The 69,991-nt window shown below is 52.6% G+C and overlaps 1 protein-coding gene across 1 annotated transcript; it reads right to left on the minus strand.

The window, feature by feature from the left end:
• Nucleotides 1–16,210: 16,210 nt before the first annotated feature.
• Nucleotides 16,211–50,983, minus strand: Muc2 (mucin 2, oligomeric mucus/gel-forming). Its single transcript, XM_074051362.1, has 51 exons — nt 50,849–50,983; nt 49,700–49,970; nt 48,510–48,624; nt 48,049–48,139; nt 47,820–47,929; nt 47,466–47,676; nt 47,118–47,243; nt 46,760–46,877; nt 46,540–46,678; nt 46,244–46,354; nt 46,088–46,157; nt 45,701–45,838; nt 45,440–45,604; nt 44,801–44,895; nt 44,444–44,570; nt 43,823–44,078; nt 43,531–43,583; nt 43,312–43,412; nt 42,795–42,949; nt 42,338–42,476; nt 41,716–41,826; nt 41,452–41,631; nt 41,056–41,295; nt 40,275–40,431; nt 39,866–39,997; nt 39,353–39,500; nt 38,751–38,794; nt 38,070–38,285; nt 37,720–37,737; nt 31,010–37,123; nt 29,360–30,466; nt 26,540–29,230; nt 25,562–25,846; nt 24,633–24,901; nt 24,124–24,298; nt 23,271–23,518; nt 22,520–22,703; nt 22,047–22,275; nt 21,095–21,273; nt 20,648–20,717; nt 20,445–20,545; nt 20,286–20,317; nt 19,395–19,572; nt 19,043–19,147; nt 18,817–18,857; nt 18,542–18,664; nt 18,186–18,284; nt 17,380–17,508; nt 17,142–17,181; nt 16,720–16,846; nt 16,211–16,582 (listed from the first exon to the last, which is right to left on the minus strand). Exons 1-51 carry the CDS (start codon nt 50,922–50,924, stop codon nt 16,360–16,362), a joined length of 16,662 nt encoding a protein of 5,553 aa, XP_073907463.1. The 5' UTR covers nt 50,925–50,983; the 3' UTR covers nt 16,211–16,359.
• Nucleotides 50,984–69,991: the final 19,008 nt, after the last annotated feature.

The following is a 69,991-nucleotide window of genomic DNA, read 5'->3' on the forward strand; positions in this document are numbered from 1 at the left end:
GCAGTACCCCAGGTCTGGGCCCCACCCTAGAGCCCTCAGCCCTTAACAGGTGCAGGCAGGCCAGGGGCACCCTGTTAGAAAGCTCCCTAACAGGGAAGTAGGCAGGTCAATGGTGGGCCCTGGCTGAGGAGGGTGGACACAGGGCAGAATGCAAGGGCTCGCTCCTCTGTGGCCTGTGGGGGGAAGCTGGGGAGAAGGGGCAGCCAGGTCAAGGACTGTCCTGACCTGTCACCTTCCTCACCCACATTCTGGCCCTGTCCCACCTCTCCGCTCCTCCCCTTCCTGGCCTCCCATGGGCTAATGGACTTGGGGCACGGCCTTCGCTGACTCCAGGACTCACAGGTGAACATCTGGAAACATGGTGTGGCCTGGGATCAAGGTCAAGAGTATGTAGACCATCACGCAGTTGGCAGTGTGCTTTCTGTATTCATGACTTATGGGAGCGTCTCTCACGTTATAACCAAAGGTGCATCGGGGTCATTCCGTTCTGAACAGAGAGATCACCCACCCTGCTTCCCACAGGAGTGGGCCTGGCTGGCCTCTGGTTATCAAGATCCAGGGCACCTCTGGGGTTCCCAGGATGGAAGAACGCAAGGCTGAAGGAGTCCATGGATCCCACTGACCCCTCAAGTCCCAGGTGGGGGCAGAGCAACAGAGCCAGGACCCCACAAAGGTCCCCTATTTCTCCATCTGTCTCCACCAAGCTCTTTAGGCCAGGATTGTGCCCTAACCAAACTGGTCACTTGTTCAGGATAGAGTGGGAAGTGTCCTTTGGGGACAACAAGCAGGGATCCAGCCCTGTCATACTCAGCCATGTGGGGCCAGCTCTTCTGCTCCACTGCTTCCCACCTTGGTCCAGGTGGCCAGGATACTTAGGATGGCCTGTGACTGGGCAGCTCAGTTGGACAAACCAATCATGCTATAGGGATGACTGTCCCCAGTGCTCACCAGCCCCTGGGGACTCTGTCCTTCATCATGGGACACCTAGGCTTAGGCAGAGGTGCATGTGAGACAAACCTCCACCCCTTCACTCACTCTTCTCTTCTCTCTGCCGTTGTCTCAGCCAGGGCCCCTCTCTGGGGTCAGCCATGGAGAGAACATCACCTCATGGCACTGACAGCCCTGGAACAGATGGCAAACAAAGAGTGTACAGGACAGACAGCTGACAAGTCTTTACAGCATGAACCAAGGGAGGCGGGGGCAGAGCCACTGATGGTCACGGGAGCCTCTGTTCACCAGGGTTCTGGGTGAGGGTGTGGAACACAGAAGATGGGCTCCTATGGCTGGACACACTGCTCTCACCAGAGGGCAGGGAGCTCAGGATGTGCAGAGACAGCTCAGATGACCCTGTTTTCATGAACTTGTGAAGTCTGAAATGTCCAGCTTGGTACATGGTGGGCAGCCATGGACAGTGTCCTGTCTGGATCGCGGGCAAGGTTGGCCTAGGAGACAGAACACGAGGCTAGAGAATGGGTCTAGGGAGGTCTCTAGCTGGCAGCCCCTGCCCAGTGGGTGGAAGCTAAGGAAGTGCCCATGCCATATGGGCCAAGGCGCAGGCCTGTGCTTCTGAGCAGCTCTGGGGGCTGACCAGCCGTCAGTCCTTCCCTCTCCAGAGGAAGGCCTGCTGGTGCCCAGCAGCAGTGAACACTACCTGTCAGGGAGTTTTCCCATGGACGGGGTAGCTCTCACATATTCTCCATTTACCAAACTAGGTGCAGTTTGTCAGACAGCAAACACTCCACAGAGGAGCCCAAGTCCCCTCGTGGTACCCATGGTGTCAGCCCAAACAGGGCAGGAGAAAGGCCAGACACACTCATCCCATGGAAGATGTGACAGTGACCTGATGTCATAGGCTTTTTGTTGCATCTCTGTGATAAATGCCTGAGGGAAACACTTAAGGAGGAAAGGTTCATTTTGGCTCACAGTCATTGTTATGTGGTTCTGCTGCTTCTGGGCCTGTGTGTGGTAAGGCAAAGCACGACGGCAGGGAGCCTGTGGGAGAGCAATAGCTAGGCTCATGGTGGACAAGAGGCAGAGAGGGATAGGAAGGGCCCCCACTGACCCTCCTTCTCCATCAAGGCCCCATCCTTCAGCCTCTACCACCTCCCAACAATGCCTTATTACAGATCCAATGAGAGATTGACCCATCCCTCAGGTCAGAGACCTCATGATCCAGTCGCCTCTGGTGATTGAAAGCTGGGGACCAAGCATTCAGCACATGAGCCTTTTGGGGGACATTACAAATCAAACCACAACACCCAGGCTGGGGCAGGTTGTTGGTAGAACATTGTCCACAGCAAACCATGCCCACCTGTTGCTCGCACATTCCTACAACCAGGTGAGAGTGAGTCCAAGCTTGGCCTGGTGTCTATCTTGGGAGTCCCTGGGATGCCTCAGCACAGAAATGTCTGAAGCAGTCACCTAACACAGGCTCAAGGCCACTGCATGGTGCCATCAAACAATGTGCTGAGCCCTCTGGAAGCAGGGTTTGCCAGTTCATCAAGTTCAGAAACAGGACTTTCCTGGTGACTACCATCCATGTATGGCCATCACAAAGCCTCAGCTGGCCCAATCAGTGCCAACCTCCTGGCCCAAGGTGGATTCCTACCCATCCTGCCTCGATTTGGGTGAACTATCTGCCCTATCTGCCCCAAGGGACAGTTCTGTCAGCTGAGTCCCATTGGATACGACAAGGTATCTTAGATGAATAGTGATCCCCAAAAGGTAAGCCCACATCCTAATCCCTGGAACCCATGAGTGTCGACTTACTGGGAAAAGGGTCTTTGCAGGCCTAGGTAAGCCATCTTGGATTATACAGGTGGGTCAGTGTCGTTTTAAGACAGAGAGATGGAGTTGGGGAGGAAGACAGACTGAGCCCCCAGAGGCTATGGAAGTGAGAAAGGATCCTATTCTCTAGCAGCCCCAAAAGGAACCAACGCACAAACCCTGATTTCAGGCTATCAGCCTCCCGGATTATAAGAGGGCAAATTTCTGCTGATTTCAAGCCACTTCTTTGTGGTCATCTGTCACAGTAGTCCTAGAAGGACAAACACAGAAGCCAAGGAGAGGCTGAGGGTCCTCTAGAACTGACACCATGTCACCCCAGCCCTGGGCACCCTCATCCCAACAGGGTACACAAACACCCTTCGTGGAAACCACATGGCCACCACATCAGGTGACAGCCTGGACTTGGTCCACTATGGCCAATCTGTGTCCACTGTGGCAGCACAGGGAGGGCCAGACACTGACCAGGATGGGCAGACCTGGCCAGGCAGAGCCAGAAGACACTTTTTTTGGTTTTGTTTGTTTGTTTATGTTTGTTTGTTTTTTGTTCAAACTAGAGTTTGAACTCTGCCACTTGAGGTATACCTCCAGCCCTCTTTGCTCTGGTTATTGGGTCTTGCTTTTTGGCCAGGCCATGGACTGCAAATCTATTTTATGCTTCCTGCTGTTGCTAGGATGACAGGCCCATGACACCACACCCAGCTTTTATCTGTTGAGATGGACACTTGAAGTGTTTTTTGCCTGGGCTGTCTCAACCCACAGTCCTCCCCATCTCAGCCTCCTGTGTATCTAGGATAACAACCATGAGCCACCGTGCCCTGTTCAGGAGACACTTCTGCCTCAGCTTCTCTGGCCAATGTTACAGCTGCATGCCTGGCCTTCCTTTCTTCCTTCACATTCATCCCCATTCCCTTGTCATTCACATATATTCATTATTTTTTCATTCCACAATTCATGGGGCCCCTTCTGGGGCTAGAACAGGCCCTTGACCTTAGACAGCTCACCAAGACTTGGGGGGAAGTCATTCACAGTCAACCCCACAGCACTGGGGCAGTAGGAGGCCCTGGTGAAGGTGGGTCCCCAGGCCCAACCCAGTCCTGCTCAGAAGAAAATCCGCCCCGACACACACACACACACACACACATTCCATGCTAAACTTTAGAGGATTAAGTTCAAATTCCAATTCACCTCTGGACAAGATTAGAGACTCAATCTTCTGTCCTCAACCACGTTTGTCTTCTGTCCCTGGGACAGGTGTAGGGAAGCCAGGTAAGAAGCCAGTGTAGTATTTGACCACACTGCTCTGGGCCATCCCCTGAGATGCCCCTGCGCCTCTTTCCATGTGGAGGGGTGGGTGAGATCCCAGGGCTCAGAATTTATAGGACCTGTGTCCCCATCTTGACTGTTATCCTGGTGTCTAGATTAGGGACCCGGGTTGTAAGTCATGGACAGGCTGCAAGGAGGAGGCACCATGTGGACAGGACAGGGTGGCAAGGTCTAATGGGCTGGAGACATCTGGGCAGCTCTTTGTTCACAGACAAGGCTGCATGAGCTGCTCTGCTAGGTCAGGTGTGGGGGCCCAGCTGGCCAGGGGCCTCCCCGCCGCACCAGATCCTATGAAGAGCACGAAAGGAGAGATAGCCCATCAGCATATCCAGACCCAGTGGATACGGCTGGACAACTAGTCCCTGGGGATACTTTGTATCAAACTTAGGCAGACCCTCTGATGCTGAGGGCCCCAGTCACAGTCTGTCCCAGTGCAGCTCTGCTCTGGGGGGTCTGAAGTGAACTGGTCACTTATAACAGTGGCCACTGGTTCTGATGGTGAGCACCTGGTGTGTGGCGGGGGGAGGGTCTGACTTCATGGGGCAAAGGAGTTGCTTCTGTGAGAGGCAGGGGCAACCTCACATAGGAGGCAGGGGCAAGCTTCAGTTCCTTCATGCAGAGTGGTCACCTCCAGCCCAACCCCATGCAGCAGTAGACATAGATGTCTGGAAGACACTGCAGTGGACACAGCCATCCAGACAAAGCCCCATCCTGTGGGGCAGCCCACTTGCCTACATAGGAAATTTCTAGTATGAGCTCACAGCCAGCTCTTTGCACATCCAGGGTCACAGCAGATTTATTCCCAAGAGCCAAGAGGTAGACAACCCAAGCGTCTACCAGTAGATGAACTGGATGTGACCCATCCATATAGTGGAGCATGGCTGATCCTTACATAGAAGGACATTCTGACAGGCTATAACATGGGTGGACCTTGAAGACTCCATGCTCAATGAAATTTGCCAGTCACAAAAGGACAAATGCTGGGCAATGCCACTCATAGGATGCCCCTAGGGCAATCGGATCCAAGACAGAAAGTAGCATGGGGGAGCCAGGGGGGTGGCAGCGGGTTGAGGAGTGAGTGTTCAATGGGACAGAACTTCAATGTGGGATGATGAGAAAGTCCTGGAGGTGGTGATGGCTACGCAGCATTGTGAATGTGCTCTATACCCCTGAGCTGGGCCCTTAGAAATGGTTAAGGTGGGGAATGGTCTCACGTCTCAGTCTTTTTTTTCACACCATATTTTGTAACAGGTAAAATATACATAATATGAAATTTGCCATGGGGGAGGAAGGGAGGGAGGGAGAGAGGACAGGAGAGCCAAGAGGAATGAGGAAGGGTCTCTGGATCTGCTGTCCATACAGAACTCTTCTAGGACACTGTCCATCACAGAACGACTTGACTTCAAGCCACCAGAGCTAGAGGACTGGGACTTTCTGTTAGGCTATGATGAACACACATCCAGTTGACTGTGGGTTGGGACCATTCATTCCTTCTTTTATTCAGCAAATATTTAATGAGCCTTGAAACACATGCCATGGACCATCATGCCCTCCTGGCATGATGAGCACCCTCCTGGGTGTGTGGGCAGAGCCTGCTGACCAACTTATGGGCTGTCCAGAGCTATCCTGGTAGCTTGACCAGGGGGATGTTGAGACACCCCAGCGCAAGCTGCTGAGCTACTATAGGTGAATTGCTGCTGGTAGGCTAACAGGTGGCTGCTTCCCCAGACGGGCACTTGGAAACGGACATGACTTGGGCAGCCCCCATGCCCTCAGGACTAATCGGGATCCGTTCCAGCTGAGATCGGGTGGTTCCAGGTTCCCTGAGGAGTCTGAGTCACAGGCAAGGCTCATGGGCCTATGAGCCAACAAAAACACATTTATTCACAGAAAAGGAAAATATCTGGTCACCCTCCTCCCTGGGAAAACAAACATCCGGTTTATCTCTTCTTGGGGTGCAGGAAGGAGCCCTGGGTGGGGCGGTTGGGCCCTTGTTGAAACATAGAAATGGCTTAGAACAAGGGCGAGCACCTTGCCATCTGAGGATGACCAGATGTCTCTTCAACCTCACTCAATCACCCTCTCCCCCACTCAAGCCAAGAAAGAAAGCTGGTGGAAGGCCAGAGGGCAGCAGAAGGCCCATCATGAAGGACACTCTCAAGGTCAACACCCAAGGATGGCTCTCCACTTCCCTCTGGACAGCAATCTCCAGCCTGGGGCATAGGAAGAATTCCAGAATGGCAGGGGTGTACCTTACACTCCAGCCCAGCTGCCCAGCTGCCCTCAGGATCATGTGGAATGGAGTTCTTAGGCCACTACTGAGCCCATTAAGGGGGAAGGCAGGCCTTGGTCACTTAGCAATGCTAGCCAAGGTCCAGGAGGACAGCGACCACTGCTTACAGTCTGGAGAGAGGCCTTCCTCAGTCATCTCTGAGGCCCTCCTGGCCACCCTTACGGAGAAATTCTGGTGCCTTTTCCTTTGTCGCACACACACAGTGCAGTCCCTGGTCCTGCCTGGGGTGGGGGTGGGGAGAAGCAGGGGTGAGAGATGGACCAGCTCTCAGCTTGTGTGAGACCACACGAGCAGTCAGTGACAATGCAGGACAAGGAGTGTGCAAGTGAGAAGGGAGGAGCAGGAGCAGTGGGGGTCTAACTGGTCCTGAGAGTGGGAAGGACAAGTTCAGATGCCATCAATCAACTGGCACTGGAAGGTAGAGGGAAAAACAGGGCCCTCCAGCAGGTGAGGGTGGGAAGCCAAGTCTGGCAGCAGGAAGTTGTGGCTGACCTCTAGGGACAGCTGGGATAGCCAGAACAGTGGGCAGCTCTACTACTGAGGGTCCTATGCCAACACCATGAGTGCCAGCTTCAGAGGCAGGAGCCTCCCTCAGAGGCAGAGTCACCAACTCACCTGGAAAGGTGAGGGTCCTGGGGAGATAGACGGCTCGTCGAGGGCTCACTGAGCTGGGTGGTGGTGGCTGGCCCACGGCACCCCTACAGGGCCCCCACGACCTCTCTGCACACAGACAGGGACCCTGGCGACACTCTCCATGGGCAGGATCCTGCCTTGCTGCCCACATGGTGCTATGTAGCTGCCACACAATGAATTCAGCTGAGATGGCTGAGCCCAGGCCCAGAGCACACTTTGCACTCACAGCTTGGGCAGGAGCAGAGCCACAGCTCCACTGGCACTAAACAGAAGACCCATCCAACAGTGAAGACAAGCCACAGAAAGGCCATGGCCATGCTGCACCCCAGGGTCCCGAGCAGCTGTTCAGGTCTGGAGCAGGTAGCCCTAGGAGGCCCCCAGACTCACTTCCTCTTCTTGGCATTCTTTAGCACCAAGCCTGGTCCCCTCCCATGGCCACCCTTCTTCACCCCTGTGAGTCACCACATAGGGTGACCCCTTCTGCTCCAAAAGGTCTCTCAGCGCCCACCCATGTGAGCATGTGGTTTGCAACAAAAGTATCAGAAAGCTGAGAGAGGAAGAGAGAGGGCAGGGGACAGGATTGGGGGTTCCCCATGTGCCCCTAAACAATGGGGCGAAACCACGCGGATGCACCGTGTTTGCACACAGGGCTGGCCCAACTGCCTTATTTAGCTGTAAGATTTATGGGGTTTTTATTAAGCCCTATCTAGTGACGAAGTTGATGGCCAGCCTCCAACATGGTGGGGAGAAAGGGGAGTGGTACCACCTTCACTGGAAATTCAGTGTGGTATCTCCCTGAGTGCCTGGTGAGCCTCCCCACCCCAAATCCCAGACCTCCAGAGTCAACATGAGGGTCAACTATGTCCTCCTCCTGCTGGGTGGTCCCTTTCATTCTGAGTTCATTGGCAAGGGCCTTTTGAAAGTTCCTTGTACCCAGCCTCACCTCCTCCTCACTTTCATAGCTCCCATAAGCCCCCTGTCTCTCCTCCTGTCAGCCTCTGGGACATTCTTCACTCCCCTGATTGGCCCCTTCCCTGGCCCTGCTCAGCTGGACAGAGAGGAATTACACCAGGCGAGATGGACTCTAGGAATGAGAGAGACATAGAGACAGACAGAGAGAGTGGGTCACATAGACAGGGAAACAGACACAGAAACAGAGACATTGGCTGAGATGAGGCTCAGTGGTAGGGTGCTTGCCTAGCATGTGTGAGGACCTGGGTTCAATCCCAGACCAAAAAAGAAAAGCCAGAGAGAGAAGAGAGGGAAGGGGAGGAGAGGAGAGGGGAGGGGAGGGGAGGGGAGGGGAAATAAAAGAAACATAGGCAGAGATAAAAAAAATTGGGGACACAGAGACAGAAAGATACAGAGACACAAACACAGAGACAGAAATAGAGAAAGTGGGGGACACAGAGAAAGTGGGGGATACAGAAAGAGACAGAGAGATACAGAGACAGAGAAAGTGGGAGAGACAGAGAGAGACTCAAGGTCAGAGGGAGAGACAGAGAGGAGAGACACAGAGAGACTAAGGCAGAGTAATAAAGACGGAGACAGAAGAACATGGTGACAGAGAAAGGATTGCTGCGGACGAGAGCTCCCTTATTCACAGGAGCGTCCTTTGCAGTGCACAGGAGGCAGCAGTGAGGCCAGTGTGAGGGAGGGAGGGCCCTGCACACCCTGGAGTTTTCTGCAAGGTGAGGAGGTCTTGGAAATGGATGTGACAATGGCTGCCCAGCAACATGAATGTGCTGAACACCACAAAACTGTGCTGGAGATGATTGAGATTTTTACCACCATTTAAATTTGTTTAAATTTAAAGGACTAAACAAATGTTAAAGTAATAATGGGGTAATTTTCCCACAACTAAGGACTGAGGGCTCAGAAGGAGGGACTCAGAGAACTGAGCAAGAGAGACATAAATCTATGCCTGACACAATACAGAGGATCCCAGGATGAGGCTGAGCTCTGGCCGGAACCAAAGGCTGACGGTTCCATGTGCTGTGGGGTGAGGAGCTAGTGTTGTCCCCATGCAGGGTGGCGAAGCCTGGGCACGGCCACTTGGAAAGCTATTTGGCCTATGTGAGACCTAGAAAGCCACTCCAACTCCCCAAGAAGGTGGTTATGTCCACCAAAGTCACGTGCATGGGTGTGTACAAGACAAGGGGTGATATTTTCAAAGTGCTGAAAGAAAAGAACTCTGAACCTAGGATTTTATTCTCAGCCCCTCTCAAAGACACAAAGCTGACCTCTGGTTTCTGAGGCCTGAAGGGTTGGGGAGATGAAAAGCCGTCCAGGGAAGGACCAGACAGGAACGTATCCTCACATGCTACAAATATGCGGCAGGAAGGCAGACATGGTGAGAAGACACAGGGGTGGAAGAGGCTGTGATGCCCTCAGAGAAGACACCCATGAGAAAGCCGGGCCATGGGGAACCAGACCAGGACTCCCGACACCGAAGCTTCACTGAGGCAGCAGAGCAGATCAGGGATCTAGGATGCACGCACCATGCACCACCTTCAGCCATCCTAGGCCACCGCTCCTGGTGCCAGAATCCAGCACTGAGGCCCCTGTCCCTCCATGTCTGGGTGCAGGGACAAGGACTTCCATGTTCCGAAGGCCCGATGGGGTCCCAGGCAGAACCTGGGACTGGGTTGAATGGCCACATGGTCCATTATGGAGTATCGCTTCCCCTGTTGGGAGAAATGGCGAGAGAGAGGGTAGTTAGCAGGTCAGAGGTATGTGAACATGCCAGGTCCAGGGGAAGGCCTCACAGGCTTCACAGGTGAGCCCAGCACCCTCTGTCCTCCAGGTGAGCTCTAATCAGCATATCAGTAAACTCTACAAAGGCTTAGCCGCAGGAAGGGGACCGGAAACCCTCTCTGTCTTTGAGTAAACTCTGTGGCCTGGAGGTTAGCCGTCCCCCGCCACCTGATTAAAGGACTCTTTAGATCTCACAGTTTGACAGAGTCTGGCTGTTCTAGGTCTGGCTTTTGGTTGGGCCCCAATTTCTGTGGGAACGTTGGTGTCTGGTACAGCAGGTCCCTTTGCTCACCACCAGGGACCCCTAGCCTGGGCTTCTTCTCAGGTGGGATCCCACGTGGACTCACACCACAGAACAACCCTGAAAGTCCTCAGTCTTGAGTCAAGGTTGCATGGGGTCCTTGGTCATCACGTGGATAGGAGAAAGGCAGCTTGGGCAGCATGAGGGACAGGTGCCCCAGGTCAGGACTGCTGACAGGCATGGTGCTCAATCCCCTAGCGCTCTTATAAAAAAGGAAGCCCTTCTGTGGCTCAGGGGCCACAGAAATCACTGCAGGTGGACAGAGTGGTAGCGGGCCAGTGTGGGAGTAGTGTGGCCAGCAGTGCCTGCTGTTGGGCAGGCAGGTCAGCACAGCCAACCAGATGGGCCAGATGAAACGCTCTATCTCTCTGCAGTCAGCCTTGCCTAAACTGGCCTCACTATCACCTCCCTCTACATAGACCACCATCCCCAACATGGACTGAACCACAGAACTCTCAGTCAAGCAGTCAGACAGCTTTGGGTCCCTGTCGCTCCATGCAGACCCCTGAAGCTGGAGGACAAGGAACAGGTAAAGAGCTCTGGGGAGACATAGCAGTCTCTTGGCCCACTGCCCACCCTGCAGAGCACAGCCAAGCCACTATCTGTGATCTGGGGCCAGAAGGGGCCACCGCACCTGCACAGGAAATGTAAAAATGATTGGGTGATTCACTGGTCCTGGAGACTGCCAAGTCATAAGCAGTATCTTGTGGCACAGTAATAGCCCCAAGATGAGAGGATGGCCACCCCAGCCACCAGGAGGAGCCTCTCCAATACAGGAGTGATGGGTGCCATCTTGTTAGGGCCCCCATTACATAAGTCTGCTGATTTGGAGGAGGCTGAGCAGGCAATGTGGGAGGGTGGCAGATTTGGCTTTGGGTTTAAAACAGCCAAGTGCCCTCAGCCACATGGCAGAAAGAGAAGACAGTGTATGGAGGGAGTGGCTCAGACCACAGCCTTGGCTGTGCAGTAGGAGGTCAGCCACCTGAGCTGGCAGCCCCAAAGACTGGGGACTCTCACAGACAATTTGAATAAACTGAACAGTTCTGACAGTGTGTCCAGGAAAGTCAGGTCTCTGAGGTCAAGGGGAAGCCCCTGAGCTAGAGTGGTCTCCCAGTGCAGGGCCAAGGTCTCAGGGGCTGCTGACCTGTTCATCCAGTCTTACTATCTGTTAAATGGTAGTCATGGTCAGCTCCTTTGAGACTGCCACTTGGACATCAGTGACAGACATGAAACCAGCACACACTCTCCAAGGCTGATGACAGCTCCCAGACCTTCAAGGGCATGGGTTGTGGCAGGAGCAATGACAGACAGTGGCTGGAAAACCTAATGGCTTCTCTGACCCCCACATTCTGTCCACCTGGGGCCTCCTTCCCCCATTCTCCTTCCCTAAGCAGTGGCAGAGCTGACCAGCATGGAAGCTGGACCAGTCAGCATGACTGGTTAGCAGCAGTCATGAACATCTGCTGTTATGAGCCACCAGAACCTGGCACTTTTTGTCAGCACAGCATAGCAGAGCCCATCCTGATCAATGCATATGTTAGTAGGTTTTCTGTTGCAAATTCATTCTCGAATCCCAAGATAAGCCCTATTTGATTACTAGGAGCCCAGGTGGGAGAGGGTTTCAAACACAGCACCCTCTCCCCGCCTGAGTGATTGAACCAGGTGAAATGTAAGCTAAGAGTTGGCATCTTTGACCAGGCAAGCATAATTTTAATCTGAGCAGTTCTAGGTTGGCCCCCATGGATTCTGCTTGTGGGTCCATATGCTTCGTATGCTAACCCCAGAACTAGCCATTTTACCTCCAGCCACAGCAGCCCTAGACCTGGAGAAGCTCCCCCCAAGGTAGATGTGGGGGACAGACATGCTGCAACATCTGCACAGCCCCAGAGACAGCAGGAAAGAAGACTAGGATTGCTCGAGTTTGGCCAGTCCTGAAAGTCACTCCACAACCCTGAGCTGGAGTAAGTGAGGGGGTTCTGAGCCCATTCTCTTGGGGCAGAAAAAAGCACACACCCAGCAACACTCCTTCCTGCTCTGCACTTGATGTGCCTGCTGCTGGGTGGGAAAGTGGGATGTCTACAGTGTTCTTTCCTTGTGCTGCTCTTACATGACTGGTTTCCAAATGGGAAAGCTCAGAGGGCTGAGCTGTCTCACATTTTCTGTCATCTGGAAGAGTCTTCGTAACATAAGAGGCTCAGTAAAGGCCCCAAATGCTTGCATGCACTCCATTCTGCACTTGGCTGTGGTAATGGGCTGAACAGTGGTCCTAAAAAAGACCGCTGTCCTAAAAATGATACGGCCATGCCCTATTCTCTGGAACCTGTAAATGTGACCCTATCTGGAACAAGGGTCTTTGCAGATGTAATGAAGTGAAGGACCTCAGAATAATTTTCTTCTTTTCTTCCTGGATTATTGGGGGCCTCCAGCTCACAGCCATTCCAGCCAGGCAGCACCACAGACCCACAGCCAGCTGTGCACCCAGGCACAAGCCTAGACTAGGACAGCCACCCAGCCAGTCCAGAGGCAAAGCACAGCATCATGAGTCAGGCGAGCACGGCTGTTTTAAGCATGTGGCTTGTTTCTACTTTTTATTTCTATTGAATTATTAGTACACCCAATAAAATGCATCATTTTTATGTACAGTCTTAAAAGTATGTAAATTGTGTGCAAGCATATGTAACCTCCTCCACAATCAAGATGAGGAAAGTAAAAGCTTATTCATGTCACTTTGCAGTTGGTTCCTTGGTCCCAGGGAACCGCTTATCTCCCTTCTGTTCCCTGAGTTTTGTCACTTCTATAATCTCTTAAATATGGAATCAGGCAGTCTTGTATGTTTGGCTATTTTTCAATAGACACGGTGCTTTTGTTTCATCCATGATATACATATCAATATTTTCTCATAGAACACTATCTCATTGTAAGGATAGATTTGAATCTGTCTATCCATTCCCCCACCCATGGACATTTAGTTGTCCAAATGAATAATGATTTTGGGGGGAGATGGCAGTACTGGGATTTGAACTTGACCTCATGCTTGCTAGGCAGGCACTCTACCACTTGAGCCATGCCACCAGCCCTTCATATAAATTTAAAGCCAGCTTGTTAATTGTTTGAAGAAGGACTATTAGGGACTGTATCAACATTAAATATTCTAAGCAGTGAACATGGTCTATGCTCAATTTGTCATTTTTAATTTTTGCTTTGTAATGAGTTATTTTCAATATACACACCTTGCACAATTGTTAAATTTATTCCAGAGCATTTCATTTTTTATACTATTGCCAGTGAAGTTGATCTCCTTAAGCTAATTTCTAATATACAGAAATGCAAATGGTTTTTGTGTATTGAACTCAGGTCCGGCAAAGTTGGTAAATTCACTTATTCTTTCTAGTAGATATTTTGTGGGGCTTATAGTGTTATCTACCTACATAATTTTGTCACCTGCAAATCTAGACCACTTTCCACCTTGCTGATTGTTATGTCTTCCATTCTCTTTGTCCTGCTGTGTGGTCTTGGGGTCATTTAACCACATGAGGTTAAATGACAGTGGTAAGGGCAGAAGTCTTGCCTTGCTTCTGACCTCATGGCAGTCCCCCACCCTCCCAAATGTGCTGTGCACTCCAGGGTTTCTGAACCATCCGCGTACACGCTGAGGGAGGCCTCTTTCATTCCTAGCCTCCAGGCAATTTAAAATCACTAAAGAGTGGTGGTTTTAGCTGGCTATGGTGGCATGCACCTAGAATCCCAGCTAAGCAGGAGGCTGAGGCAGTATTAGTGCTTGAACCAGGGCTTTGAGAGAAGCCTGGGCGACACAGCGAGACCCCATCTCAAGAGGAAAAATGAAAGAACAGTGATGGGTTTTTGCAAATGCTCTTTCTGCATATGATAAGATGGTCATCTTTCTCCTTTATTTTATTAACATGGTGATTATGCTGATTGACTCTCTTATATTTATCAATCTTGCATTCCTGGTCATGATGCAGCTATTGTATGTATTGTTGGAATCAGCTTGCTAATACCTCTTGCAGATTTTTGCATCTCTATCCATGAGAAGCACTGAGCTGAGGCTTGCTTTTCCTGTGATGTCATTGGTTTGGGAATCAGAACAGATCTGAACCCTTAAAATGGGCTACATGTTCCCTCCTCAGTTTCCTTTTCTTTCTTCTTTCTTTCTTTCTTTCTTCTTTCTTTCTTTCTTTCTTCTTTCTTTTCTTTCTGTGGAAATAGAGATTGAACCCAGGGCCTCATGCCTGCGAAGTAAGCAATCTACCACTGAGCTATACCTCAGACTTTTTAAAATTTTTATTTGGGAGCAGGGTCTAGCTAAGTTGCCCAGCCTGGCCTCTAATTTGCAATTGTAGAGAGGGATGAGGGAGCTAATCCATCTTCCTGGCCAGGGCTCTAACCACAACACCCCCACCACCCCCACCACCATGCCCTGCCCTGTAGGTCACTGTTCTGTGCTGAGGCTGCTGGACCTAGAAGGGCACAGCCTAGTGGAGAAGTGACACACTAATGAATTATGCCCAGCACCCCATGGCACTGGAGGTGACACAATAACAGCTTTGAGATGCAGGGACTGACCACTTCATGGAAGGGCTGGCCCTGAAGCTCTCAGCACTCCACATGACTATACCAGAGGTGAACAGTCCCCATGTCCCCTTCAGCAAACCTGCTCTAGAAGGACTCTTGTGGCTCCAGAGCAAGCCCAGGCCACCTGGAAACCCAGGAAATCCACAGACCTAGAGGGTAAGCTCCCGGAGTCCCCGAAGAGGGGTGGTGAGGGCATCTGGGGGGGGCAGTGGAAAGACCCCCGGGCCTGAGCAATCTCCAGGACACAAGTAGGGGACATACTAACAGGCCCTCAGCCTGCTTGCTGCCCATGTCATCCCCTGTCCCTGCCATACAGCTGCTGTCCTACCTAGTGTCGGGGTGGGGGGGGTCAAGTTAGGGAAGAGCCAAGCAGAAGAAAAGCAGCTGAAGGAATGCAGCAGCCTCTGCTCAGCCTAAGGAAGCAGTGAGTGGGGAGCAGAAAGCAGGGACCTGTCCTCTGTCTGACCCCTCAGTGATCTCGAGCCCAGCACACAGTCTCACTCTCCCTGAGGTGTGAGTGCACCAGAGTGCAATGATAAGACAGTGGGTCACCAGACCACAGTGATGAGCCAGTGGATGCTGGAGACAAATGCCAGGGCCTCCTCAATGGCCTCAGAAGATGCTTACATGTTGGGTCACTCTACTCAGGGGTCCTTAGCCCAGGGTCTGAGACCCTACACACTCCTGCTGCCTTCAGAGAGGAGACACCTGCTGCAATCTGAACCACAGGAGCACCTGCTCTGGGCCAGAAGTCTCCATAAGCAGAGGCCAGGGGCTCAGCTCCTAAACACACATGGGCACTTGCACCCAGGGCGTCTCTCTCTCTCTCTCTCTCTCTCTCTCTCTCTCTCTCTCTCTCTCTTTCTCATACACACAAATGCACTCACACATGCGTACACATGACCAACTGCCCCACCGTGTCCACAGAGCCAAGCAGGACTTCTGCAAGTCATTTGAAGGTTTGACAGCTCTGCCCAGCAGCTTCCTGGCAGCTTCCCACAAGGTCATGGTTGCTTTTTATCAGTTTGCCCCAAATCCATGGACTGGGACCATCTCCATTTTTCCCAGCATAGAGACCCAGGGTGAGACCACACACACTTACACACATGCACTCACACACACATGCACATGCATGCACTCCTACATGGCATGAGCACACATGCACACCCACACATGCACACGCTGCTCCCCCAGCACGAGGTCCCCACCAGCAGAAGAAGCCCTGGAAATGGCTTGAAGGAACTTGGGGATTTTATCAGATTCTGGATCGGAGGGCCTCGCCCAGCCAGGCTTTGCCCAAGCATAGAGCCAGGACCCCAAGGAAGGCACTGCTGAGGGGTGGGGGGGGGTCACATGTTATATACAGTACTTGCCAAGGCCAGTTCCCCTGTGTCCTGTGCATAGAGCCAGTGACTGGACCCCAGAGTAGGGAGGAGCCCTCTCAGAACCATCCCACCCCACTCACTTCCTGACGTACAGGAGCCAGCTCAGACCCCTGCAGCACCACTCAAACCACACCAACACAGTGTCTGCTTGAGTTTATTATCAGAAAGCAAAAGACAGAACAAAGATTCAGGAAATAAATATCTGCAGAGAGGAAGCCAAGCTTAGGAGGCTCAGAGGCTCAGTGGGACAACGCAGGGCGATGCCTTCACAGCAGAACCAGCCCTGCTCACTTCCTTCCCAGAAGCCGGAGGCTGGAGCGCCGGACTCGGCTTTGCTGAGCCTGTGGGAGCACGCAGGCGGTGTCCTGGCACAGGCAGCTCTCAATGTGCGTGTAGGTGTGGGTTAGTGAGCTGCCGTCGGGGCAATCCAGGACCACCTCACGCTCGCTGGTCCTCTCCTCTTTGCAGCAAGAGCATCTGTGGTCCAGTGACTTCTCCAGGGTAGAGTACCTGAGGCAAGGAAGGGCAGGGTGAGGGACCACCTCCTGTGGTGGGGGGGGGCAGTGCCAGCCTTGGCCCTCCTTGGGTCCTCTCTTCAGGCTCCTCTACCACCCCCAACAAGGGCACACTGGCAGCCAGAAACTCACATGGCAAAAGTCCCACAGGAACCGGAGCAATAGTTCATGCTGACATTCTTGGTGCAGCCATCCAGTGAAATTTCCTTCGTGACTGGGATGATGGAGCAGGGGGTCCTGGTCTCATTGTAAGGGATGCCTGGGGAACAAGGCACAGGGGAGGGGTCTCATACCGCCCTCCCTCAATGCTCCCTCTCCCCACCTCAAGCGTGGCCAGCCCTCAACCCTCAGTCCTACTGCCCTGTAATGAGATGAGCTCCCAGCATCCAGCTGGGCTCCATCCTGCCTCCTCCTGGGAAGCGACTGGGTTCCCAGGCATCCAAATAAGCATGGGAGGCACAAGAGGCATGAGGCTCCTGGGGCACCCTCCCCTTGTGCCTTCCTGCCCTAGAGGGACCCAGGTGGAGCCCACCCTTCTGTCAGACTGTACTCACATGTCTTACAGCATCCATTGGGCATGAATGTGATGGACTCCTGGAGGGAAAAGAGAGTGAGCCTGGACCACCAGGGCACCTCAATGGGTACAGGAAGGCCCTGGGACCAAAACTCCTGGGGGCAGCTACAAATAAGCCAGAGGCCACTGTGCCAGACTGGGGACCAGCCCTTGGAGTGTCAGCATCCCCTCACTGCTGGCACAGCACACACAACCAGCAACCCAGATGGCCCACTCACCTTGATGCACCTACTGGGGTCAAAGTCAGGGCACATGATTTTGGAGACGAAGGAGGTAAGCTGGTTGTTGATTTTCGTACAGGTGAAGAAGGTACACTTGTCATCGACGTTTTTCTCTGTTTCCCCGGGCTGTGGGCAGAGGAGAGTCAGGGTGAAGGCAAACAGGCATGCCCACATCAGAGGCCAGCCCAGAAAGACAGGCCAGGTGTGGCTTTTTAAACAGGAGGCTGACCTGTGGGTCCCCCCAACACCAGGGCAGTGGGGGGAAGGTCCTCAGGGAAAAGAACCTACCTGTGGTCACATAATCCAAAAGGTAGACCCACTTTCCAACCCCCCCCTACATATGAAGTGACCTTATTTGGGGGGAAAAAAGGCCTTTGAAGAAGTAACTAAGTGAAGGCTCTTGAGATGAGAACACCCTGAATTAGAATGGGCCTAACCCAGGTGACACGAGTCTCTTTAGAAGAGACACAGACGAGAAGCCACATGAAGGCAGAGACAGGAGTGGTTTGGATACAAGCCAATGATACCAGGAGCCCCCAGGAGCTGGAAGAGGCAGAAAGGACCCTCCCCAGACCTCCATCTTAAACTTGGGGTTCCAGGATGGAAGAATCACTTCCTGTTGTTTTAAGTCACTCAGTTGTGGTCGTTTGCCTGGGCAACTTCAGGACGCTCATACCCAACTGCACCCAGGACTCAGCCAGGGAATGGAGAGTCCTCCCAGTCTTGCCCTCGGAAGCCAGCAGGCCCTGTGAAGTCTGCACCCCGGGGCCCTGGGCACTGCCCTGGGTGCTACCAGTGCACACCTTCAAGATGATAAGCTGGTTGTTGGGCCTCTCGATGACGCACTGGGTCTGCTGGCACTTCTTGCAGCACTCCCCTGGGGCCTCCATGAGTTCATAGCCCTGAGGGCACAGATACAGACAAGGCTGAGCTTGGGGGCCTAGTCTCCACATCCCACAGGCCCCTGCGGCTACTGAAATCCCTCCCCACACTTGGGGGAGGCCGCAGATGGGCAGGTGCCAAGGTGGAGACAGGCACAGGTTGGCAAGGAAAAGAGGAAAGAAGCTGTGAGAACAAAGTTCCATGGAAGCAGCTTCTCTGGAAGATGGGAGGAGGGTAGGCAGAGGCAGGGAGAGGAATGGAAGGTGCCGTGGCTTACTGGACTGCAGGAGCTGTTGCAGGGCACGTGGGTACAGGTGATGACATTGAGCTGAGTGCTGCTGTCCACAGTGTTGGTGCACACGCAGTTCTCACACTTGGAGGAGTACACTGGAGAGCCAGGCTTTGGGCACAGGCAGGCATGAGGGGGGCGCACCGGCCAGCCTCAAGGCCTGCCCAGTCCCCCACATGGAACCCCACCTCTGTCCTTAGGGGAATAGGACCACACTGTCCCTTCTCCCCTCCTCCATCTTTGCTCCCCAACCCCGGGCTCACCTGGTACTCAGCGTTCTGGTGCACACACACACCCTTGGACACTTGGGAGAAAGAGCAAGAAAGGTCATCAGAGGCTCTCCTCTGTGGTCTGGCCCCATGGGTCAGAACACACACCCATGAACAGGGCAGGTGTTCTGGGCTGAGTGGGTGCAAGCTGGTTTCCTCCACCTGTCCCTCCTGCCACAGCCCGGTCCCTCCCCATCCTTCCCTGCCAGGCCTTACTCACCACACGAGTAGACTGGGCAGCACCTTCCAGGCACGACCCTACTCTTCAGTTCGAATCCCAGCGGGCATGAGGGGGGCTCCTCTTTGCACAGGCTGGTGTTACACTCTGAGGGTGGGGCAGGTGTATGATTAGGATGGCTCCCTACAGAATCCACCTCCCACTGCACGGCTCCAACCCAAGCTTCTGTGGGTCCACTCCTGCCCTGCCCAGGCTGGCCTCTGCAGCAAAGGTGTCTGGCTTGACCCAGCAGCCTGGGCCAACACCCTCTTAGGCGGTCACATCCCGAGCTCACCAAGGGAGGGACAGCCTTATGGGAGGCTTAGTGACAGTGGGGGCCCAGGGGTGGTCTTACTGCACAAGGTGACATTGCAGCAGGTGTCAGCAGGGTTGACCTCCGTGACAAGGTAGGTGCCATCGTCCGTGCAGTCGGTGGGGGCCCCCTCACTACACTTCCTGGGCTGGCAGTTGATGCCGCTTCCTCCTTCCAGGCAAATGCAGTCCTTGCAGTCAAATGTAAAACGCTCCCCAAACTGCAGGGAGGAAAGGGGTGATCAGGAAGAAGCGGGCACCAGACCAGGCTGCACCATGGCACATGTGTGGTCAGTGTGGTCAGTCAGGGAGAAAAGCACTTCACTGGGGTCCTGTGGGAAAGCCATGTCTCTCCCTGCCTCCAAGCCCCTGGGGCAGGACGGCAGCTACTCCTTCAGGGCACCAGGCCATCGATGTCACGCTGCTGTGACAAGATCACCAGCATCGGCCAGCATGAGCAAACACACCTCACAGATCGATTGGGTTTGTGCAGAATTGAGCTAAGGAGTCAACCATGGCTGTGACCACACACCAGAGACAGCACTCAAGTGGTCAAAGTGTCACCTCGGGTTCGGACAGAGCACCATGTGACTACTAGTGGATGGGTGGATTCATGGAGAGACAGACGGATGGTTGAAGAGAGGGCTAGGTAAATAGGTGGATGGATGGATGGATGATAGATGGGTAAATAACAGAGAGAGGAGGGAGGGAGGGAGGCTAGACGGAGGGGTGATAGATGAATGGGGTTGAACACACCAATGGACAGGTAGGTGAGTGGACGGAAGTCCCTGCTGGCTCACCCTTTTTTAAGTGACTCGTTACTCAGTCTTCAAGTTTTCCAGGTTCTTATGTGCACTTTACTCTACCCCACACCCCAAATTTCAGGATTTGTGGGAGAATCCTCCCCCTGCCCAGCACAAGGAGGAGAGCCTACCTTTCTGGGAACATTGTCAGGTCCCACACAGCCTAGAAAGAAGGAGAAAATAAATCCTGTTAGCACAGTCTTGGTACTCCAGGAAGCTGCGGTCAGCCTCATGGTCCAGCTTCTGTGGACATGGAGGCAGGAGGAAGACAACTTGAGGGGGTGGCATACCGCATGTCTTCACACAGACATCAAAACCAGGGGCGTAGCTCATGGTGCCCTCAGGACAGAAGCAGCCTTCTACCAGTTTCGTGGAGTTCTCCTGGGAAGAGCTGGAGGGCAGAGATATCCTCAGAAACAAAGGAGGGGTGAGTAGGCAGGGCTAGGGAGCTGACACACCAGATGTCCTCCTGGTGAATTCTCAAGAAACATACCTGGACTTGCAGGTGGGCTCTTCTGTGGGACCACAGGCTCGGTACTCCTTGTGAGATGGGCACTTCATAGCTATGGGAGGGAGGAAGAACTGAAGAGCCATGTCCAGAGGAGGAAGTCCATCCCTTCCTTGAACGACAGAGCTACCTAGCCCTTCCCACTCAGGACTTCACCTCGCCCCTACAGAGGGTGGCCAGCTGCTAGTACTACAGCCTCTGCCCCATTCCCCATGGTTGTCCCCAGCTGGGGGTGGTGCACAGTTGTGCTTTGCAAGGCTGACAGAATTCCCAGTGCTCCCCAGCCCTCCAGGCTGTCCTTTCCCACTCTGAGACCCCAACCCACCTGAATCTAACTCCAGACTGGGCCCAGCACCCAGCAGAGCCTAGAGACCCTTGTCTGGCCTGCAGACCCTAGTACAGGGACAGAGGCAAGGACAAACAGGCACTTACGGCAGACCCCGTTGGTGCGGTCCCGCCAGTCTAAGCAGACGCCCTCCTGGGCACAGAGGGCTGCATAGATCTGCACGCTGGCACACTCCAGACCAACATTAGGCACAAAGCAACTGTCAAACAGGCAGGCTTCGTAGTAGTGCAGGGGGGGCACCACGTCATGGCACGGGGAGAACAAGCTGTGTGCAGGGAAGGGTATGGGTTATGCTCTGGCTGGCACCCCTGGGCCCAGATGTGTTGCACCTGCCTCTCCCACTTTTCCCACCACCTCACACCTCCACCCAGGCTGTCTTCCTGGAGTCTACTCAGCCTGCACCCACCAGAGAGGTGTCTATGGCTGGCAACATGAGCATAGGGAAAGGACCAAACCCTGGGAAAGAAAGGCAGGTACTGTGTCCCAAAGGGCATGGCACGGCACTGTGCAACCAGGCACCCAGAGATGGAAGCTGCATACCTGAGTGCTCACCAGGTGCCAGGACACACCCTCCAGCAGCTCTGGCAGAGATCCACCCAGCCTCCACTCAAGTGGAACACCTCTAGGGGCAAGGCATGCCCTTCCCATGGCTGCCAACTTTAGGGAGGCCAAACTTGCCTCCCTGATACTAATTAGCCCTGAATGCTAGCTCTGTCTTGTCAACTGGTCTACCAAGGGCCTCCAGTCAACTGAGCCTGCACCATGGCAAGAGGTGTGAGAGGTTTGGGAGGTCAGAAGGCCACAGGAATGTTAGAGAAGGCAACTCAGTCCTAAAGAAACTGGAAGCCAGGTCCTGGCCCTCCCCCCCATGACCTGGTACCTGCCCTCAGTGCCACAACCTCTGCTTTTCCAGCCTCGCACTCTGGCTGCACCTCGCCTCCTCTTTGTAAATAACTGGACAGCAGAGAGGCAAGGTTGCTTCTCGAGATCTTGCAGCAGCCCAGTACCAAGGTCACATACAGGCTATAGGCAAATCACCTGTCCATGATAAGCTGGCAGATAGGAGACCCCGTGCAGTTCTTGGGCTGGGTCGGTTGGCCAGGCCCTGGTTTTGTGACAGCCGGATGCTTGGTTGTGGAGTCAGTATGAGGACAGTGTGGCTTAGAGGGGTCATTCACCACCCAATAGTCAGCTGCAACCTCACAATTGGAGATGACCTCCCCACTGGGCAGAACGCAGTCATCCTCAGTGCTATTGGTACAGGTGCCTGCATGGGGAGAAAAGCCATGTCATGTCAGCACCAAACTCTGGCCACCCAAATCAGGGTGAGACCCGGACACCCCCCTTCTCCAGCCTGGGCCCCTGTGTCCTTCTGGCCAGGCCTGAGGGCAGTCAACTCCTGCTAGGGCCAAATCTGGAACAGTGCCAAAGTGAATGCAGCAGAGGAGCAGGAAACCCATAGCTGGCTTGTACCCAGCCTCGCATGGGGTCTGGGGGACTCCAGAGCTCACCGCACTGGCCCTTGGTGTTGTTGCCAAACAGGTGGTAGGGCAGCTTGATGGAGAAGGACAGGCCATTGTAGGAGATGAGGGCACCCAGCTCGGGGATCTCCACCACGAAGTTGATGCCTGATTCATACACCTGCAGCCCATACTTCTGGTAGGGCAATGCCACCACCTGCTTATTGACCTGCACCTGCAGTTGACACACCTGGGTCAGGAAAGGCCTCTGGGGCAGGAGCTGATGGTAGCCACCTGCTGGAGGCCTGCCCTGCCCTGTCCCACCTTGGTTCTCTCTGGGACCCATGTGTGTCAGATTGGGCAGGCCAAATTGCACCTCGGGATAGCATCTGAGGTCACCCTACTGCAACCTGCAGGGTGAGGGGTTCCGCCTATTCCTCACCTCCTTTCTTGGGAGCCTCAGAAACTTTGGGGTCCCATGTAGGGAGCAGGTCTCCCCAAGACTCTTGGCTATTGAGACCAGTGACTCCAGGGGTAGGGAAGAGTCAGTTATGCATAGACCCCATTCATTTTCCCACCCTTGGGGAGGGAACTTCTGCCACAAAGTTTATGCCCCTGGAATGCACCTGTAGGACCTATGGGAAGAGCTGGGTGTGTCCTCAGGTGAGGTCCTGCCTTCTCCCACTTTTCCAGCCTGGTTCAAGGGAGGAGGTGCCTAGGCCCCTGAGCCCAGTCCTCTGCTTGAGAAGGCCATGCCAGCATGCCCTGCCAAGGGCAGCCCAGCCTGGCCACACCCACATACCTGCACCTCTATAGGTGTCATCTGTACAGTCTTGATCAGCACTTCCTGAGTCTCATGGCGCACAATAAGCGTGCGGGGACAGGACACTTCGTCATTAACATCACAGTGGTAGTTGTCAATGTAGATCCCAAAGTTGTCCACTTTGGGGTTGATCTCCTCTACCAGCACGTAGGTGCAATTGCCCTGGTAGTTGTAGTAGAGCCCGTCGAAGGTCATGTAGTGAGGGTCTCCCCAGCCCGTGCAATAGCCTGGGAGGGAACAAAGTAAGCTGGTGCCACCAATCTGGGGGTGGGGATAGGGGTAGGGGCTGTAACAGGGTCATGGTTAGATTCAAGGGACAGGCTGGAAGAACCAAGGAGGGCAGAAAGTCCTGGTCCCTGGATTGGGGTGCCCAGTGTCTGAGCTGAAATGCATCTAGCCCCCAGAAGCATCTCCCCACTCAGCCCATGACAGCCCCTTCTGCAGTTTGGGGCTGGCTTTGGAGCCAGGGGGAATCCCTAACCATGGAAACCTCCTCATTCCATGGAGATGCCCCTTCCCCACCAGGCAAGCCTCTCACCAACTGGGATCCTGCCCAAGATGGTGTGCAACAAGTCCCTGTGTCTGGGTGCCTACCCCTTGGCAGGTGCTTAACAACCAGGTGTGTGCCTAAGAAGCTTTGGGCCTTCTACTCCTAGGGGCCTGGCCCTGCAGCCCCCACCCCAGGAAAGGGAAGATGTGTGGTGTGGGGTCCTCAGGGAAGGGAAGATCAGGGGAAAGGAGGAAGGAAGGACCCCAGGGAAGATGGTGGTCCCCAGGAAAGGGAAGAGCAGGGAAAGAGGAGGAAGGTCCCCAGGTGACTGCAAGAGCTTACAGTCACATTCCCAGTGCCAGCAGCAGTGATCAGGATCTTCCACACGCACTGGCGGGAGGCCATTGGAGCAGACGGGCTTGGGCGGAGGCTCACACTTCACCTTCTCAATCACCACTGTGTTGTTATACTTGCATGTAGCCATGTAGCAGCCACACAGCCACCAGGTCTCGTTCTCCTGTAGTATGGAGGGCACAGGACAGTCAACTGGGACCACTGCATGGGGTAGCAGGAGGGGTGGACCATGCTCTCAACTGGAGGCCGAGGGTGGCTACGTGGGCCTCACAGCAGCCAGCACCTGGCCACAGCAAGGCAGGGCATGGTGAGAAGGTAGAGGCCCCCAGTACACACTATGCCCAGGAAGCTGCAGGAAGTCTGAGCCTCCTCACTGAAGATGGGGTAGAGTAGGGCCATGGGTCGCATTCTTGGTTAAGAAGGCAGCACCTCAGGCCTTGGACATCTGGACATGGACCCACTTGGTGCCTGGCTTGGTACCACCACAACCCACTGACCTGTCTCGGAGGATCAAAGTCTGGGCACTCTGGGGGATTGATGGTAGTTGGTGTGCTGGACGTTGGCTTGGAGGTTGTGGTCGTTGGCTTGGAGGTTGTGGTCGTTGGCGTGGAGGGTGCAGTCGTGGGGAAGGATGTCGGTGTGGAGGGCCTGAGAGTTGAGGATGGTGTGGATGGGCAGGACCAGTTGAACATCTGAAGTTTGCAGTCAGTTGAGCAGTTCACATAATAGCAGGTGTCCCCATGGGTACCATTGTACACCAACTCACCTGCAAGGAGAGACAAAGACCTGGTCCTTATGCCACCTATGCCACCATGGGGACTAGAGCAGGTCCCCATGGAGGAGATAAGAGGGAACCCATGCTGTGCATTAATACCCCCCTATGTTTAATGATGAGGAGGTGAGGCCTTTGGGAGATGATTGGTGTTGAAAGAGGTCATCAGGGTGAAGCCACCATGATGGCATTAGTGGCTTTATGAGAAAAGGAAGACCCAAGCTAGCAGCTTTCCCTGTCTCCCTACATGAGACCCTCTCCCACGTTGTGATGCTACACCAGGTCCTTACTAGACACTGGCTCTGTGTTCTCAGACTCCACAGCCACCTGAATCATGAGCTAAATAGCCCTCTATTCTTTATAAATTACCTGGTCTCAAGGATTTTGTTAAAGCAACAGAAAATGAACTAACAACCACCATGACTTACTTGGGGTATTTGGGTGTCTCCACCACCCTCACATCCTCATGACCTTGGCAGATCCCTGGCTTCTGATGCACATTTCCAGTGAAGTGGGCTAGACATAGAGGTTTCCACCCATGGCCTCCCTCCAGCCTCTTAAGCAAGCTCCCGGATTGGAACTTGCCCAGGTTCCTAATCCACTGGTAAAAGCAGCCCTAGATACTAAGCATTAGGCAATGAACACCACGGGTACCTGGGCCATAGTAGATGTCTTCCAAAACACAGCAGGTGACCAGGGTGGCTGTGTTGCCCGTGGTTTTGGGAGTGGAGAGTGGAGTTGTGGACACTAAGGATGAGATGCTGGTCTTCAATGTAGTCGGTGTGGCCGAGGGGAGTCCTGTCTGGGTGGGGGTTCCCATGGTGGACGTTGGCACAGTGGGGGGAGTGGAGGTAGATGTGGAGATTGGTCTTGTAGTGGATGAAGAAAGTCCAATTGTGGTTCCACTGGTGGGGATGGTCTTCAAGGAGGTGGGTGTGCCTGCAAGAACAGAGGTCACAAGTGAGGGCTAGTGGCATCAGTCATCTCAGATGTGGCAGGGGCCCAACCTGCAGATCCTGCCACAGAGGGAGGAGACTACTGACTCAAGAGGCAACACGTGATGCAGCAAGGTCTTGGGTCCATTCCACAGGCTCTCAGAGTTGCCTCAGGAGACCCTCAGGGTGAAGCCAGGGCTCTGGGCAGCCCAAATGCTTGTTGGCCAGGTCTACTACCCATGATTGGTGGCTGGAGGGGGGTTTCCCACTGGACAGTAGTCTTTCTGAGAGTTCTAGACTAGCTACCCTCTGAGACCTCCCGTGCCATGCCCAGAGGGGCCCTGACGGCCACCATAGGGAGACACAGGTGAAGGACCTCTGCCTCACTCTGAGCCCTGGCCTCATGTTCACATAGCCCCATCACCGTGGTGTGTTGAGGGGTGTGAGCCAAACGTAGCTGTGTCCTGAGCAAAACCCTTCTGCAGGGCAGGCAGGATCTTTGCTCTGCTACCTGCACACAAGCCAAAAGTCAGTGGCTTCCTGCTCAGAGGACAGGGGAAGCCCACTGAGCCACCTCAAACCATACTGAGCACAGCAGGGACACTAGGCACAAGTGCTCACCCCAGGTTCAGGTCTTAGGGCCATGGATCTCCCTGGCAGAAGAGAAGGACAGGAGTAACTACATATGTCTGCTTACCTGGAGAGACTGTGGTGGTGGCTGGCGTGGGGGCCTCAGAACTCAGAGGTGAAGAGGGCGTGATGCCCCCTGTAGTGGTGACCAATGGCAGTGTTGTACTGGATGGCACTCTGGTGGTCAGGGGGGTGCTCAGAAGGGTGGTACCCTCTGAGGGGGAAGAGGTTGATGCTATAATGGGCACTGTGCCTATAGAAGTGGAGGTCTCTGTGCTTGTGGTAGTGGGGATTGGGGTTTGGGGTGAGGTCTGTGTGGTGGTGGTAGTGATAATGGTGGATGTTGGAACTGGTGTCTCTGTGGCAGTGGGTGTTGGAGGGGATGTCACTGTGGTTGACGTGGTGGGGACTGGGGTTGGAGTGTGGGTAGTGGTGGATGCTGGAGGTGGGGACTCTGTGCCAGTAGATGTTGGAGTTGAGGACACAGTGGCAGTAGGTGTTGCAGTCTCTGTAGTAGAGGATGTTGAAGTTGGGGTCCCTGTGATGGTGGTAGTAGTGACAGAAGAGGTTGGGGTTGGGGTTTCACTAGTAGTAGAAATTGGAGTTGGAATCTGTGTAGTGCTGGATGTTGGGGTTGAGGGCTGAGAAGTGGTGGGTGTTGGAGTTGGGGTCCCTGTGATGGTGGTAGTTGTTACAGAAGTGGATGATGTTGGAATCTCTGTGGTGGTAGAAATTGGAGTTGGAATCTGTGTAGTGCTGGATGTTGGGGTTGGGGGTTGTGAGATGGTGGGTGATGGAGTTGGAATCTCCGTGGTGGTAGATGTTTGGATTGGAGTCTGTGTAGTAGTGGGTGTTTGAGTTGGGGTCCTGATGATGGTGGTAGTAGTCACAGCAGAGGTTGGAGTTGTAGATGCTGTGGAGGTAGACGTTGGTGTTGTGGTCTGTGTAGTGCTGGATGTTGGGGCTGGGGTGTGAGAAGTGGAGGTTTTTGGAGTTGGGGTCTCTGTGATGGTAGTCCTAGTGACAGAAGATGTTGGGGTTGGTGTCTCTGTGGAGGTAGATATTGGCGTTGGGATCTGTGTAGTGCTGGATGGGGGTGTTGGTGTCTGTGTGGTCGGTGGTGAAGCAGATGTGGTCGTTGCTGGAGTGCTGGATGTGGTCGTTGATGGAGTCTTGGGCGTGGTTGTTGATGGAGTGATGGTTGTAGTTGATGGAGTGCTGGGCGTGGTCGTTGGTGGAGAGGTGGTTGTAGTTAGTGGGGTGATGGTTTCAGTTGGTGGTGTGCTGGGCGTGGTTGGTGAAGTAGATGTGGTCGTTGCTGGAGTGCTGGATGTGGTCGTTGCTGGAGTGCTGGATGTGGGTGTTGATGGAGTTGTTGGTGTGGTCGTTGCTGGAGAGGTGGTTGTAGTTAGTGGGGTGATGGTTTCAGTTGGTGGTGTGCTAGGCGTGGTTGGTGAAGTAGATGTGGTCGTTGCTGGAGTTGTTGATGTGGTCGTTGCTGGAGTGCTGGATGTGGGTGTTGATGGAGTTGTTGGTGTGGTCGTTGGTGGAGAGGTGGTTGTAGTTAGTGGGGTGATGGTTTCAGTTGGTGGTGTGCTAGGCGTGGTTGGTGAAGTAGATGTGGTCGTTGCTGGAGTGCTGGATGTGGTCGTTGCTGGAGTGCTGGATGTGGTCGTTGATGGAGTTGTTGGTGTGGTCGTTGGTGGAGAGGTGGTTGTAGTTAGTGGGGTGATGGTTTCAGTTGGTGGTGTGCTAGGCGTGGTTGGTGAAGTAGATGTGGTCGTTGCTGGAGTGCTGGATGTGGTCGTTGCTGGAGTGCTGGATGTGGTCGTTGATGGAGTTGTTGGTGTGGTCGTTGGTGGAGAGGTGGTTGTAGTTAGTGGGGTGATGGTTTCAGTTGGTGGTGTGCTGGGCGTGGTTGGTGAAGTAGATGTGGTCGTTGCTGGAGTGCTGGATGTGGTCGTTGCTGGAGTGCTGGATGTGGTCGTTGATGGAGTTGTTGGTGTGGTCGTTGGTGGAGAGGTGGTTGTAGTTAGTGGGGTGATGGTTTCAGTTGGTGGTGTGCTGGGCGTGGTTGGTGAAGTAGATGTGGTCGTTGCTGGAGTGCTGGATGTGGGTGTTGATGGAGTTGTTGCTGTGGGTGTTGGTGGAGAGGTGGTTGTAGTTAGTGGGGTGATGGTTTCAGTTGGTGGTGTGCTAGGCGTGGTTGGTGAAGTAGATGTGGTCGTTGCTGGAGTGCTGGATGTGGTCGTTGCTGGAGTGCTGGATGTGGGTGTTGATGGAGTTGTTGCTGTGGGTGTTGGTGGAGAGGTGGTTGTAGTTAGTGGGGTGATGGTTTCAGTTGGTGGTGTGCTAGGCGTGGTTGGTGAAGTAGATGTGGTCGTTGCTGGAGTGCTGGATGTGGTCGTTGCTGGAGTGCTGGATGTGGTCGTTGCTGGAGTGCTATATGTGGGTGTTGGTGGAGAGGTGGTTGTAGTTAGTGGGGTGATGGTTTCAGTTGGTGGTGTGCTAGGCGTGGTTGGTGAAGTAGATGTGGTCGTTGCTGGAGTGCTGGATGTGGGTGTTGATGGAGTTGTTGCTGTGGGTGTTGGTGGAGAGGTGGTTGTAGTTAGTGGGGTGATGGTTTCAGTTGGTGGTGTGCTAGGCGTGGTTGGTGAAGTAGATGTGGTCGTTGCTGGAGTGCTGGATGTGGTCGTTGCTGGAGTGCTGGATGTGGTCGTTGCTGGAGTGCTGGATGTGGGTGTTGATGGAGTTGTTGCTGTGGGTGTTGGTGGAGAGGTGGTTGTAGTTAGTGGGGTGATGGTTTCAGTTGGTGGTGTGCTAGGCGTGGTTGGTGAAGTAGATGTGGTCGTTGCTGGAGTGCTGGATGTGGTCGTTGCTGGAGTGCTGGATGTGGTCGTTGCTGGAGTGCTGGATGTGGGTGTTGATGGAGTTGTTGGTGTGGTCGTTGGTGGAGAGGTGGTTGTAGTTAGTGGGGTGATGGTTTCAGTTGGTGGTGTGCTGGGCGTGGTTGGTGAAGTAGATGTGGTCGTTGCTGGAGTGCTGGATGTGGTCGTTGCTGGAGTGCTGGATGTGGTCGTTGATGGAGTTGTTGGTGTGGTCGTTGGTGGAGAGGTGGTTGTAGTTAGTGGGGTGATGGTTTCAGTTGGTGGTGTGCTAGGCGTGGTTGGTGAAGTAGATGTGGTCGTTGCTGGAGTGCTGGATGTGGTCGTTGCTGGAGTGCTGGATGTGGTCGTTGATGGAGTTGTTGGTGTGGTCGTTGGTGGAGAGGTGGTTGTAGTTAGTGGGGTGATGGTTTCAGTTGGTGGTGTGCTGGGCGTGGTTGGTGAAGTAGATGTGGTCGTTGCTGGAGTGCTGGATGTGGGTGTTGATGGAGTTGTTGCTGTGGGTGTTGGTGGAGAGGTGGTTGTAGTTAGTGGGGTGATGGTTTCAGTTGGTGGTGTGCTAGGCGTGGTTGGTGAAGTAGATGTGGTCGTTGCTGGAGTGCTGGATGTGGTCGTTGCTGGAGTGCTGGATGTGGGTGTTGATGGAGTTGTTGCTGTGGGTGTTGGTGGAGAGGTGGTTGTAGTTAGTGGGGTGATGGTTTCAGTTGGTGGTGTGCTAGGCGTGGTTGGTGAAGTAGATGTGGTCGTTGCTGGAGTGCTGGATGTGGTCGTTGCTGGAGTGCTGGATGTGGTCGTTGATGGAGTTGTTGGTGTGGTCGTTGGTGGAGAGGTGGTTGTAGTTAGTGGGGTGATGGTTTCAGTTGGTGGTGTGCTAGGCGTGGTTGGTGAAGTAGATGTGGTCGTTGCTGGAGTGCTGGATGTGGTCGTTGCTGGAGTGCTGGATGTGGTCGTTGCTGGAGTGCTGGATGTGGTCGTTGATGGAGTTGTTGGTGTGGTCGTTGGTGGAGAGGTGGTTGTAGTTAGTGGGGTGATGGTTTCAGTTGGTGGTGTGCTGGGCGTGGTTGGTGAAGTAGATGTGGTCGTTGCTGGAGTGCTGGATGTGGTCGTTGCTGGAGTGCTGGATGTGGGTGTTGATGGAGTTGTTGCTGTGGGTGTTGGTGGAGAGGTGGTTGTAGTTAGTGGGGTGATGGTTTCAGTTGGTGGTGTGCTAGGCGTGGTTGGTGAAGTAGATGTGGTCGTTGCTGGAGTGCTGGATGTGGTCGTTGCTGGAGTGCTGGATGTGGGTGTTGATGGAGTTGTTGCTGTGGGTGTTGGTGGAGAGGTGGTTGTAGTTAGTGGGGTGATGGTTTCAGTTGGTGGTGTGCTAGGCGTGGTTGGTGAAGTAGATGTGGTCGTTGCTGGAGTGCTGGATGTGGTCGTTGCTGGAGTGCTGGATGTGGTCGTTGCTGGAGTGCTATATGTGGGTGTTGGTGGAGAGGTGGTTGTAGTTAGTGGGGTGATGGTTTCAGTTGGTGGTGTGCTAGGCGTGGTTGGTGAAGTAGATGTGGTCGTTGCTGGAGTGCTGGATGTGGGTGTTGATGGAGTTGTTGCTGTGGGTGTTGGTGGAGAGGTGGTTGTAGTTAGTGGGGTGATGGTTTCAGTTGGTGGTGTGCTAGGCGTGGTTGGTGAAGTAGATGTGGTCGTTGCTGGAGTGCTGGATGTGGTCGTTGCTGGAGTGCTGGATGTGGTCGTTGATGGAGTTGTTGGTGTGGTCGTTGGTGGAGAGGTGGTTGTAGTTAGTGGGGTGATGGTTTCAGTTGGTGGAGTGCTGGGCGTGGTCGTTGGTGGAGTCTTGGGTGTGGTTGTAGTTGGTGGCGTGCTGGGCGTGGTGGTGGGTGTTGAAGGTGGTATCACTGTGGTAGTGGGAGTTGGCGTTGGTGTCTCTGTGGTTGTGGTGGTTGGGGTTGGTGATGGAGTCTGGGTTGTAGTGGACGTTAGGGTTGGGGTCTCTGTGGAGGGAGACGTTGGCGTTGGGATCTGTGTAGTGCTGGATGGGGGTGTTGGTGTCTGTGTGGTGGTGGGTGTTGAAAGTGATATCACTGTGGTAGTGGAGGTTGGGGTTGGTGTCTCTGTGGTTGTTGTGGTTGGGGTTGGGATTGGAGTCTGGGTTGTTGTAGATGTTGGTGTTGTAGTCTCTGTGACAGTAGACGTTGTGGTCACTATGATGGTTGGTGTTGGGGTTGAGGTTTCTGTGGTGGTAGATGGTGGGGTTGATGTCCCTGTTGTGGTGTGTGTCGGGGTTGAAGTTTCTGATATGGTAGTTGAGATGTGGGTGGTTGTGCCACACTCACAGCAATAGACATTGATCTCATAGTTGAGGCACATGGGAACCGGGAAGGGAGCTCCTGGCTTCTGGTCTTCATTTTTGCACACCAGTCCAATAGAGGGGTCACATACCACTTTTTGTCCAAGCTGTTCAATTGGAATATTAGGATATGCCACAGCTCTGCAGGCGATATTAGTTGCCCAGCCAGCGCAGACTTTTCCAATCAATTCAAAATCACCTGTCTTGTTAGGGTAGAGTTTACCAGAATCCCACCAGCCAGTCCATTTGCAGTCATCCACACATGGAGCGCTGGATGTGGTTGTTGGTGGAGTCGTAGGTGTGGTCGTTGTTGGGGTGGTGGTTGTCGTTGGTGGAGTGCTGGATGTGGTCGTTGGTGAAGTAGTAGATGTGGTCGGTGCTGGAGTGCTGGGTGTGGCTGTTGATGGAGTTGTGGGTGTGGTTGTTGGTGAAGTAGTGGATGTGGTCGTTGATGGAGTCTTGGGCGTGGTCATTGGTGGAGAGGTGGTTGTAGTTAGTGGGGTGATGGTTTCAGTTGGTGGTGTGCTAGGCGTGGTTGGTGAAGTAGATGTGGTCGTTGCTGGAGTGCTGGATGTGGTCGTTGCTGGAGTGCTGGATGTGGGTGTTGATGGAGTTGTTGCTGTGGGTGTTGGTGGAGAGGTGGTTGTAGTTAGTGGGGTGATGGTTTCAGTTGGTGGTGTGCTAGGCGTGGTTGGTGAAGTAGATGTGGTCGTTGCTGGAGTGCTGGATGTGGTCGTTGCTGGAGTGCTGGATGTGGGTGTTGATGGAGTTGTTGCTGTGGGTGTTGGTGGAGAGGTGGTTGTAGTTAGTGGGGTGATGGTTTCAGTTGGTGGTGTGCTAGGCGTGGTTGGTGAAGTAGATGTGGTCGTTGCTGGAGTGCTGGATGTGGTCGTTGCTGGAGTGCTGGATGTGGTCGTTGCTGGAGTGCTGGATGTGGGTGTTGGTGGAGTTGTTGCTGTGGGTGTTGGTGGAGAGGTGGTTGTAGTTAGTGGGGTGATGGTTTCAGTTGGTGGTGTGCTAGGCGTGGTTGGTGAAGTAGATGTGGTCGTTGCTGGAGTGCTGGATGTGGTCGTTGCTGGAGTGCTGGATGTGGTCGTTGATGGAGTTGTTGGTGTGGTCGTTGGTGGAGAGGTGGTTGTAGTTAGTGGGGTGATGGTTTCAGTTGGTGGAGTGCTGGGCGTGGTCGTTGGTGGAGTCTTGGGTGTGGTTGTAGTTGGTGGCGTGCTGGGCGTGGTGGTGGGTGTTGAAGGTGGTATCACTGTGGTAGTGGGAGTTGGCGTTGGTGTCTCTGTGGTTGTGGTGGTTGGGGTTGGTGATGGAGTCTGGGTTGTAGTGGACGTTAGGGTTGGGGTCTCTGTGGAGGGAGACGTTGGCGTTGGGATCTGTGTAGTGCTGGATGGGGGTGTTGGTGTCTGTGTGGTGGTGGGTGTTGAAAGTGATATCACTGTGGTAGTGGAGGTTGGGGTTGGTGTCTCTGTGGTTGTTGTGGTTGGGGTTGGGATTGGAGTCTGGGTTGTTGTAGATGTTGGTGTTGTAGTCTCTGTGACAGTAGACGTTGTGGTCACTATGATGGTTGGTGTTGGGGTTGAGGTTTCTGTGGTGGTAGATGGTGGGGTTGATGTCCCTGTTGTGGTGTGTGTCGGGGTTGAAGTTTCTGATATGGTAGTTGAGATGTGGGTGGTTGTGCCACACTCACAGCAATAGACATTGATCTCATAGTTGAGGCACATGGGAACCGGGAAGGGAGCTCCTGGCTTCTGGTCTTCATTTTTGCACACCAGTCCAATAGAGGGGTCACATACCACTTTTTGTCCAAGCTGTTCAATTGGAATATTAGGATATGCCACAGCTCTGCAGGCGATATTAGTTGCCCAGCCAGCGCAGACTTTTCCAATCAATTCAAAATCACCTGTCTTGTTAGGGTAGAGTTTACCAGAATCCCACCAGCCAGTCCATTTGCAGTCATCCACACATGGAGCGCTGGATGTGGTTGTTGGTGGAGTCATAGGTGTGGTCGTTGTTGGGGTGGTGGTTGTCGTTGGTGGAGTGCTGGATGTGGTCGTTGGTGAAGTAGTAGATGTGGTCGGTGCTGGAGTGCTGGGTGTGGTTGTTGATGGAGTTGTGGGTGTGGTTGTTGGTGAAGTAGTGGATGTGGTCGTTGATGGAGTCTTGGGCGTGGTCGTTGGTGGAGAGGTGGTTGTAGTTAGTGGGGTGATGGTTTCAGTTGGTGGTGTGCTCGGCGTGGTTGGTGAAGTAGATGTGGTTGTTGCTGGAGTGCTGGATGTGGTCGTTGCTGGAGTGCTGGATGTGGGTGTTGGTGGAGAGGTGGTTGTAGTTAGTGGGGTGATGGTTTCAGTTGGTGGTGTGCTAGGCGTGGTTGGTGAAGTAGATGTGGTCGTTGCTGGAGTGCTGGATGTGGTCGTTGCTGGAGTGCTGGATGTGGGTGTTGATGGAGTTGTTGGTGTGGTCGTTGGTGGAGAGGTGGTTGTAGTTAGTGGGGTGATGGTTTCAGTTGGTGGTGTGCTGGGCGTGGTTGGTGAAATAGATGTGGTCGTTGCTGGAGTGCTGGATGTGGGTGTTGATGGAGTGGTGGTTGTAGTTAGTGGGGTAATGGTTTCAGTTGGTGGAGTGCTGGTTGTGGTCGTTGGTGGAGTTGTGGATGTGGTCGTTGCTGGAGTGGTGGGTGTGGGTGTTGGTGGAGTGGTGGTTGTAGTTGGTGGTGTGCTGGGCGTGGTCAGTGGAGTGCTCAGTGTGGTTGGTGGTGAAGTAGATGTGGTCGTTGCTGGAGTTGTTGGTGTGGTCGTTGCTGGAGTGCTGGATGTGGTCGTTGATGGAGTTGTTGGTGTGGTCGTTGGTGGAGAGGTGGTTGTAGTTAGTGGGGTGATGGTTTCAGTTGGTGGTGTGCTAGGCGTGGTTGGTGAAGTAGATGTGGTCGTTGCTGGAGTGCTGGATGTGGTCGTTGCTGGAGTGCTGGATGTGGGTGTTGATGGAGTTGTTGCTGTGGGTGTTGGTGGAGAGGTGGTTGTAGTTAGTGGGGTGATGGTTTCAGTTGGTGGTGTGCTGGGCGTGGTTGGTGAAATAGATGTGGTCGTTGCTGGAGTGGTGGGTGTGGGTGTTGGTGGAGTGGTGGTTGTAGTTGGTGGTGTGCTGGGCTTGGTCAGTGGAGTGCTCAGTGTGGTTGGTGGTGAAGTAGATGTGGTCGTTGCTGGAGTTGTTGGTGTGGTCGTTGATGGAGTTGTTGGTGTGGTCGTTGCTGGAGTGCTGGATGTGGTCGTTGATGGAGTTGTTGGTGTGGTCGTTGGTGGAGAGGTGGTTGTAGTTAGTGGGGTGATGGTTTCAGTTGGTGGAGTGCTGGGCGTGGTCGTTGGTGGAGTCTTGGGTGTGGTTGTAGTTGGTGGCGTGCTGGGCGTGGTGGTGGGTGTTGAAGGTGGTATCACTGTGGTAGTGGGAGTTGGCGTTGGTGTCTCTGTGGTTGTGGTGGTTGGGGTTGGTGATGGAGTCTGGGTTGTAGTGGACGTTAGGGTTGGGGTCTCTGTGGAGGGAGACGTTGGCGTTGGGATCTGTGTAGTGCTGGATGGGGGTGTTGGTGTCTGTGTGGTGGTGGGTGTTGAAAGTGATATCACTGTGGTAGTGGAGGTTGGGGTTGGTGTCTCTGTGGTTGTTGTGGTTGGGGTTGGGATTGGAGTCTGGGTTGTTGTAGATGTTGGTGTTGTAGTCTCTGTGACAGTAGACGTTGTGGTCACTATGATGGTTGGTGTTGGGGTTGAGGTTTCTGTGGTGGTAGATGGTGGGGTTGATGTCCCTGTTGTGGTGTGTGTCAGGGTTGAAGTTTCTGATATGGTAGTTGAGATGTGGGTGGTTGTGCCACACTCACAGCAATAGACATTGATCTCATAGTTGAGGCACATGGGAACCGGGAAGGGAGCTCCTGGCTTCTGGTCTTCATTTTTGCACACCAGTCCAATAGAGGGGTCACATACCACTTTTTGTCCAAGCTGTTCAATTGGAATATTAGGATATGCCACAGCTCTGCAGGCGATATTAGTTGCCCAGCCAGCGCAGACTTTTCCAATCAATTCAAAATCACCTGTCTTGTTAGGGTAGAGTTTACCAGAATCCCACCAGCCAGTCCATTTGCAGTCATCCACACATGGAGCGCTGGATGTGGTTGTTGGTGGAGTCGTAGGTGTGGTCGTTGTTGGGGTGGTGGTTGTCGTTGGTGGAGTGCTGGATGTGGTCGTTGGTGAAGTAGTAGATGTGGTCGGTGCTGGAGTGCTGGGTGTGGCTGTTGATGGAGTTGTGGGTGTGGTTGTTGGTGAAGTAGTGGATGTGGTCGTTGATGGAGTCTTGGGCGTGGTCATTGGTGGAGAGGTGGTTGTAGTTAGTGGGGTGATGGTTTCAGTTGGTGGTGTGCTAGGCGTGGTTGGTGAAGTAGATGTGGTCGTTGCTGGAGTGCTGGATGTGGTCGTTGCTGGAGTGCTGGATGTGGTCGTTGCTGGAGTGCTGGATGTGGGTGTTGATGGAGTTGTTGCTGTGGGTGTTGGTGGAGAGGTGGTTGTAGTTAGTGGGGTGATGGTTTCAGTTGGTGGTGTGCTGGGCGTGGTTGGTGAAGTAGATGTGGTCGTTGCTGGAGTGCTGGATGTGGTCGTTGCTGGAGTGCTGGACGTGGTCGTTGCTGGAGTGCTGGATGTGGGTGTTGATGGAGTTGTTGCTGTGGGTGTTGGTGGAGAGGTGGTTGTAGTTAGTGGGGTGATGGTTTCAGTTGGTGGTGTGCTAGGCGTGGTTGGTGAAGTAGATGTGGTCGTTGCTGGAGTTGTGGGTGTGGATGTTGATGGAGTGCTGGATATGGGTGTTGATGGAGTGCTGGATGTGGGTGTTGATGGAGTGGTGGTTGTAGTTAGTGGAGTGCTAGGCGTGGTCGGTGGAGTGCTTGTTTTGGTCAGTGGTGAAGTAGATGTGGTTGTTGATGGAGTTGTGGGTGTGGGTGTTGGTGGAGTGGTTGGCGGGGGCGTTGATGGACTGATGGGTGTGGTCCTTGGTGAAGTAGTAGATGTGGCCGTTGGTGGAGTGCTGGTTGTAGTTGATGTAGTGGTGGGCGTGGTCGTAGTTGTTGTGGCAATGGTTGAAGTGGGACACTCTGAATCAGATAGCACGCAACAATTGACACGGATCTTGTAGTCATAACAGAGTTCAAATACTCCATTTCCAAACTGTTCTTCATTCTTGCAAATGAGCCCAGATGAAACATTGCACTGCACCTTCTGGTTCAGCTCCTTCCAGGTGAGATAGGGCTCCGTGGCTGACCTACATTCAATGTCCTTAGGAGCAGTGCAAACACTGTTAAAGGTCTCATGGTCACCACCATCACTGCCACTGCTTGGATGGTTCTCGTTGATCCAGTCTGACCAGAAGCAGCACACATCTAGAGAAACAAAACCCAGCATCAGATATGTGTACCTGGTAGTGGTGCCTACAGTGAAGCCATAATGTTTTCAGGGTCAGTGACCTCCAAGACCAACCCTAGGCATGGCTGCAGGTCCCTCCCAGCCCTCACCAAAGGACCAGGTTGTAGGGTCAGAGATTAGGGTGAACACCACTTCCACAAGTGAAATACTGAGACCTAGACGGAAGGGGCCACCCATGGCCATATCTGGGTATGACAGACCCAAGGTCTTGAAGCCCTAGCTCAGTGTTCCTTTCTCAGCTCTTTTCAAAACTTTGTGTTAAAAATAAATAAATAAAAGGAACAAAAGGGCCACTCATTCCAGTAAGGAAGAGTACGGAAGGAGTTTTGTCTCTGCTCTTGCCCAAGAATGTGGTCACCCACAGCAAATCCAGTCCCACCTCAGTAGTCCCTGGACTCTGGAAACTGAATAAAGTCACCATAATACACCCATCATTGGTCCATAAGCAGATGAATCCAGTCCGTCCCAGAGGTAGCTTTCGGGAGGGATTTGGCAAGCTTTTTCTCTTCTCAGCCCTTTACTACCATTACCAAGTATCGCCGGCGTCACTTACGTGGAGTGGTTGATGGAACTGCAACAGAACAAGGATAAAAGAGAGTGGCATCACATAGCTTGAGATTTTTTAATTATTTTTTTTATCTTTAAAAATGTCTTTTTTCCCGTGGCGGTCACACCCCAGCAGCTTACTCAGTGGTGGCTCTGGGTTCATCCAGAGGAATGTAGGGAAATCCTTGGGTTCCCCAGCCCTTAGGAACACGTTCCCCAAGTTCAAAGGAATGTTGGCATCACCTCACATTGCTGCTGATTTGCAGAGCAGACTGGCCACACCAGGCACGGCCCCACCCCCAGAAAGCTCACTGGTTCTGGAGGCAGAGGAAAGGATGCATGGCCATGGGCTCTTACCGGTGCCAGAGGTCGTGCTGGTGGCAGGGGAGGTGGCGGTGGTGGTGGTGGTGAGGGGTGCAGGGGTGGTGAAGGAAGTTGTGATGGAGCTCGTTGGGATAGACGGGGGTATTGGGGTAGATGCACAGATGTTGAAGTGCTTCTCCACTGTTCCATTGGGGCCACAGTACTCCCAGTAGCAGAAGGGGCCGTCCTGGGTCTTATTGATAATCTTCCCTGGGGTGGGAGGGATACCAACCATCAACCCAGTGGGAAGTTTTCTTGAACCTCTCCAATAGGCTACACATGAGGGAAGGTGGAGTGACCCGAGTTCCAACAGATGGCAGACAAATGCCCCAGGACTCCATCTCCAGAACCCCTCGCTTTGAAGAAGGGGCCTCCTCAAAACACAGAGGTTGAACCACAGGAGAGAGGTGGCAAAGATTCATCATAGGGCTGGTCTCCCAAAAGAAGGATCAAAAGGGGTTCATGGGAACCCCTCACTGTTGCAGTACATCAGGGCATGTCTGAATGGGAAGGGCCCCAGGCATCAAAGGGGCAGAGCCCAGGAGACCAAAACCCACCTGAGGCCAGGCCTCATGGATCCAGGAACAGGGCATTTGGGTCCTGGTCAGCCACAACAGAACAGGGGTTGGGACCCCTGGCTCACCCACTCGAGAGCAGCAGCAGAGACTGACTCACCTTCGTCTGGCTTGCAGATGATGTGTGAGGATTTGGTGCAGATGCTGTAAAGCAAGTACAATGGCTGAAGGCCTCCCTGATCACAGACACCCAACATTCCCAGGCCAAAACCCTCCGGACACTGCCTCCAAAGTCAGAAGAGGAACCTCACCCATTGGATTCTAAATGAAGACAGACCAAGGACAATGAGGTGAGGCAGGGAAAACTAGATGGGGGGGGGCAGGATGAGACCAGAGGGCCCCTCTTCCTATGAAGAGGAACTGGTACTGAGTCCCCTGGCTCCTGTGAGCATGTGTGTGCATGTGTGACTGTTAGTGTGTACCTGTGTGTGACTCTGTCCGTGTATGTGTCCATGTGTCCATGTATGCATTGTGTGTGCATGACACATGTACACCTGCATGGGAGTGATCATGTGTCCGTGTGTGTGTGTGTGCACGGGGGTGTGTGTGTGTGCAGGGGTGTGTGTTGAACACGTGTGCGGCTGGTCCTCGTGTATGTGTGTTTGCAGCTGTGCCTGTGTGGCTACGCTGACATGCATGTTCACACATGTGCATGCATATGTGCCAAACTCCGCCAGGCCCTTGCAATGTGGGCTTAGATACCAAGACTGGCAGATATCCTTAGGGGGAACGGACGCTCCAGGTGGGTAGCGAGTATCCTCAACATAGCAGCCACACTTGTCTCCAGTGACACACTTCTTCAGATCCTCATCATAGATGGGCCTGTGCTTAGGGCACCGAGGATAGCAACCTGGCAGGCACAGGGAATGGGGCTTGGACCACCATGGAGGACCCCCAGTCCACTAGACCCTCCCCACCCACCCCATCACACCAGCCTTTCTTTCAGGGATGTTCCTCTGGCAAAACCAGCAGTCAGAAAGACAGGGTAAATCTTTCTCCCTCTAGGATGTGCGCTTCTCTGTCTCTCCCTCGGCAGTCCCACCCTGGTTTCAAGACTGCGTTAGCTAGCCTGCCTCTTCTGCATCTGCCATGGAGGCAGTGTGCAGATTCTGCACCAAGGTGAACCTGGCCCACTGTGGGCCTCAGGCCCCTCTCCAGGTGTCTCCGTGGGTCTCCCCAGGGCCTGCCAATTTGGCAATCACACCCCCAGCTCACCCTCCAGGTAGGACACTGAGATGTTGGAGTGGATGCCGCTGATGGTTCTGCAGGTCTCAAAGCTGCGGTTTCCACAGGGCTCGTAGTGCCACTCACACTCATCCGGGGGGTTGTAGTAGTCACAGAATATGGCTGGGGGACGGGGAGAGGGACAGGGTCAGGCTCAGGAGAGCATAAGTAAGTGCCAAGGCGAAGGTGAGACTGGGGTGTAGGAGGAATTGGCAGGGACATGACCAGCGGGCTCCAGCCAACCAGGTCCCATGATGGCCCCAAGGAAGGATGCCCCAACAAGTTGGGGGTGGATACCATACAGGCTGTCATTTGGATGGGAAGGAAGTACCATCTGCCCCATGGCGCAGCAGACCCCCGCCCTCCCTGCAGCCCCAGACCCAAGACAATGGACACTCACGGCACAAGTCCGGTGTCCTCCAGTACACACAGGCCTCTGCCTTGGTGCACTCCTGAGCATAGGAGGCCACGGCAGAGCAGAAGCACTCACAATCCCCTCCAGTGTCACAGGAGCAGGAGTCGTGCACACAAGCCTCATAGAAGACCGAGGGGTCCACCTGTGGAGCAGACTTCCGTGTGCCCTGGGTCCACACTACCCTCACAGAGCCAGGATTTCTGCCTGTACTCACTGCTGTTCAGGAAGCTGAGGCTGGCCCCACTCCCGGGACAGGACACAGTTACCTAGTGCTACCCTCCCAGGGCCTCAGCGTGGTTGATGGGGGCCTGGGGGAGGGAGTTATTCAGAGACATTTGGCCCTCTCTGGCTGGCAGACCTGTCACTCAGCCCCTGGGAACCTCAGGGACTCAGCCGTAAGATGCCAATCCTAAAACCTGCCCCTCCTCCTGTACTGCCAAAAACTGAGGGGCTTCTGGGCATTAGTGGGTTCATGAGTCCTTTCTGCTTTCCTGGTGAGCATGTGATCCAGCCAGTAGTCTTAGAGGAAAGGCTGGTCATCTGGTGACATGTCCAAAGAATAAAGTGGACAGAGCCAAAGCTGAAGTGCAAGTATACCATGATGAAGCAGCAAGGAGACTCCCAAACTTAGTGCACTCTGGGTCCCAAAAGCAACCGGTAGCAGGACCAAGAGGCCACAGCGACAGCCACAGCCAGGCGCCACGGCTCTCCTGCAGAGGCCCCGCCCATGGCCCCGCCCACCAAGCACGCCCACGGCCCCGCCCACCTTGCTGTGGCACGCGCTGAATACGCTGCTCTTGATGATGCTGCACTGCTTCTCCGCCCAGGAGCGGCGGTGTGGGTTCAGGCTGCAGGGTTCCGGGGTGCTGCTCACGTCTGGGCAGGTGGGAGCTTCCTTCCAGCTATTGCCAAAGTCCAGCTCACTGCTCACCACCATGTGATCCCTTGTGGTGAAGTCATTGCTGGTGCGGTCATCGAAGTTCCCACACAGGCCACAAACGGTGCCCTGTGGGGGGACAAGCATCCCCAGGCTTGGAAAATGGCTCCAGGGAAGGAGGGAGAGGCAGAGGGCTTATCCCACGTGCACCTGGGAAAGCCCAGGTGGGCATGTGCTGGGGGCCAGCCCTGGAGAGGGCTGGCAGGTGGAGGGGGTGCAGCCCACCTTGTAGGAGGGAGCCAGCTTAACGAAGATGGTGGTCTTTTTGTCCCAGATGACAATAATGCCAGTGCTGGCCTCCACCACTAGGTACTGGCCCACTTCCCGTGTGGTGTAGGGCACATGGTGGCCTTCCTCAAGCTGTTTCACCACTCGGTGCTTGTCCTCCAACTTCAGCTCTGTCCCCTGTCCAAAGGAGAGGATGGTTGGTCACTGGCCATGTCCAAGTGTCCCCAAGGTCTCCCATGTCCTGGGGATGAACATGCTCACCCCTATGAAGATCTTGATGGCCTTGGAGCAGGTGACACCAGTGGTGCCACAGGGGACGTTCTCGGTGATGATGCTGAAGGAGCCCAGGGAGGAGTTCTGGCCACAGTAGTCCTGGGGACCGACAGGACAATGTCAGTCAGGTTATGAGTGCCGCAGGGTATACCTACCCCAGCCAGCAGGGGCAGGGGCAGCTGTTGAGAAGACACACCCTGGCTCTGCCTCTTCCATCCAGGAGGCCAGGCCCTGACTCACACAAACCTCAACAAACCACAGCCCTTCATCTGTTGGCTGGAGATAAGGATGCTACACAGGAGATGGGAAATTTGGAGCACTTGCCAGACCTGTCTTCACACACACACACACACACACCATTTCCCATGGCTGTCCTGTCAAGTCTACCCTCTTCCTGGGCATCTCCAGAGGGTCACAGAACTAGAGGGTGGAAAGGGGTCTTCACCATGCCCACCCCACTTTCTGTTAGAGGCCCAAATCCTCCTGACACTTTAGTCTGGGACCAAGGGAGGCTGACCCCTCCACCCCCAGGTCCATATCTCTTGGCAGTCAGAAGTGGAGACCGTGAGGCAGGAGCAGACCCCAGCCCAGGAGGTGCCCACAGCGTCACCTGCACAGCCACGTAGGAGCAGTGTCCATCAAAGTCATAGTGCTTCCCATCAAAGGTGATGTAGTGACCGCTTCCGTAGATGGAACAGGTGCCGTGGCACACAAACTGGGTGCACTCCCAGCGTCCTTTCTGGCAGACACTAGGGACAGCAGGAAAGGAACCTGAAGGGACCTGGGGCTGATGCCTCCCCCCACTCAGACAGTAGCCTGGCAAGTCCCTAAGCACTGTAGGGACAGCTCCCCAGCCAGACTGTACAGGACACCTGCCCACACCAACACCACAAAGAGCCATCCCAAACATACCCCACACTCAGTGTGGCTCTAGGCCAGTGGCAGACACAAAAGATCACCCCATCAGCCAAGCAGGGGCCACCCAATGACCCTGTGAGACCCAGGCAGACCCCGCAGGGTCACCATTGATCCAGCCTCTCCAGGAGCAACAGGCAGAGGCGGCTCACCAGGTATTGTTGCAGTCCAACTTGATCCTGTCCCCAGGGAGGTATAGGTCCTTGTTGTGGATACATGGGCACTCTTCTTCCACCACACAGCCACCACGGCCATCATCCAGTAGCCCATCAGGACACACGCAGCCACTGATACACTCCATGTGGTACTGGAGGAAGCCACAAAAAGGGGTTCAAATGAAGCCAAAGCTCTCTCCAGAAATAAGGAGCAGACACCTTAGAGCTGGAGAAGCTCTAACAATGTCCTGTGCTCCCCAACCTCTCTCCTTGATCCCAGGACCCCTCCCTCAGCCCACCACTGGGCAGAGACAGTGTTGCTTGCCAAGCCTCTCACACTGGTCTCTGTGCCCCAGACAGCCTACAAGCTACCACTCCCCTCCCAGGCAGGGAGTGTCCACAGGACACTGTACCTAGACCCTGGTGGACAGGAGCCTGCCTGCTCCCTCCACAAGTGTGGACAGCCAGAGGTCCCCCAACCCAGCCCACCCACAGCAGCCTCAGCAGCACGCACATAGCCAGCAACCAGCGTCTGACAGCTTCTGGGGTGGGGATGCCGGACAGCCAGGGCAGTCAGATTGTTACAGTCAATGAGGACCTTTGGGGCCGCACAGCCTGCAGGATGGAGGGGACTGAATCAGCTCGAGCTGAAGTTGGAAGGTCCAAGCAGCCAGGGGAGGGGAAGGAAGCAGGCCTCAGGCTAGTGGCCATTTGTGGGGCAGCGTCCACTTACTCTGTCCAATCAGCTTGACCTGTGTGCATTGCAGTCTCCCATTCCGGCAAATGCTGTGAAAGAGGGAGTGAACATGACCCAGGCACAGTTCACACTCAGGACAGTCACAGGAAGCCACCACTGCCTGGGGACAGTGCCAGCCCAGCTACCCTCAGAACTTCCCACCCCAAGCATCTCTGCACCCTTTGGAGGTCTCCAGTCCCCAGGTAGATCCCCGCTGTCTCAACTTGGAATGGAAGTTCAGAGCAGAGCTTCCACCCTCTCTCCTTACACACACAGCCAGGACACCCACCAGCGCTCCTCCTGCCTCAGGATCACTTCTCCTGCCTCCAGGTAGAGGCCGTGGTGGTAGCAGGAGCACTTGGCCAGGGACACACAGCGGCCCTTCTCATCCAGGTAGGTGTGGTCAGGGCAGCCACAGCCATCCACAGGTGTGAAGTCCTTGAGACAGTGGGTGTTCCCCTCAGAGAGAGAACGGCAGGTCTGCTGGCAGGTGGTTAAGTTGTACAGGAAGATCTGCGAGTTGGGGCACGAACCCACATCCTTGTCTGAGGAGGGAGCAGTGGAGCCAGAATGAGGATGAGAGGAATGGGGTCCCTGAGACCCCATTCTGCTAGGACTGAAGACACCTGCACAGCCAAGGGCCACGGACAACAGCTATCCTCAGACCCACATCCCAAACTCAGCTGCCACAGCTCCAGCCTCCCCCACACCCCTAGTCCCTGCAGTATTACTTCCAGCAGGGAGCATGAGGGGCTGGTTTCCTGCTGCACCTGGCAGAAGAAGCTGGGAGCCAGCTGCGGAGGCCGATCCTCTCCTGGACCACCCATGCTCAGGGCCCCCAGCCCCAGCCCATGGAGCTCTCGGCCTGGACCCCTGTCCCAAGGATACAGCAAGCTGGGAAGGCACTCACTGCAGATGCGCTCACGCCAGCCCCAAAGCATGATGCCCTTGGTTGCACAGGCACGCACGTAGGAGGACAGCGCGGCACACATGCAGTCTTCGTTGTTCTGACAGTTGCACGTATCATATTTGCAACGCTGGACAGCAAACCAAGGCAGTAAGAGTAAGGTGAGGAGGCCAGGCCATGGTCTCAGCAACTGTGTGCTCTTGAGTCAATGTATACACGCATGCACATGACACACACATGCTCACACACACATGTACACACACCAGGAAACCTGCAGGCCCAGACAGGTACACTGGGCACGTCTTGCTGGCTCTCAGGACACCTGCACATGGCACCAGGTGGGTGGGGGAGTAGACTCACCTTGTAGTACTCAGTGGGGTCCACGGCCAGGTGGCATCTGCTAAAGGGGGTCTTCGTCCTCCTCAAGAGGGAGCACCAGTGCTCGGCGTAGTTGGCTGAGGAAGAGGGTCAGAAACTCAGCAGGGGCTGAGCTCCCTCCACACATCCCCTGAGTTGTGGCCCACTCACCCAGGCTGGAGGGAACAGGGCCTTCTCGGTGGGCCCAAGTCTAGGCCCCTTCCTCCCTCTGGTCAAATTTCCTGGCAGCTCCACACAAGGCAGTCCCCTTTGCAACAGCACCCACCACCTCATTCACCAGGTGGAGCCCCCACATCTCAGCTTGGAGCAGAGGTACAGAGCAGCTCAACACCAACCATCAGGAGTCCCTGGATGTGGTAAGATGTGGGTGGGAGGCTGTCATGGCACCAGGCCAACCCTTGAACAAAGGTGCTTAATCAGCCCAGCCCCGCCATGTCACCTGGTGAGCTGCCATTCCCAGCCATGCAGTGGGAAGCGGCAGGCAGATAGGCTGGCACCCAGCACTCACCCCTCACTCTCACCACGCCCCACCAAGGAGCCCCATCTGTCCAAGGCCATGCCGGCCAGGGGCCATGTGTCCCAGCCAGGCCTGGACAGCGTCCAGCTTGGTATGAGCCTCACCACTCTCGATGTTGAGGGAGCAGGGGTCATCCAGCCAGTCCAGCTTGTCATGGCAGCTCGACTGGGCCTTCCAGGTGTTGGCAAAGCCAGCACCCGTGGCCTCCACCAGCCCGCCGGACGTCTTGAAATCATCACTTTCCAGGCCATTGAAGTTCCCGCAGAGGCCTGAGGGGTCAGCACAGGATTGAGAGGGTCCAGGGCTGGCCAAGGGCAGACCCTGTACAGGGTATTTTCAGGGGCAAGGCTAGTGGGGCCACTCACCCTGCACCTGTCCCTGGGCAGCTGGGTCCAGTGTCACAAAGAGCTGCATAACCGGAACCAGCTGGACCTGTAGCTGCAGCCCAAACACCGTGTTCACAATAATGTGGTAAGAGGAGGGTTGGAAGATGGAGAAGCTTGCTGCAAGAGAAGGGGACAGTGAGGGGCACTAGGGCTCCTGGGCACTGCCTCCCCCTGGACACCTCCAGCAGGAAGGCTGTGCTGTGGCATGACAGCCCACCATCCCTCACTACCACCAGCAGAGGCCAAAGGATGGAGAGTCTGCCCGATGTCACAGGCCCCCTCCCTGTCCAGCTTCTTGGGCCTGAGGCAGCTGGACTGCCTGAGCCCCCCAGCAGCTCCAGGCACCCTTCTCTGAGCAGAACTCACCGGCCACATGGGGCAGAGTCACCTCCAGTTCATTAAGCAGCACACTGCCGTCCGACTTGAAGGCTACCACCTGCAAGACAGACCGAGGGTACACAGTACTGAGATGGCCTCCAAGACTCAGGTGTGCTGGGCGGGGTGGGGCGGGAGGCAACCCACATTCTTCCTATTGTCCGTCAGCAGCACCACCGTCTTCAGACAGGTCTGCTTCTCTGTGGAGCCGCAGGGGGCCAGCTCACCCAGGAGTGCATAGGAGTCATTGTTGTCACCCTGTGTGGAAAGGGCGAAAAGCGTTGCAATGATGAGGGGCTGGCAGGCCTCTGCACCCCAAAACCCACTGCAGCTTGAGAGTGGCAACACACATCACCCACGCCAGAGACAGCCCAGGGACCCCTCTTTCCCAGGACCAGTCTGTCCATTACCCCACCCCACCGGCCAAGACCCACACTGCCTACCTTGGACAGGACGTAGTAGCAGTCCCCATGGAAAGTGAACTTTTTCCCATCGAAGGTGGTGATATGGGCGCCACCTTCCAGGGCACAGGTCCCAGCGCACAGTAGGTCTTCACACACCCAGCGGCCGGCATTACAGATGCTGCCAGGCAGTGGGGCACAGGGTCAAGGCTCAGAGGCACCCAGCCTGCCTGGTACCTGAGTCCCGAGTCCCAAGACTCACCATTGCTCACAGCCCTGAGTCACATTCTGGCCAGGCGAATATAGGTGCCCATGCAGCTTGCAGTGACACTGGCTCACAGAGACACAGCCGCTACCCGTGACATCATCATACACAGTGCCTGAGACAGCAGGGATGAGACGTCACCCTCAGGAACCTCAGGAAGTGCCAGACTCCCCAGGGTGGGGCTGCCAGCCAAGCCCCCCACCTACAGACATCTGGACCCCCAATCCTCAATGAGACCCCCTTTTCACCCAGACCCATTATCCTTGGGACTCCTGGGAGGGGCCCCTGCCCGATCCTACAGACAGACCTGAGGCCCCCACCCTGTCTCTATGTGGAAGCCTCCCAGAACACGCACCTTCTGGGCAAAAGCAACCATCCATACGGTGCTCCTCGCACAAGCTGCTGATCTCCAGGTGTGAGCAGGTATCCATGCAAGGTGAACCACTTTCCAGGTAGACCATGTTCTCAGGACAGCTCTTGGCTAGAAGCAAGGACAGCTACTGAGTGCAAATCAGACAAGGGCAGAGTACAGGAGCAGAAGTGCCCCTCGAGGGGGGCTAGAGTCTGCCTGGCTCCCCAAGGCTGCAGTACCTGGCTGATTTGCAGACATTGCTCCCACCCAGGGCTCCCCAGGCCCCAGTACACTGGCACTAAGCACCACGTAAATGACTCCTGAGTGCCCCGTGCATCCCCAGGTGCTTACGGCAGAGCGAGGCACTCCTCCAGTTTCCAGGCAGGCCACCAGCATGGGAGCATTGGCGGGAGAACTCCGCCAGGGTGTTGCACTCGCAGGCGCCCTCTTGTGGACACTGGCAGCGGTCCTGCACACAGGCCTGCACGTACAGCTCCACTGGCACCCGGGCCTGGCAGTCCTCAAAGGCCTCTGCGGTCAGCAGCCTCTCACACTCAGCTTGCTGGAAGGAGGGAAAGACATGGGTGTGGGCGGCTGCTCACACCCTCGCCTTCTCCTTCACACGCAGAATCTCCAACAGAGGCCAGCAGAGAGCCTGAGAGAGGCTTCACCAGGGAACACCGGGGGTCCCGCCCCATAACTCACGTGTTCAGAGCAGGACTCAGCTGCTGACACCTCCTCTGGGTCCTCACATACCACGTCAGGCTTGTTGATCTTCTGCATGTTCCCAAACTCAATAGCACTGAAGCGTACGCCTGTGAACAAGAGGGGAGGTAGAGGATCAAGGTCAGCGGGCAGAGGGAGGCAGACAGCCTGTCAGGGTCAGCCAAAGCACCACCCACTTCCAGCTGCTAAGCCCCAGCCCAGTGTCCACCTTCAGAGAGGAACTCCGAGTAGGTCTGCAGGCCATTGTAGTCCCCACAGAGGCCACAGGTGTGGTTCTGGAATCTGCTGTCCAGCTCTAGCTGTCAGGGGAAAAGGTCAGGTAAGTAGCCACAGGGTCCCAGGTAGCCAAAGGAGCCCCTAGGTCCAGCCAGCTCCTTAAACAGAGCAGTGGAGAGGAGGGCTGGGGTCAGCCACCAGACTCAGATTCAGGATCCCTGCAATCTGAGAAGCGTCTTGTTTCTGGGAGTCAGTTGGGAACATTTCACTTCCCCTACAGTTCAGAAAGCCCCCTCCCAGGCCAGACCAGCTGAGGCTTTGCTGCTGACAGCTGTCTCCACAGCCTTCTCCACACCCCAGGAGTGTGGGGAGGCTGCCCGCTGCGGGGCGGCCCCTGGCCTGCTGGAGGAACCCCTACCCCGCCCAAGGCCGGGATGCCAATGCTGAACTTGCCATGACTGCGTCCTCCCGGTTCCACATGAGCGCCAGGCCGGCGCGGGAGTAGACCTTGGTGTAGACATCGTTTTTCTCAATGAGCAGTCCAGAGCTATAGTGCGGGGTGCTGACCCTGGGGGCAGGGCGTGCTAGGGGTCACTCACCAGGCCCCCTGGCCAGAACACCCAAGCTTGTCTTCCTGGGGCTTCCTGCCTTTCAGAAGGAGCTGAGGCCACGTGTCTTGTGGATGGGGATGGACCCCACACTGCTTTGCCTGGCCAGTCCCAGCTCCTATCCTGGGGCCACAAACAGACTTGACCAGGCTCCAGAAGGACATGGACACTGGCCAGAAAGTGTCTGTCCTGGACTGGCTGGGCTTCCTTGGGCAGGGCCAGGCCTCCTACCCATCACCCTTCACATTCTCCTCCATGAGCACTGTCTTGGAAAGAGCCTCCTCTCAGGAACCCTAGGGGAAATGGGTCTGGGGGAAGAAAATAACCAGGCCCTCAAACCCTTCTAGCCCCCTCTGCTCAGAAGGACATTCCCCAAGGTAGGAGCTTCAATTGTTGCCCAACCCATCGCTCCTGAGGCTGTCCTAATGCTGTCAGGGACTCCAGCATCCGCTCCTGTGCTGGCCGGGCTCTGCCTCACCCCAACCTGAGCCTCTACCACAGCGCCCTCTGCCCCACACCCCAGCCACATGAGGCAGGGCAGAGGAAGCACAGCAGGAGCCCCAAGCAGGAAAAAGAATCCCCTGAGACAGGAAAAGGGCAAATCCCACAGGTAGGGAACCCGCTGGACAGGAATCCATTTAAGAGGCCCTCTTTGTTCCTGAGACAATACAGGAACAATAGCTGGGTGGGCAGGCTGCCTCTCCCTACACCAGTTTCTGCAACACTAGCCTGGGGAACTGGCAGCCACCAAGCACCCACACACACCCAGGACCACTGGCCGTTCTGAGGGGAGAGGCTGTAAAGGACTCACAGGATAAGCAAGACCCCTGTCTATGGAGAGAATTCATCCGTGTTTATTGAATGAATCTGTGACCTGAACTCAAACCTCAAGACTGTCTTCTTAATCAGGTGCCAAGGCAGACAGGGACTTCATAAGGGCTGCCTGGCTCACAGAGGCTACCCAAGGCCATGCTTGCTCTGAGGACCTTGCACCATTGCTAGGACACGGGAGGGGACATCGCCATCCCCACTTACAAGGCCCCGTTCACCACGGCCAGCAGACGCGTGAGATAGACAGTATCATCCTTAATGGTCAGCAGGATGGACTCCACCTGGGGGTGGCCCCCATCCTCGTCCAGGCCCCGTTTCAGGTGCACAGCAAATTCTTTGTAGGAGTCTCGGCAGTCAGAGGCAAAGTTGTAGTCACAGAGGCCAGGGAAGCGGAAGATGTCACCATCAAAGGTCTTGTAGTGGAAATCGCCCCAGGTACTGCAGACGTTGTGGCCATGGTTTCGGGATCTGCTTTCTGAATGAGTGGCAGGGGACACAGGTGAGTCCCTCAGGCCCAGGAGGGCAGCCCTGAGCCTACCCCACCAAGCTGACCCTACAGACCTCTTGCCCATCAGAGGCTCCAGCACCAGGCTCCTGGCTGAGAAGTTCCCTGCCTATAGGAGGGGCCTCTGATAGACACTGGTCACCCTGCCCCAGAGGCGCTCAGCCCCCCAAATGGAGGCTGAACATGGAGGGGACTTCAGCACCCTGATCCACCTGTCCACCTGACCCAGTGTCCCTCCACAGTCACTGCCACACTCCCCCCATTCAATGCCACACTTGACCCCCCTCCAGCCACCCCTCATTCAGCAGAGAAGCTGTGCCAGACCTCTCCAAGGCTGCCCCCATGTCAGTCCACAGGGGACCAGGGCCCCCACTGGGCTGTGCCCCATCTGTGGCTTTGTGCCCTCCTGATGGGACAGAGCCTTTCTAACCAAAGCAACCCTTCATCAGGTGGGCAGGCAGCTCATTCTCCTGAAGGGCTATCTTGGCCTTCACCTTCTGAGGGTCCCTGATATCTGGACCTCCCCAGCCCAGCTCCTCCTGAGTACCCCATGTTCCCCCCACACAAAGTTCCTCAGGTGTGGGGGCTGCTCTTTTACCTGGTGTGGGTCCTCCTGGACCTTCCCTCTGGCCAGGCACTCAACCGCAAAGCAATGATGGGAAACCCAAGACCCCTGTCCAGCTGAAGCTACTCAGGCTGTCCTTGTGCTCTTGGGTTTGCCCCAAAGACCAGGCAGAGGGAGGACCACCTCTTACTCCCAGGTGCCACTTATCACTCTGGGCCGCCTGGCCTTGCTGCCCCCAGGATGCTCTGCCCCTTCCCTTGCCTGCCTTACACAGCCCTCTCACCTGTCTGGAAGTCTGAGCCCCCAGCCAAGGCCAGGGCCAGGTAGACGGCCACCAGGCGGGCTAGTGGCAGCCCCATGGTGGCTCAGAAGTGCGGCGTGGGAGAGCAACCTGGGGCAGGGGTCTAGCACTTATATGTCCAGCAGGCCATCTGAGGGCGGGAAGGCAGGAGGGCAGGGGAGGGGCAAAAGTGGGTGGAGCGTATGCCGGATTAAGAAGAAAACAGCTGTGGGGGCTCCCACGGGTCACAGTGGGGAAATATTGACTCAGGTTATCTGTGTTTATCATTTTATAACTCCCTAGGTAAACTTAGCCTTCCTCAGGATGCAGCAGCCCCAATTGCCCCAACGCCAGCACACGCCCAAGGTGAACTTGCAGCCCCTTTCAGCTGCAAGCGGGTCCAGGCCGGAAGAATGTCCTGGCAGTCTCTATGATCCCCTTCAGCCCCCAGACACAGCCCAGTGCCCACCCTGCCCCCAGCAGAGCCCAGGTAGAACAAGGGGCTTCCAGACTGGAGACTCCTGGTCCAGCCTTTGAGAGTTTCTCCCATCCCAAAGACCCTGCTTGTCCACGGGCAGTGTGACTGAGATGGCCACGGGCCCCTGAAGCCTGCCCAGGCCCATACCTGGCAAGAGTCCAAGCTCTGGGGCAGGTGAGATCCCACAATCCCCCACCAGTGCATACACGGCCTCCAGAGAGTGGGGAACTTGTGGGTGCCTGTGGGGCCCTGGGGGCCACCTGTCCCTGAGTTCTGTCAGAGCCCAACTTAGTCCATTTGTAATCCCCATGTGTTCCCAGGCTCAGCCGGTCTCTGGAATTTCATGTAATTAGAACAGGGATCACCCGGTCCAGCCGGGGTCTCTTGGTGGAATCAGGTCCCCTGGGTGCGGGAGGAAGGACTTGAGGCCTGGAGTGGAAAGGGGCCAGCAGGGAGGGCAACCCCCCTCCCCAGCAGGCCCTGTCCTTACAGACCTCCTATTGGAGGCTGCTTCTCCTGGGGACAAGTGGAAGAGGGACAGCCTGCTCATCTCCTAGCCACACCTCTCACTCAAGGGAGAGGGTCCTGCCCCAGAAAGAGCAGTGGCCTCTGGTAAGCCTCGGATTTCCTTAGTAAAGGCCAGAACTGACCACTACCTCACCGATGTCCAGGACTGCCTTATGTGATTGGTACAGCATTAGAGCTTACATCAAGTCCCAAACATGAGCCTCTAGGCATACCAGCTCCCATGCCCACCCAGGGGTGGAGGACACAGATGGCTACCCATCCTGCAGCTGGGGACAAACTGAGGCCTGGAGTCCTTTCCCTCTCTGCATTCTCCTCCTGCTGAAAATAGACATGGATCCTGAATTTCCCGTCCTACTCAGCCAGAGTGCACACCGCGAGCTTGAATCATGGGGAAGCCTCAGAGTCCACTTTAGGCCCAATGGGCCAGGGCAGTGAGAAAAGATTCATCCAATGGTCACAGAGGCTCTGGCTAAGGGACACTGAGTCCCTTTCCCCAGCTGCCTGCTGCCCTGGCCAGGCTCGGCACAGAAGCAGTGACCTAGGCTAGGGGCCAAGTCTCCCTCAGGGTCTGTGTCAGAGCCTGCACCCTGTTGCTGTCCTCTCTGCCACTTGGTCTCTGGGCCATTGCAAATGGGACTCCCCCACCACAGCAACAAACAGGGCCATAGACAGGTCCCTGCACTGTGAAGGCATCAGGGATCAGCAGCTGGGTCCTGGGAAGAAGCCTCTCATCCTCTACCATCCTGCTCACCAGCTCCAGCCTGGAGTCTATCCTCCCTGCCAGGACTTGGGCACATGGGGGACCCTGAGTGTTGTGTCCTGAGCCGAAGAAATGGGGATTAAGGAACCAGAGCCATCTGAGCTAAGGACATTATTGTGCCACTTCCCTATGTGGGCCCCATATGCTGGCACCAAGCCCAGAGAAACCCAAGGATGGACTTGATTTCTGGGCCCCAAGAGGCAGTGATTTTCCATATCAGGCTCCTTCTGTCCAGGTGGGGCTCAGAGGAATCCTAGCCACAGGATGCCCAGCACAGCTCCTGCCCTGAGCTCTGAGAAGGTAGGTCCTCCCTGGTTAGAGGAGGTGGGTCTTCCTTGGATGGAAGTAAGTCCTCCCTGGTTGGAGGAGGTGGGTCCCCCTGCCCTGGATGGAGGAAGTCATCCCTGTGTCCCCTCTGGAGGGACAATGGTGGTAACCCCAGGCACTGTGGCCTAACTCTAACTACCCGTGGCCCATGACAGGGTCCCAGATGAGCTTCTGTGATCTGTGATGTCTGCAGCCCAGAATGGGGCAGGAGATTATGGCCAAACACTGGCGGGGCTGGTGTCGGGGCAGATACCATCAGGGTTCATCAGACCAGGTGGTCAGCTCCTTAGCTGCCAACTGTGGTCATTGCAGTGCACCCAGCAGGTAAGAGGGACCAGGACAGTCAGTGTGTCTCAGGAACGGGTCCAGAGTGAGGCACGAAAGCTGACACAGGATAAAAATAAGCTGGGAAATGCCCAAAGGAGGCTGCAGAGGTCAAAGTGCATTTAGACTCAGGTTTCTTAGACTGCACGGAGTTAGGCAGACACCATCTTTGGATGGTGACTATGTCCAGCTGGCCAACCCTCTCCTCTGTGCAGGTGCAAGGTGGGCAGATGCCCCAGGCCTGAGAGCCCCCAGTGTCTGCCTAAGCCCCAGGAGGACCCAGGGCTCTGCAGCTTTTCCACAGGGCAGAGGGGCCCAGCGTGAGCACAGGGGATTTCAGCGCTTTGAGGGAAATTCTGGGTGGCGCTGCCTTCTATGGCAAGGATATGGTGGCCCAGGTGAGAATGACCACACTGCCCAGCCACAGATGGATGTTGCTAAGGCAACAGACTGGTTTCCCAAGACCTGGAGCCAGCACCCCTGGGCCTTACCCTATCGGTCCCACACCCTGCAGTGTTTACCTGGACAAGACACTGTTCCCAAAGTGTGCACAAAATTTACAGCCTTGACCACAGGGAGGAGGCAGCAAAGACGTCACAGGCTCTTAAAGTGACTGTTTTGCTCTGCGTGTCCACAGACTGACTCACCAGGAAGCTGGGGGGAGACAGGGTGGTGCAGGATGAGGAGGATGGGGCAGAAGAAAAGAGGACTGGTGAGGAAAGGGAGCCCTGTGTTCCACCAGGGATCTTCCCAAGCCCCCTCCCCTTCTCAGTCACCTGCTGTGATGGTTAATTTCATGTGTCAAATAGACTGGGCCACGACACCCAACTTTTGGTTAGACATTAGTCTACAGGGTAATTATGAAGGCATTTTTCAGTTTGCGAGCAAATAGCCCTCTCTATAGTGTGGGTGGGCCTCACCCAATCAGATGAAAGGATGGCGAGAAAAGACTGAGGTCCCCAAGAAGGAGGGGATTCTGCCTCCAGATTACTCCAGACTCGAGCTGCAGCTTCAACTTTGCCCTGAGTCTCCAGCCTGCCCACCTGCCCTGCAGGTTTTAGACTTGCCCAGTGTTTCATGAGCCAATTCCTTAAAATAACACACACACACACACACCCTACTGCCTCTGTTTCCTTGGAGACACCTGACTGACACACCTTGTGGGGCCAAGCCCCCTCCCCGGGGTGGGAGATAGTTATACAGCCCATTTGGTGGAGAGCGTCTTTCCTGCCCACATGGCAGCTTCGTGAGTTCCCCTCTCCCACAGCCTCTCTCTTTCTCCTGCCACTTGATAACCTCAATGTGACATTGCTGGCTACAGAAATGCTGGCTTCCCACATGTATCATCTCAGGCCATTTCCCCATGACATAATATGGTCGGTCAGTCCAATTAGTTATGGGAAAGCAAGTTCAGATATCGCAAGTAGGTCCACTGCCTGAGCCTTAAAAGGCTCTGGAAGAGCTGGGGATGGGCAGACCCAGCCTCTCATCACCCCACACCGGTTGGAAGGTGGGGTGTGGGCCCTAGCACAGCGTTGAAGCAGAGTGAGTAAGCACGTAGAGGGCTTCGCTCCTGGAGGGATTGTTGGAAGAAGCCAAGCCAGTAGGCTCCACTGGGAGAAATGGGTACTGGGCAGGCCTTCTGGAGGACACTGACCCTGCTCCCAGGGTTACTGCCAGGCCACTGCATTTCAAGAGTTCATCCATTCTGGGGTAGCTACCCTACCACTCCCCTTGAGACTTAGCAGAGGTGACCACCGTCCTTACTGTTAGGTCTCAACTTGACATCACTCAGGCCATCTTAACCTCTGCTTGACCCTAGAGTTGTCTGGCTCCTGTAGAGACGGGATCCTAAGGGAAACTCTGGTTTCCCAGCACCTGTGCCAGAACGCAAGGCCCAGTTCCTGACTACCCCCTAGCAACGAATAATGGACAAATCACGATGAAAACCAACCTCCCCCACGCTTCAGCAGGTCCTTCCTCTCCTATAAAACCCCCAGCCTGTAAGCGGCAGTGGGTCTAGCTCTCTTGCTGGAGACCCTCCTCAGGTTTCTTCTGAATAAACCTGTGCTGACGTGAGCCATCGAGCCATCTCTTTGTCGATCTCTCTGTGCTGTTCAGTCTAATACATGGCGCCAAAACCCAGGATGGGGCTTGTAGTCTCGACTCTCTGCTCTCTGCTTTTGCAACCCAGGAAGCTGTGGGTAGAGCATCTGCCTCAGGCTAGACTAGAGCTGTCCTCCCCTGTCCCCTGCTGCCTCTCCCTACTATTTTCACTCACTCTCTCTCCTTTCTCTCTCTCTCTCTCTCTCTGTCCCCTCCCTCCCTCCTTTCTTTGACAACTCACTCCTCATTGCTGGACCCCCATCCAACCCAACACTGGCCTTCAATTTTGGTGCGTTTTCCTTTTCCGGGTTTCTCTCACGCTGTCGGAGTCCAGCACTCCATCTCAGAAGCACTGGTGCCAGGTAAGAGATTGCTTCCGGCCACAATGGGTGGACTCACCTGTTGCTTTCTGGGGACACCTACAAAGTACAGGAGCACTGCCTCAGAGGTATGTCACAGACTGCGGATTGGTATTAGGGATGCTCCTGCCTCTGATAGGTCTGCCCTTCCACTTTGGGAATTATCCACTGCCTTTTCCACAAAAATGGGTCAGAAACCATCCAGCTCCCTGAGGGACAGTCCACTGGGATGACTCCTCCAAAACCCTCAGCTCTTGGCTCTCACAGAGACCATTAACCAAAATGGCTAACTTTCCACTGTAACATGGTCTGGTCACAATGTAAATCGCCACTGACCTAAACAGGGCACTTCCAACTTCCAAATTCAGTGCAACCTCGAGACGTTACTCCAGTGCTATGGAATACGGTCCAAGGTCCCTTGCATCTACTTCTTTATTTATCTCTGCTCTAGACCCTCTCTCTGTCAGCCTGTTCACCTCATCATATTCTCCTCCTAAAGGAAAATCCCCCTCGGGTTTCTCTGTCTTCTCTTAAAAAAAACCCTCCTCCTCTTCCCAGTCAACTTGGACCCAGTTGACTTTCTTTCTGAATCTGTCTCAGCCACGATGGAGGTTTCTTTCATCCCTCCTACTGCATAGCCTGCTCCTGTCTCCTCCCCCTGACTGGCCATCCAAGTGGGGACAACAGAGGCAGCGCTCACCGCACCAGTCTGCAAATTCTGATTTTAAAACAAATTTTTAATATAAAATAAGAGGTTGGACTAATGCATCCTGTATCCTTTGTCCGGAGGAGTATGTAGGAGGCAGTTTGTCTGACCAAAAATTTTGGATCTCTTGTTCAGAAACTTCTCTGAGCATTTAGGGCATTTAAAAGTTTTGTGCTAGCAATTGACAAAAATAATAATAACAATAATAATAATAATAATGTAACAAAAACCCAGGATGTTTGTTTTCAGGATCTCTTTGTAAACGGCTTAAGAGTAAAAAGCACTAAGTCCATCTTTCCTCCTAGGGAGAACTCTAACTGACTAGTCTACTGAAAAGAAAAATGTCTCAGAGTACACTCAAAGTTAATGTAATGTTTTGTGGGTCATCGTGTGAACTTTGTGTGTCTATTATTGCATGTCTATTTTGACTTTAGAGACAAAAATCTCACAGCTATGGCACCAGTCTTACTGCAGACTGAGACTGACTCAAAACACTTCCCTAGAGTTGACTTTTGCTTCACCTATCAAGCCTGCCAAAATAAATCCTAAAAAAACAAAATGGGGCACATCTCAATCTTCTCCTAAAATTTCAAGAAATAACTGACCAACGTATCTATGGCCACTTGGCTAATTTTTGCATGTTCTTGAGCTCTTGAATCTATACATGTTTAAATTGACATTTATGGCATGCTTAACTCTTTTTTGAACATCTTTAGACTGATGTAAAAAAAAAAAATTAAAGGCTTCTCCTCTCTCCCCCACCTCTTCTGCTGCTACTTTTAAGAAAAACCAGTTTTTCAAGGTTCTTATGTCAACCAGTTCTAAATAAAATACAGACATTCAAAAATTATCTTCTGTCTTAGGACAAAAAAACCTATATGGACAATAACCTTGATCTGTTTCATCCTGTTGTAAGTATCATTTACATTCAATTCTTTTATAATTAGACCTATTAACAAGTGTATTTTTGTAAATTGCTTATTGTATAAAAAACAATTTAAGATTGCCTTTCTTACTGCATTTATGTTAAAATGAAAGAAATTCAAACTTTATAAAATTATTTCAAGGTACAAATTTTTTTAAGGTACAAATTTCTTTTTAAAAAAGTCTTAAAGGTTATCAAAAGTTTATGTACGTGATTAAAATGCCTATAATTTTTAAATTGCCTAAAAAATTTTTAAGGTCAAAATTTAGTGTACTGATATAAAACTAAAATTTAATTCTTATGTCTATAATAACAGGGCTATCTCAATACTGTCCTGCTCTGAGTAACATCTGGAAAAAACCGGCTTAAGGGAAGATTTTTATCAAATTATTCGTGTTTTCTGTTGATCTTATCAAGCTTTTGACTATTTTGTAAATTAAATCTTAACTACTTAGACTTCATTTAAGCATCTGTTCAAGTCACTTAAATGACCACTTTATAACTGCATGATAAAACAACTATTATTTTAAGAAATTCTCACACAATTAATGCTCTATAGATCTGTGACTACAAGTGTACATAGCTGTACCTCTAGACTTTACCTAAACTTTGCACATTTACAGAGTTAAAAATGTGTCCGTTTAGTACATTAAAATGACCAGCTAACTCTTTTATCCAAATACCTTACACCTAAACCTTTAACAGGTAAAAAATGGTCAAAACTTTTGCTATTTCTGCTGTTTATAATCAGTAACATACAGGAAAACAACTGCCATTTGGGCAATCTTATTTAAAATTTGGCCTACAATTATTTTTGTTAACCACATGAGTGTTCCTATATATATGAGATGCACCTGTACATTAGGAAATAGGCTACCTGTGATCACAGTCATGGTCCCCTAACTTGTAAGAGATCCAAAGTTTGGACTTTTGTCAGTGCTGCACATCTATTTTCTTATCTAACCAAAATTCTATATTTTACTCAAAAAAAAGCAATTAATATGTACATATGACATCTATGTAGCTATGATGCTAATTGTTACTTGTTCCCTTATACATTAAAATGTATTTATGTTCCCCAAATATATAAGCCTTCTAAAATACAAGGCCAAGAAAAAAAAAAACTTTACCATGTACACATTCTCCAAATTAAAACTTTTAGTGATCTGTTATAATTCTGTCAGTCATAATTGTTTTCCTCAAGTGCTATATGCTATAAAAATAACTAGGTATTCTGATAATTACTAAACTTCTTTTCAGTGTTTTAACCATTGCTGTGCTAAGCCTTGTCATTCACAGTCTGCGTCCTTCTCAAAAACATTTACAATCAAACTGCCAAAAATGACTTTAGCAAGTACTTGTCAATTGAGTCAGCCTTTTAAATGTTTACTCTTGCTGATTCTTTGTGAAACTTTTAACTGTTGTCTGTTGACATTTTGCAGCATTTTTAAGATGTCAGGGCATCATCTACAGGACAAACAAAATTAAAAATAGCTGCCAGCCTAAGGGCCACTTCTTCTAAACCTGTCAATTGCTTATAAATTGGCCAAATGGGTTTTACTGGCACTGAATCCCACCTGACCTGCCTGATGACTTCCATCCAGTATGGGACCAGATCAGAAGAGCTGGGAAAAACTATTCCTGATGACAGGGACTTTCATTAACCAGAATGGTTAATTGGTAAAATCTTCAGGAAAAAAAAAAGCTGTTCAAAAACAAACATTTTGGAGATGAGGGGGGAAGTTGTCACAATCTAGATGGAGTCACCTGTGCCAAACCTCACAAAAGTTACTAAGGTCAAGAGGTTTCAAGGAAGTGATCTTACACATGGCAACTAGACCTCCAAGCCTTTGCAGGCACCTCTGACAGAGGACAAACTCATTCTTTTGGCCAAGGTCTGCTATTTAAAAGGAGACAAAATGACTGTTTCTGCTGGCTCCAAATTTATCTTTGTAGCAGTCTATGCTCATGGAGTTGTTTTAAAACGGGTTCCTCTGGGTTGTGCTGGTGCTCAGTCCCTTATTAATCATTTTCTCCTTCACTTTTGGACCATGTCTTCTCAAACTAATTTCTAGGTGCTTAACCCAACACCTGGAAGCCCTAATCCAGACTATCACACAAAAACAAATACACAATGTCCTTTTCCTTCAACAATTTCAGTATCTAACACTACCCAACCTAGATGGTGCCCCTAATCAGCAAGAAGCAGCCTGATGAGGCTCACCACCCATAAACCCACTGCCCTCTTCCCAAAAGTCTCCTTTCCTTTCTCTTTCTTTTATAACAACTAAAAGGTAGGAATGTTAGGTCTCAACTTGACCTCTCTTATACCATCTTAAGCTCTGCTTGACCCTAGAGTTGTTTGGCTCCCATAAAGACAGTCTCTCCAAGGGGAAACATTTTGTTTCCCAGTACCTGTGCCAGAACACAAGACCTAGCTCCTTGACTGCCCCCAGCAGCATCCTATTCTTAACATTGGTCCATGACTGAAATGTCCTATTTCCTAGTACCCGTACCAGGACACAAGGCCCAGTTCCTTGACTACCCCTAGCAACGGACAATGGACAAGTCACAATGAAAAATTCCCCCAACCCTTCACCAGGTTCTTCCTTTCCTATAAAACCCTCAGTCTGTAAGCAGCAGTGAGCTCTAGCTCTCTTACTGGTGACCCCCTCTGCAGGTTTCATCTCCTGAATAAACTTGTGCTGATGGTGAGCCAACACTTTGTCTATCTCTCTGTGCTTTTCAGTCTAACACTTAGCACACACTGTGTGACATTTCTGGCCCTCCAGCTGGGAGTGCCTCAAGGATAGCAATCTACATGGGGTCCTCAATGGGCCACCCTCATAGTGGATGCAATCAATAGAGGGATGGATGGATAGATGGATGTGTGGATGGATGGATGGATGGATGGATGGATTCATGGAAGGATGGATGAATGGATGGATGAATGGATACATGGAAGGATAGATAGATGGATACATGTATGGATGGATGGATGGATAGATGATACATGGATGGATGGATGGATACATGGAAGGATAGATGGATACTGTATGGATGGATGGATGGATGGATGGATGGATAGATACATGAATGGATACATGGATGGGTAGATACATGGCTGGATGGATGGATGAATACATGGATGGATGGATACATGGAAGGATAGATGGATGGATACATGGATACATGGAAGGACAGATGGACGGATACATGGATGGATGACTAGTCTGGTCAGGACCTATGAGCTTTACTAAGGCATAATTGATACATAATAAATTTCTGGTATATGATTTGTTCAATTTTAATGTAAATATACACTTAAGAAACTGTCAACACAATGAGAATGGGAGTATATCCATATGCAGCCCACACAAGTGTGCTCATGCCCCTTGGCAAAGATGAATGAATGGATAGAAGGTTGAGGGTTTTTTTCCTTCCTCTTGCCCTTCTCCACTCAAGATGTAACAATTGATCTCTTTTCTGTGACTAAAGATTAGTTTGCTTCTCTCTCTAGGGTTTTATGTAAATGTCTCCATACATTTTTGTCTGACTTCTTTCCCTCAGTATAATTATTTTGAGATTCATCTACATTGTTGCACATGTCAGTGGTTCACTGCTTTGTGTGGCTGTAGCCACACCTGTTAGTTCGCCTGTTGATGGATGTGTTAGTCAGATTTCTTACACTGTGACATAATGCCTGAGATATATCAATTTAAAGGAGGAAAGACTAATTCTGGCTCACAGTTTCAGAGGTTTCAGTCCATGATTGCTTGATACAATCACTTTGGGCCAGTGGCAAAGCAGATCATGGTGGGGAGTACATAGTGGAGCAAAGTTGTTCACCTCATGGCAAAAAGAGAGAAGGGAAGGGGCTGGGATTTCAACATCCCCTTCAAGGGCACACCCCCAGTGACCTACTTCCTCACACTAGGCTTTAGCTACTGAAGGTTACACCACCTCCCAATGTAGTCACCAGCTGTGGACCAGGCCCTCAACACTTGAACCTTTTTGGGGGGAGAGCAACACTGGGATTTGAACTCAGGGCATCACACTTGCTAGGCAGGTGCTGTACCAGTTGAGTCACTCCACCAGACCTGTTTTGTGTTGGGTATTTTTGAGATAGGGTCTTGCAAACTATTTGCCCAGGCTGGCTTTGACTCGTGATCCTGATCTCTGCTTCCCAAGTAGCTAGGATTACAGGTGTGAGCCAGTGGTACCCAGCTACACTTGACATGTGGGTTGTTTCCATTTGAGGCTATTAGAAATAATGAAACTGCTGGAAACATCTGTGTGCACATCTTTGTGTGAACACACGTGTTCTCTTCTCTCAGGTACACCTAGGAATGGACTGTCCAAATGACAAGTGTATTTCAACTCTTTAAGGAATTACCAAACTATTTTGCCAAGTGGTCACACCATTTGACCAGTGGCACACAAGAGTCCCCATTGCTCCACAGCCTTGCCAACACTTGTTTTAATTTTAGCATTCTAAAGTCAGCCGATTTAATTTTAGCACTCTAGTAAGTAGGTAGAGGTATCTTGTAGTTTAAAATTGCATTTTCCTGTGACTAGTTACACTGAGAATTTTTTTGTGTTTTTCTGCCACACATATATCTCTGGACAAGTGTCTACTCAGATCTTTTAAGGCCCATTATTTATTGGGTTATTTAAGAGGATTTATGTTACTGAGCTCTCAGAATCATTATTTTGGATACCAGCCCTGTAGCAGAGATATCCTTTGTAAATATTTTTCTCTGCCTGTGGCTCATTTTTCCATTCTCTTAATAGTGTCTTTTAAGTAATAGAAGTTTTTAATTTTGACGAATCCAGTTTACAAATTTATTCTTTTATAGATTGTGTCCTTGGTATTACATATAAGAAATCTTTGTCCAACAAGGTAAAATTATTTTCTTCTAGGACTTTTGCAATTTTCAGGATTTTTTTTCTTTTTGGTGGTGTTACTAGGGTTTGAACTCAGAGCCTCATGCTTGCTAAGCATGTACTCAACCACTTGAGCCACTCCACCAGCCCATGGGTCCTTTTGAGCCAATTTTTGTCTGTGGTGTGAGGTACAGCTGGAAGTTTAGTTTATTGCATATGGGTATCTGTTTGTCTAGACCACTTGTTGACAAGACTCCCTCTCACTAGTGCAGTGCCATTGTTCCTTTGTCAAAAGTCAGTTGTTTACATTCATGTGAGTTTATTTCCAGATGCTGCTCTGCTTGTTGACCCATTCGTCTCTCCTGCACTGCTCTGCACTGTTCTATTCCGTACTGTTCTGCCTTGTGATAATTCTCTTTTTTGGCAGCACTTTTGTAGTTTTTGCTTTTACATGATTCATGTGTGTGTGTGTGTGTACATGTGGGGGGGTGGGGGGGTGTGCATGTGTGTGCTACTGGGATTTGAACTCAGGGCCTCATGCTTGCTAGGCAGGCACTCTACCACTTAATCCACTCCTCCAGCCCCATCTTAGTCATTTTTAAGTGTGCAGCTCAGTGGTGTCCAACACACTCACATTTCCATGCAACATCACCATCATCCGTCTTGACAGCTCTCTCATCTTACAAAACTTAAACGCTGTGCCCATTAAACACCAACTCCCTACTTCCCCACCCCCATCCCTGGCAACCACCATTCTGTCGGTCCTGTCTTTTCTGTCTTGATGACTCTAAGGACCTTATGTAAGAGGAATTACACAGCACTCATCCTTCGGTGACTGCTTTATTCCACAGACCATAGTATTCTTAAGGATCGTCCATGTTGTGTCATGTGTCATAATTGCCTTCCTTTCTAGGGATGAATAATATTCCATTGTATGCACATGCCACACTTTTCTTCTCCATTCCTCTATCAGTGCACACTTGGGCTGCTTCTGTATTCTGACATCATTAATCATGCAGTTTTGGACATGGGTGTGCAAATATCTCAAGACCCTGCTTTTGATTCTTCAGTGAATATACCGAAAAATGGAGTTGCTATCTCCTACAGTGATTCTCTGTTTAGCTTTTTGAGGACCTGTCATTCTGTTTTCCACAGGGGCTGCACCATCCACATTCCCACCAGCAAGGCAGAGCCCTGCTTTCTATAATCACCATCATTGTGGGTGAGAAGAGATCTCATGGTGGTTTTGCTTTGCACTTTACTGGTCATTGATGGTGTCCAGCATCATTTCACAGACTTCTTGGTCATTCACAAATCTTCTTTGAAGAAACAGTTGTTCGAGTCCTTTATCCATTTTTGCACATTGGTCTTAATGTACATACAACCTTGACAAACTCACCCATTAATTATAGTAGCTTCTTCTAGATTCCCAGTTTTCTAGAGAGATAGTGGTGCCATCTGTGAATAAAGACAGTCACTTCCTTTCCAATCTAGCTGCTTTGCATTTACCATCACTTCCCTCACAGCTCAGCTCACTGAGTGGTGAGTGCAGATGTCCCTGCTCCTGACTTCAGGGGAAAACACTCATTCTTCCCCCATGATGTCAGCTGCAGGCTTTCCTAATGCCCTTTATCTGAATGAGGAAGTTTACGTCTATCTTTAGTTTGTAATAGTATTTTTTAAAAATCAAGAATGAGTGTTGAATTTCTTCAAGATTTTCTGCATTTATTGAGATGGTCCTAGGGTTTTTCTTCTTTATTCTGCTAATATGGTGAATTATGTTGACGTTGAGTGCTAAACCAACCATGCCTTCCTAAATATACTGTATTTGGTCACATTTTTAATACATTGTTGGATTCAATTTGTTAAAATTTTATTTAGAATTTTCACATCTGTGAAGGATATTAGTGGTTTTTTTTTTTACTTTTCTTGCAGTATCTTTGTGTGTTTTCTGTAACAGGATAACACTGACCTCAGAGAAAGAGTTGAAAGTATTTCCTCCTTTTCAATTTTTTTCTTTGGAACAGTTTGTGTGGAGTTGGTTTTTTATTTCCTCCTTAAATTGTTAGTAGAATTCACCAGTGAAGCCATCTGGGCCTGGAGTTTTCTTTGTGGGAAGGTTTTGTTTGGTTTGGTTTTAATTACAACTCAATTCCTTTAACATATAAGGCTATTCTAGTTATTTCTTATTTAGTGAGCTTTGACAAATTGTGTCCTCAAGGTATTTGTCCATTTCACCTAAGTTGCTAAGTTTACTGGCATGAAGGCACTCACAATATTCCTTTATCCCCAGACATCTGTAGAATCTGTAGTAATGTCTCGCTCTGGCCCTACTGTTGGTGATTTGTCTCATCTCTCTCCTTTTTCTCCTGTCTGCTAAAGGGTCATCAATTTTATTGATGTGCTCAAAGACGCAGCTTTTGCTTTCACTGACTTTTCTCTAGTCTTTTGTTGTGTCATTTCATCAAGGATTTTGTTTGTTTTTGTTTTTCTGCTACTTTGGGTTTAATGTGCTCTTTTTTCTTTTCTGATTTTTAAAGTAGGAGGCAGTTGACTGGAGCCCTTCCTCCTTTTCTAATGTAGCAAGCAGGTAGTGCTGGCAATCGCCCCTAATCACTGCTTTGGCTACATCCCAAAACATGGACCCCTGCTCCCTGAGGTCTGTCTCCTTATCTGCTTCCCCATCTCTCTCCAGTCTTTGTGCTTTGGCCCAGCCTTGGAAACCCACCCCACTTGCAGCACTGTCTTGTGGGGAAAGAAAATCACACCAGGTATTTCAAACAGGGGGAGCTGAAGTGTAGAACAGACCACAAAGGTGCTGAAGAGAGAATAGGGCACCAATGCCCCCATTATGTGCCACAGGGTTGGGGAGCAAAATGGAAGAGGTGGAGCTGCCAGGTTGGGCTGCAGAACCAGGAGCAGAGTGAAAGGAGGAACCTCTGACGGGGAGCAGCTGGTACAAGCAGAGCTCAAGGCAGCAGTAGCCATTTCTGTGGCTGGAGGGACTCTGAAAGAAGCTAGAAAAGAAAAGAAACCCTGTTCCCTCCTTTCCCCACTTCCCCATAGTGCCTTCCAGAAAGCCATATGACCAGGGAAAAGCCATTTGCAAAGCTCCAGCTGCATGTATCAGTCAGGTGTTGCTGCATAACAAAACACCCAAAAGCCAATGACTTCAAACAATCATCAGTAGATGATAGATAGATAGATAGATAGATAGATGATAGATAGATAGATGATAGACAGATAGATAGATGGATAGACAGATAAATGGTTAGACAGACAGATAGGTAGATAGATGGTGTGTATGTGTGCAGGTGCACACAGGTTATCATACATGCATGAGATTCCTGGCATTCCTTGGGAAGGCCTACAAACATTGATACCAGCAGTAACGACCACACTCAACAGCCACACGCTGGTTTCTAGACGACATTCTCCTAGGAGAAGTAGCTGAATTTCTGGGCAAGGAAATGACAATTGAAACCTGGAGCATTTTGTGGTGCCAGAAAACAAGAACAGGTTCAAAACAGGATGGGAGCATGTCAGAGAGACACAGGACCAGGGTGAAGAGTGGGGGCCATGTCAGAGGGACATAGGGCCAAGGGGAAGGGTGGGGCCATGTCAAAGGGACACAGGGCCAGAATGAAGTCAAGGCCATGCCAGAGGGACACTGGAGCCATGGTAAAGGGTAGAGGCATGTCAAAATGACACAAGAGCAAGGTGAAGGATGGGGCCATGTCAGAGGGACACAGGACCAGGTGAACAACAGGGGCATCAGAGGGACACGGGGCTCCCAATGGCCAAAGCTGAAATGACTTGAGCAACAACACAAAGAAGGACCATTGGATTATAATCCAAAGAATAAAATAAATATCTACAAATTCACATGATAAGTAATTGCATAGATGATGGTAGAATAAGCAGCTCATTTTATACAAGAGTTCTACTTAATTACAGAAGAAATGAAAGAAACAGAATGTTCCTGCCAGCACCACGGTAATGACTGCCATAGCTTCTATTTACTGACAGATCCTAAAATCAGGGCACTGAAGTGTGAAGGAAAACAAGTCATTTGCATAAGCTCAAAATATCATCCCCAACATATTTATTAACTAAAAAGTGGCAAAATAGTACCTTTGCTGTGGAGGAACCTGGTGGACACCACCACCTTAATCAAGTGACCAAGGTTAATATCCCGAGTGGGACAAGTCAATGTCACACACCTGCCAAGAAGAGCATGTAGCTTCCATGGTACTCTTGCCAAAATTGCATAACACCAATTTCCATCATGAGCAAACATCCAACCAAAGTAAAACGGAGCAATAGCCTACAAATACCAGCCTTTGCTCTTCGAAAGTCAAGGTCATGAAAGATGAGGAAAGAATGCGAAGCCGTCACAGAGCAGAGGGGATGAAGGAGGCAGAACCATTAATGCAGCCTATACATTGGTGGGAGAGAGGACCCCTAGCCAGGCAGTACCCACAGGGCCCAGGGACAGGCTGGACCTGACAGCATTGAAGCTCTGCAATGCAATTACCTGTTGACCTGGGGACCAGTACAGGGCTTCCCCAGGGGACAGAATAACCACCTGGTCCCCAGCCATCAAAGAGGGCCAGCAATTAGTCTCCACTATTTTCCTGGGTATGGATTTGTTTTTCTTGCCCACAGAGCTTCCGTTGACTCTAAAATCACGAGCTCAACAGTCTCTCACTCAACACCTTCCCCCACTCCAACGCAGTCTCCCCCCAAACGACTCCTTTCATGAGTGAAGGAAGGGCTTCTGCCCTGTGGCCACCACCTTGCTGTCACCAGACCCCATTCCCCAGGAGCACCTGGTCAGATATAATGGGAGGGTGGTGCACCGAAGAATAGCTACAGTGCTACCTGGCACCCCTGAAAGTCTGAGGCCCCATCTTACAGAGGTGACGGGGTCTGGGTCAAAGCAGCGCTGCTTCTCCAAGGCATGATCCACATATCTGGGAGTCAAGTACTGGAGTCACAGAGGCCACCTGCCCACAGATGTTGCTCCCCATTCTAGTGTTAAGGCCTTGACTCCTCAGGGACAGATGCCCTATCCCAGACCATGGCCCTGGTCATGTGGACATAGAAGTCAGAGCTGCCCCAGGGGTTTCTCTTGTCACTGAACCAACAGAAAGATGGTGAAGTCACAGTATTGGCTGTGGTGGCAGATCCTAATCACACAGAGGAACCTGGGCTGCAGTGGGACGTGGGGCAGGATGACTGGGACTGGGACCCAGCTGAGGTTGGAACTGAGACCAGGCAACCTGCAGACCCTGACCAATGAGAACTGATGATTTTTGCAAGCTTCTTTATACTCTTTTATTGTGGGCATTTTTTGCCTACAGTGTGATGTTTCCAAACGCATACTAAAGGTTAAAAGGAACTGATCAGCGTGTGCATTACCTCACAGACTTATTTCTGTGATGAGAACACTTACAGCTTAGTCTCCTGACAAGTTCAAGGTAGGACGCAATGCTGTTAACTACGTTCCCCACTTTGAGCTTCTCCCCGCAACTGGAATTTTATAATCCTTAACCAACATCTCCCCGATCCCTCCCACCCACCCCCGGCCCCTGTGGACCACCATCCTACTCTCTATGACGAGGTCAACATTTTGAGATCCTGCTTTTGAGTGAGATTGTGTGGTGCCTGTCTTTCTGTGCCTGGCTTATTCTACTTAACATAATGATCTCCAGTTCCATCCATGTGGTCACCAATAACAGAGCTTCATTCTTTTTATTCCACTGTGTATATGCACCACATTTTCTTTATTCACTCGTGCACTGGTGGGTCACGTGTCCTGGCTACTGTAAATAGTGTGCAGTGGACGTGGAAATATGGCTGTCTCTGCAGAGTTCACTGCTTTTCTCTACACACTGCTGGGTCTTGCAGCAGATCTGTTCTTAATTCTTAGGGAATCTCCACAGTCCCTTCCCTTAGACTGACACAATAGTCGTCAGAATAGTGATCTGCACAGGAAGCTGTGGCCTCACATCAGGTGCCCAGCACCCTCTGCCATGACCCTACTCTGGGAACCCTTGTTTGCCAGAGGTTACTTTTACCAATTGGAGACACATGGCCATGCCAGGTGTCAAATGGAGGAGACTTAACACACGAAATTCTTACACGAGGCTGGGAGGCAGTGAGGACCAAAGAAGGTGCTGTAGTAACCCAAGGTCTGGAGGAACAAAAGGGAAGAGGGGAGGTCATAAAATCCAGGCCTCAGAGGGCCCCCAACAGGGGTGCTCAGACTGAGGGAGGCACATTGCTGCTGGACCAGTACCTGGGGGAGGCCCCGTGTGCCAAGTATGGGGAGTAGAGGGAGGAGCCCCCGACACACACACTCGCCAGGGCCTCTCATAGGCAAACCCCATGGAGAAGAGGAGCCTGGGGAAGACCCCACAGGACAGAACATGGAGGCCGGAGCCCCGTGACCTCATCTTGAACGAGACCAGAGGGTGACCTCAAGTAGGACAGGCAAGGAAGTGGGAGCGAGGCATGGATAGGAGCACATAGGTGTGCCAGCCCCGGGGCCGTAAGTCTCAACACCAGAGGGACCCCTGAAGTCTATGAAAATCAGATCCTGGAATTGAGCCTACAGAAGGGGGAGGCTGAGCTGCTATTGCTACCTCCCAGCCTGACTGAGGGATGCCCTGGGGCAGAAGCCACAGGTTGTCACAGGTTGTCCTGCTCGAAATCCAAGCAGGAGCTGCTGCAGGAGAAAGAGTCCAGGCAGAGAGGTAGGAGGTGCAGGGTTCAAGTGGGAGGCTGTCAGCAAACTCTGCCCATGGCTGCAGGTGAGCTCAGAGGTAGAGGGGAGGCTGGGGCTGCTCTAGGGAAGACCTGGGGAAAGGCATCATCAGAGCCCACGGGCCTCCTGGGCACTGGATCAGAACTGACAGAGTCCAGGAGACCCAAATGTCACTGTGGCCTAGAGGACAAGGGAGAGGCTCTGTGGAGTTCAAGCCAGGCCCATCCCATGGTTCTTCCTCCCAGTTTTGGACCACATGGGGGGAGGACACTCACGGTGCCAGCACCCAGACGTGGAGCAGAGGGGCACTTGTCCCCAGGGCAGAAGTGATTCCCAAAATCTCACAAGAAGACTTGGACTGAAGAACGTGAAAAGGAGAATGAGAGCCTCATTTGCCCTTGCTTCACGACGGCTTTAAAGGAAGGTGTTTCTGGAATGTTTTAGAGGGGAAGCAGGGCAGCGTGGCCTTTGGTATGTGAAGGGACAGCCTCCAGCATCATGGCAGCTCCTAGTGTCTCTCTAAGGTTGTCCCACCAGGAAGCGGCCAGAGATGATCCAAAGGGTTCCTACACCACCGCTGCCCAGCTGTCCCACTGAAGGACCTGGATAAATGAAGGGCTGTGCAGCTATGTCAGAGCATAGCACTAAACTTGTGCCTCAGAGAGTGCTGATGCAGGGGAAGGCTATAAAGCAATCTAAGGTAATAATGAGGGTACTGTATGTGCCAGCAGGAAGGAACTCACACCTCACATTCATGCTCACCGCCTGGGAGGGGAAGCCACTGAGAGCCGTCACAAGGAGCAACTGTGCTTCCCCAGGACATCGCCACGTCACCCGGCCAGTCAACAACACTGCCAGGACCCCAACCTGAGATTCTGTATGAAACAACATCCCCCTGAAAAGGATCAGGGTACAGACTTCCTCTTGAAATGCTCACAAGGCTATCAACAACCACCCAGAGCTCATGAAAGGGA

The sequence above is a fragment of the Castor canadensis genome, chromosome 1, assembly GCF_047511655.1.
Source record: "Castor canadensis chromosome 1, mCasCan1.hap1v2, whole genome shotgun sequence".
Classification (NCBI taxonomy): domain Eukaryota; kingdom Metazoa; phylum Chordata; class Mammalia; order Rodentia; family Castoridae; genus Castor; species Castor canadensis.

Coding starts and splice junctions, on each gene's coding strand:
- Muc2 (XM_074051362.1), bottom strand. CDS start 50,924: ATGGGGCTGCCACTAGCCCGCCTGGTGGCCGTCTACCTGGCCCTGGCC. Junction 39,998..40,274: donor GAGGACACCGGACTTGTGCC/GTGAGTGTCCAT, acceptor CCCGTCCCCCAG/CCATATTCTGTGACTACTAC. Junction 17,509..18,185: donor ACCAGCTTATCATCTTGAAG/GTGTGCACTGGT, acceptor CTCTGCCCACAG/CCCGGGGAAACAGAGAAAAA.